We start from the raw sequence: 72,089 nt of genomic DNA on the forward strand, positions 1-72,089 counted from the left end.
TCACAGGAGAATTCTATCAAACATTTAGAGAAGAGCTAATGCCTATCCTTCTAAAACTCTTACAAAAAGTTTCAGAGGAAGGAACACTTCCAAACTCATTCTATGAAGCCACCATCACCCTGATACCAAAATCAGACAAAGACAACACAAGAAAAGAAAACTACACACCAATATCACTGATGAACATAGATGCAAAAATCCTCAGCAAAATTCTAAAGAACAGAATTCAGCAACACATCAAAAGCTCATACACCATGATCAAGTTGGGTTTATCCCAGGGGTGCAAGGATTCTTCAATATATGCAGAGTGATCAATGTGGTATACATTATTAACAAATTGAAAGATAAAACCATAGGATCATCTCAATAGATGCAGAAAAAGCCTTTGACAAAATTCAGCACCCATTTATGATTAAAACTCTTCAAAAATTGGCATAGAAGGAACCTACCTCAACAGAGTAAGGGCCATATATGAGAAGCCTACAGCAAACATTATTCTCAAAGGTGTAAAACTGAAAGCATTCCCTCTAAGATCAGGAACAAGACAAGGGTGTCCACATTTGCCACTGTTATTCAACATAGTTCTGCAAGTCCTAGCTACAGCAATCAGAAAAGAAAAGAAATAAAAGGAATCCAGATGGGAAAGAAGAAGTAAACATCTCACTGTTTGCAGATGACATGACACTGTACATAGAAAACCCTAAAGATAGTATCAGAAAATTACTAGGGCTAATCAGTGAATTTAGCAAAGTTTCAGGATACAAAATCAATACACAGAAATCACTTGCGTTTCTATATACTAACAATGAAAAATCAGAAAGAGAAATTAGGGGATCAATCCCATTCACCATTGTAACAAAAAAGAATAAAATATCTAGAAATAAACTTACCTAAGGAGACAAGAGAATTGTACACAGAAAATTATAAGGCACTGATGAAAGAAATCAAAGACAACATAAACAGATGGAGAGATAGTCCATGTTCCTGGGTAGGAAGAATCAATATTGTGAAAATGACTATACTACCAAACATAATCTACGGATTCAATGTAATCCCTATCAAATTACCAAAGGCATTTTTCACAGAACTAGAATAAAAAATTTCACAATTCATATGGAAACAATAAAAGACCCCAAATAGCCAAAGCAGTCTTAAGAAAGAAGAATGGAGCTGGAGGAATCAACCTTCCTGACTTCAGATTATACTACAAAGCTACAGTTATCAAGACAGTATGGTACTGGCCCAAAACCAGAAATACAGACCAACAGAACAAGACAGAAAGCCCATAATAAACCCATGCACCTAGGGTACCTTATTTTTTTACAAAGAAGGCAAAAATATACAATGGGGCAAAGACAGCCTCTTCAATAAATGGTGCTGGGAAAGCTGGATAGCTACATGTAAAAGAATGAAATTAGAACACTTCCTAATACCATACACAAAGATAAACTCAAAATGGACTAAAGACCTAACTGTAAGACCAGAAACTATAAAACCCTTAAGAGGAAAACACAGGCAGAACACTCAATAACATAAATCAAAGCAAGATCCTCTATGACCTACCTCCTAGAGTAATGGAAATAAAAACAAGTTAAAAAGTGGGACCTGATTAAACTTAAAAGCTTTTGCACAGCAAAAGAAACTATAAGCAAGGTGAAAAGACAAACCTCAGAATGGTAGAAAATAATAGCTAATGAAACAACTGACAAAGGATTAATTTCCAAAATATACAAGCAGCTCATACAACTCAATACCAGGAAAACAAATAACCCAATCAAAAAGTGGGAAAAAGACCTAAACAGACATTTCTTCAAAGACATACAGATTGCTAACAAATACAGGAAAAGATGTTCAACATCGCTTACTATTAGAGAAATGCAAATCAAAAATACAATGAGATATCACCTCACACCAGTCAGAATAGCCATCATCAAAAAGTCTACAAACAATAAGTGCTGGAAAGGGTGTAGAGAAAAGGGAACGCTCTTGCACTGTTGGTGGGAATGTAAATTGATGAAGCAACTATGGAAGATAATATTGAGATTCCTTAAAAAACTAGGAATAAAACCATCATATGACCCAGCAATCCCACTCCTTGGCATATAACTTGAGGAAACCAAAATTGAAAGAGACACATGTATCTCATTGTTCATTGCAGTACTATTTACAATAGCTAGAACATGGAAGCACCCTAGATGCCCATCACCAGATGAGTGGATAAAGAAGTTGTGGTATATATTCACAATGGAATATTACTCAGCCATAAAACGGAACACATTTGAGTCAGTTCTGATGAGGTGGGTGAATCTAGAACCTATTATACAGAGTGAAGTGAGTCAGAAAGAGAAAGATAAATGTTGTATTCTAACACATATATATGGAATCTAGAAAAATGGTTCTGAAGAATTTATTTACAGGGCAGCAATGGAGAAACAGACATGGAGAATAGACTTACAGACATGGGGAGAGGGGAGGAGAGGCTGAGATGTATGGAAAGAGTAACATGGAAACTTATATTACCATATGTAAAATAGATAGCCAATGGGAATTTGCTGTAAGGCTCAGGAAACTCAGAGGCTCTGTATCAACCTAGAGGGGTGGGATGGGGAGGGAGATGTGAGGGAGGTTCAAAAGGGAGGGGTATATGTATTAGTTCAGTTCAGTTTAGTTGCTCAGTCGTGTCCGACTCTTTGCAACCCATTAACTGCAGCATGCCAGGCCTCCCTGTCTATCACCAACTCCCGGAGTTTACCCAAACTCATGCCCATTGAGTTGGTGATGCCATCCAACCATCTTATCCCCTGTCGTCCCCTTCTCCTCCTGCCCTCAATCTTTCCCAGCATCAGGGTCTTTTCAAATGAGTCAGCTCTTCGCATCAGGTGGCCAAAGTATTGGAATTTCTGCTTCAACATCAGTCCTTCCAACGAACACCCAGGACTGATCTTCTTTAGAATGGACTGGTTGGATCTCCTTGCAGTCCAACAGACTCTCAAGAGTCTTCTCCAACACCACAGTTCAAAAGCATCAATTCTTCAGCACTCAGCTTTCTTTATAGTCCAAATCTCACATCCATACATGACCTCTGGAAAAACCATAGCCTTGACTAGACGGACCTTTGATGGCAAAGTAATGTCTCTGCTTTCTAATATGCTGTCTAGTTGGTCATAACTTTCCTTCCAAGGAGTAAATGTCTTTTAATTTCATGGCTGCAAGCACCAACTGCAGTGATTTCAGAGCCCAAAGAAAATAAAGTCAGCCACTGTTTCCACTGGTTCCCCATCTATTTGCCATGAAGTAATGGGACTGGACGCCATGATCTTTGTTTTCTGAATGTTGAGCTTTAAGCCAAATTTTTCACTGTCCTCTTTCACTTTAATCAAGAGGCTCTTTAGTTCTTCACTTTCTGCCATAAGGGTGGTGTCATCTGCGTATCTGAGGTTATTGATATATGTATACCTATGGCTGATTCATGTTGAGGTTTGACAGAAAACAACTAAATTCTGTAAAGCAATTATCCTTCAATAAAAAATAAATTAATTAAAAGATAAAAAAGACAGAAATATACCAAGTAACCAGAAGATACAAAACTCAAGAAACAAGGAATTCAATTTAGGGGAAAGAAAAATGAAAGAAAAGAAAGAAAATTCCCAGGAGTGATAGCCTAGAATGTCAGTTAAGATGTCTGGCCTAGAGAGCAATGAATCCAGATTTGTATAGGAGGGTAGTGGGCTCCAGGAAGAGGGGGCAAGGCATGAGCTTCACTAAAAGCTGTTTTATAGTTCTGTGAGAAAGTTTGGGTCTAACGTAGTCATAGTGATCTAGGTAACAGACCAAATGACATTAAAAAAAAAAACTTGTGAAAAGGCAAGAAGAAATGTAATCATAATATAACACAAATTTAAACTGTAAGTATGAATGTATCAGAAAACCATGAAATAACTATAGTGGGAGAATAGGAGGAAAATAGGTACATGCATCAAAATTAGGGTTGAAGAAGCAGTGTAAAAGATATAATGCTAAACTTTTATAGAAGGAAGCTAACAGATACTGTCAAAAATTTAAAACAAAAATACACAGAACTAGCAATAAAGTACAGAATAAGAAATTGAGAGGTAAATACCAGATCAAACAGCCAAAAGAAATTGAAAGTGTCTGCTTGAAGAAAATGAGAAGGGGTTTGCTTATATTTATTTGTTTGCTTTTAGACTTGTAGTACTATTTGGCTTTTAAATGTAAGGGTAAGTATTACTTTGAGAATAATAATTAAATTTCTAAAGAGTAAATAAAATAAACTATAAAGATTTGGGGTAATTTCATATATATGCAGTACTCTAATCAATAATAAATTGGAACACATGAAAATCAAGCTATATTTCCTTTAATGAAATTAAACATTACCCATTTAATATATTCCTTGCAATCTTTATGCACTACTAATGTACTTTATGATTTTCATAACATGCAAAGATATTAGCCCAAATCAAGTAAAAGTAAACATTCTGATTTGAGTGGATGTCAATTTATTTTAGTTACTAAGGTATTCTGTTAGGTCTTGTTCTGATTTTTATTACTACATAATTAATTTTCTTAACACACAGAGACTTAAAGCAATAATTTTAAGATTCTCTCTCTGAGTTCTGGGGTTCCTGCTCAGTGTCTCTCCTGCAGTCACATGCAGGTGACTAGGGTGGCTGAAGCTAGAATAATTCAAAGGCTTCCTCACAAAACACAGTGGCAGCTGATTCTGGCCATTGTCTGGGACCTCAAATGAGGCTGTCAGCTGAAACACCTATTCACAGCCGTTCCATGTGTTCTGGCCTCCCCACAACATAAAAGTAGGGTATTAAGAGTTAGCATCCTGAGTGGACAGGCAGAAGCATTATCACCTTTTATGACCCAGCCTCAGAAATCACATAGCATTATTCCCCCATAGTCACAATTCTCCTAAAATCCAGAAGAAGGGAAAATAGATCGCCACTTTTCAAAGGCAGGGGTGTCAATGTCACAACGTAAGAAGAACATGAGCGACAGGGGATCTTTTTGTAGCTATTCTGGAATACACAATCCAGCCAAGGTCTCTTTGATCCAGCATAGACAAATCTACATTCACATCATGTTAAATAACCAGCAACTGTCTTTAAAAGGAGACATGCTTAGACCAGCAGATTTCAAATTGGGATATGTGTGCTTTGGGGAAAATAATTTTAAGGAAATAATTTCTAGATCCTATGCTTCACATGTACTCTTTCCAAAATTCGATTGCCTGAGAATATTCATGCCAGTTGTTTCAAAAAAGAGAGGCTGAAGCTATCGTTCATTTTACCATCTTACAATGGTACCTCGATCCTGAGTGCAAAAATCTCCAGATTTCAAAACAATAGGACAATTCAAAATATTAGTGTTAGTGTTCAAAAAATAAATGACTAATAACTGAATCATAAAATCTGAAACTGGTTTTAAATCTTTGCCTTTAAAAAAACTGAAGGGAGACCTAATTAAAATGACATCTGGAAGATCATTAAAGATAATTTTTGATGATAGATAACTATATGATTTTGGCATATAACTTGGAGTTCAAACGTTTGAGTGACATTGCTAAAACAAAATTCCACTCTTACCTACTTATTCATGGGTATATGATTTCTCAGATCTTATACCCTTAAAAAAACAAAAATAAAGGAGATAGATACTGAGCTTTGTCTCATCCTAACATAATTTGAATTCACTCACATATATTTATTTAGAACAAAAAATAACCCTTCCATCTGAATAATGGACACACTTCTAATAAACTTCATTTTTATGTTTATTACCTAAAGGAACATTTATTTATGCTGTTTAGGTTAATTTTATATTAAAAAGTGTGATGAAAATCCAATTCAGAAGAAATTTTAACATGGTCACATGGTTACAAATTTTTAATTACTTTTCAAGAAAAAAATGATCACTAAAAGACATTCATATGGAAAGAATTTATGAAAATAGGATTGTGATACGGAAATAGAATTTCAAAGAAAAATAAATGAAGAATTTCTAACTGTTAAAATTAGTTTGTTCAAGTATCTTTATATGGATTGTAGTGGGAATCAAAATCAAAATGGATACATTTCAAAGAATGATGAAATTTTTACATCAATGTTCACACTTTTTGGTAAGCTATATATTTTACAACTATTTATACTTATGATGAGAAATTTTAGAGGTCAGGAGAAGTTTCTGAGAAGGGATATAAGTTTTCAAAATTTACTTAAGACTGCGAATTTAGAATCATCCAAAATAATATGAAATCTGGTCCTAATTTAAAAGCAAGTATTTTACATAAGAGTTATTTTTGTTTTTAGCTAAAAGAAGGAGCTTCTGAACATTTTCATATCCTGTTTAACTACAGTTGTTTTTAATTGTACATTGTGTACGTAACTGTGAGGTACTTCAGTAGGACAGTAAAAAAGGAAAATCTTGTTTCATAAAACCTGGCAAAAAGTGGATAAGATTTAATTTTATTTTTATGTCTAAGACTAATTATTTAGAGTTGAGATTTCTGGTTTTACTTAGATTTTTGTACCTACATGAAGGAACATATCTAGAATTAAAAATCTACAGTTACATGTTCAAGGAATATGAATCAGGTAGAAATACAGAAAAAAATGCTGTCCATTTCTTTTGAAGATTATTGGTGATACATACTGCACATAGGATTTAGAAATTCAGATATTCTCCTGGCTCCCTTTACAGTGCCTCAGTGCCCACAAACAGTAAGTTTCATGTAATCTTAATGATATTATATCTCCCAATGCTCATCATGATACCTGATACAGTACATTGCTCAGTGTCTGTTTGTTGAATTATTGAAAGAATTAAAAAAAAAAACTGGGATTCATACACTTAGTGAGTTGGTCAGAAAGCCTTTTCCACTTTCAGAAATTTCCTATTAAAATGAAAATATATGCTAACTGACATGTTAGACATTGAAATAGAAATATCCTATGATGTCACTTATATGTGGAATCTAAAAAAAAATACAAATGAGCATATTTTAAAAAAGAAACAGACTCACAGATTTAGAAAACAAACTTACGGTTACATGGGGGGAAGGGGGAGGAACAGTTAGGGAGCATGGGATTGACGTGTTAGTTCAGATAGTTCAGTTGCTCAGTCGTGTCCAACTCTTGGCGACACAATAAATTGCTGCACACAGGCCTGTCCATCACCAACTCCAGGAGTTCACTCAAACCCATGTCCACAGAGGCGGTGATGCCATCCAGCCATCTCATACTCTGTCATCTCCTTCTCCTCCTGCCCCAATCCCTCCCAGCATCAGGGTCCCTTCCAGTGAGTCAACTCATTGCATGGGGTGGCCAAAGTATTGGAGTGTCAGCTTCAGCATCAGTCCTTCCAATGAACACCCAGGACTGATTTCCTTCAGAATGGACTGGTTGGATCTCCTTACAGTCCAAGGGACTCTCAAGAGTCTTCTCCAACACCACAGTTCAAAAGCATCTATTCTTCGGTGCTCAGCTTTCTTCACAGTCCAACTCTCACATTCATACATGACCACTGGAAAAACAATAGCCTTGACTAGATGGACCTTTGTTGGCAAAGTAATATCTCTGCTTTTCAATATGTTATCTAGGTTGGTCATAACTTTCCTTCCAAGGAGTAAGTGTCTTAATTTCATGGCTGCAATCACCATCTGCAGTGATTCTGGAGCCCCCCAAAATAAAGTCTGACACTGTTTCCACTGTTTCCCCGTCTATTTGCCATGAAGTAATGGGACCAGATGCCATGATCTTAGTTTTCTGAATGTTGAGCTTTAACTTTTTCACTCTCCTCTTTCACTTTCATCAACACACTTTTTACTTTCTCTTCTGCCATAAGGGTGGTGTCATCTGCATATCTGAGGTTATTGATATTTCTCCCAGCAATCTTGATTCCAGCTTGTGCTTCTTCCAGCCCAATGTTTCTCATGATGTACTCTGCATATAAGTTAAATAAGCAGGGTGACAATATACAACCTTGACGTACTCCTTTTCCTATTTGGAACCAGTCTGTTGTTCCGTGTCCAGTTGTAACTGTTGCTTCCTGATCTGCATATAGGTTTCTCAAGGGGCAGGTCAGGTGGTCTGGTAGTCCCATCTCATGAAGAATTTTCCACAGTTTATTGTGGTCCACACAGTCAAAGGCTTTGGCATAGTCAATAAAGCAGAAATAGATGTTTTTCTGGAACTCTCTTGCTTTTTCGATGATCCAGTGGATGTTGGCAATTTGATCTCTGGTTCCTCTGCCTTTTCTAAAACCAGTTCAAACATCTGGAAGTTCACAGTTCATGTACTGCTAAAGCCTGGCTTGCAGAATTTTGAGCATTACTTTACTAGTGTGAGATGAGTGCATTGTGCGGTAGTTTAAGCATTCTTTGGCATTGTCTTTCATTGGGATTGGAATGGAAACTGACCTTTTCCAGTCCTGTGGCCACTGCTGGTTTTCCAAATTTGCTGGCATATTTGCTGGGATTGACGTGTACACACTGCTATATTTGAAATGGACAAGCAACAAAGAGAGCAACAGTGAGAGATTTTATTTTGGGGGGAGCTCCAAAATCACTGCAGATGGTGACTGCAGCCATGAAATTAAGACGCTTGCTCCTTGGAAGAAAAGCTATAACCAACCTAGATAGCATATTAAAAAGCAGACATTACTTTGCCGACAAAGGTCCATCTAGTCAAAGCTATGGTTTTTCCAGTGGTCATGTATGGATGTGAGAGTTGGACTATAAAGAAAGCTTAGCACTGAAGAATTGATGCTTTTGAACTATGTTGTTGGAGAAGACGCTTGAGAGTTCCTTGGACTGCAAAGAGATCAAACCAGTCCATTCTAAAGGAAATCAGTCCTGAATACTCATTGGAAGGACTAATGCTGAAGCTGAAACTCCAATACTTTGGCCACCTAATGCAAAGAGCTGACTCATTGGAAAAGACTCTGATGCTGGGAGGGATTGGGGGCAGGAGGAGAAGGGGATGACAGAGGATGAGATGGTTGGATGGCATCACTGACTCAATGGACATGGGTTTGGGTGGACTCTGGTAGTTGGTGATGGACAAAGAGACCTGGCGTGCTGCGGTTCATGGGGTCGCAAAGAGTTGGACACCACTGAACGACTGAACTGAACTGAACTGTCAACAGAGCATCAGAGTAGAGTGTCATTCAACCTGCACACTACAGAAAGGATCTCCGTATGAAGAGCAGTGAAATAACCTTGATATTTTTTTCCTCTCATTCTGAGTCTGTAACTTTGTATTACTAACTGAATTTCAAAATTCTCTAGTTATGTTTTTTGTTTGTTTGTTACTGGGGTATTGTTTCACAATATTGTGCTAGCTTCTGAGGTACAATGAAGTTCAGTTTTTGAAAATTAGACAAACATTGTTTAGAATCCTTTGGAAAATCTAGACAATTGACAACATTTGTAACGTTTTTGCTGTTACATATTTTAAATCGTGGCTAAAACAGAATACTTGGTAAAGTCCATTGTAAGGAGAAATAATCTATAATAATCTGTTCAGCTCTGTGTCCTTTTAGCTAGCTTGACCCTTTTCACTCATCATGTATCCACTGTTCCATAAAGAAAAGCCTCAGTCATCTTATCTCCTAGCAAGGCCAAATGAGGAAATTGTCAAGGAACCACCTGTTCACTCTGAGAGAGTTAACTTGGGCAGGTTGATAAGGAGTCCAAGCCTAAGGCCCCTTTAAGGAGGATGTGAACATTCTCTTTTTCACATTCTTTTGCTTTAGACACATAGGCCTCATAGGCAGCAGTATCTCCTGTTCAAGGACATGCTTCTTTTGAGCTCAGAATGTATGTTATGATAGAAGGTCTGGGTAAAACTTCCCACAGCCTTGAGCTCTGGGTTAACCTGTTCCTTCTGGATAATCTTGTGCTGATGTCATCCCAGGATGTATGTTATGGAAAGCATCTGGGAAAAATCTTCACAGCTTTGAATAATTTTTTCTATTCTCAACAGCTAGCAGAAAAGAATATAATGCCCTACTTAAAACTAGCAAGGTAGGTAGTCATTCTATCCCTTTCTGATGTCTATGTCAGAAGTTTTTTTCTGTCACTATCACTTTAATAAAATCTCTATTACACAAAGCTCTGAGTGACTGAGACTATCTTTGGTCCCGGAGTTAAATCTTCTCCTTCAGAGACCACAGATCTGGTGGAACACTATAAGTTTTCATCTATCAATCCTCAAATGGCTTTTGTTCTTATCCTATATGATTTTTTTAGCTAAAAATTTTTTGGCTCTGCAAATCAAAAGTCCTTTCTTTCCTCTGACTTCTACAGAATTAAAGTTCATATTTGCCAATCCCTTTGGCTCAGAGCATTCTCATAGTCCTGAGTAAGTATTGACCACTCTTTGTCATCCTGGAACCTGGTTAATAAATCCCTTTCTTGAACTTTGTTCATGTTTTCTGGGTCATTCTCTAATCCCCATATAGGCTGGGAAGTTTAGCTATGTTCATAAATCTGCTTGGATATGGAGATACTCACTGATTAGCATCCAAATAATTAAATAACTGTATACCCCCATCATTTTTCAGGAATTTAAATGTATATGTGTTGAGCTTTTCTAACTCATGTCATTATTCTTTCAGTGATAGAATGGACATGGTACACTGCTCTGTGAAGAATACCTCATTGCCTTTCACAGTTCTCTGAGTTTCATAGTGTTGACTAAAAATACCTTTTCACTAGAAGAGCCTAGAAGAACAGCACTCAAGAGAGTTGTGTTTTCCGTCACATTGATTTCAGTCAGTAGACTCCACTGCATGGTCGAGTTGCATGCTGCTAATAAATCAACAAACATTACATCTGTTTTCACCTGCATTCAGTCTTTTATCTGTGCCCAGTGATGTTTCACGTTAAATTTTAGAAGAGTTGCCTTTTCTTTCTTTGCTTTGTTTTGGATTATTTTATTTAATACATTTACCAATGACCAATCTCTTGAAAATCTACTGATTTTCTGATGATCTATGTAACATATACTGATGATCTATGTAACATATATAGGAAAATAATTTTATTTCTTGCAAGAAAAGTATTATATTTGCATTGACTCCATTCTTAGACTGTGAAAACCAACTTTTTAACAATATGATCAGGCTGAAGTTCATAGCTTTCACTAGTGCCACAAAGAAGTCAAATGTAAAACACTCCTATTATAAAAGTTCACTGGCTGGTCACTGAATTCTGTTCACCCAGGCTGGTGATAGTGCTTAAACCAAACAAACAAAATAAGTAAATAAAAGTAAATCTTATGCCATAACATTAACTCCTGAATATAGGTTGGCTCCAAGTATTAAATTAACCTGGTAATTATGAGAATTGCTGATGGTGTCTAATGCTAAAGCACATGTTACAGGCAGTTCTCACTTGGCAAGAATATAGTTCCAGATTAACAGTTGAGGAATAACAGGAAATTTTATAGCTAGATGCAAAAAGTGATAAGAGCAGAGGCAATGCATAAAGGATATTGTACTAGTCAGGGCTTTCCAACCAAAGCAATAGTCTACTGAAAAAAAAAAAATAGTCGACTGAAAAAAAGTACACAGTGTGAGAGTTGTGAGTTGAGTTTTATTTGGGGCAAAATGAGGAATAAAGTCTAGGAGAGAGTGTTTCAGATAGCTCGGAGGAACTAATCCAAAGAAGTAGGGGGGAAAGGTCAGTATGTACATGATTTTGGTGAAGGGGAATATATGCAATCAAGCACACATTTTTGCAGAAAGTTGTTGCTAGTCTTGGGAAGGTTTAGTGCTTTTCTAGATGTGAAGAGATACAAGAATTTGGGCTCATAAAATCTGCTGAAAATATCTAACTATCTGTCAGCACCCAGAGAACAGAGTGCCTCATTCCTTATTTCCACCCTAAACTCCATTCAGGATGTGTTGAAAGTCAGCAGCTGCTGCAGCTAATGATTTAATTCTTGTAGAGGAAGATGGCAGGTGCCAATTTTTAGTTGGCACAGTAAAACAGTGAGATAAGGAATAGGCTCATGTGATTAGAGAGGTTGAAAAGTCATACCATTTGCAGTTCACACACTGGGGACCCAAGAAGTCTATTGGTATAAATTCCAACCTGAGTCTAAAGGCCTATGAACCAGGAGTGATGATGATCTAAGTTTCAGAGGGCAGGAGAAGATTGATGGCTCAGCTTTAACAGTCAGGCAGAGAGACAGAATTTGCCATTGCTCCATTTTCTTCTACTCAGACCCTTGATGGGTTGCATAATGTCCACCCACATTAAGGGAGGGCACTCTGTTTTATTCAGTCCTTCAGTTTAAATGCTAATCTCTTCCAGAAACACTCTCACAGACACAGCCAAAAACAATGTTTAACCAGATATCTGGCCATCCTGTGGTTCAGTCAAGTTGACACATAAAATTAACCATCACAGGCGCCGAATCTAGCTTTAGAAGATCTGATTTGAAGTCCTGACTGTATCACTACTTATGTCCTTAAGCTTACATTGCTTCATCTGAAAAATGAAAGTAATAACTAGCCACTCACTGGGTGATAAAGTAAGTGGTTAGAAATACATGCAAACGTGCCTTGTAAATTTTCAAACACTCTAGAAATATAAGGTACTGTTACTTCTGTTTTTTATTAGTGCTATCCAGGAAGCTATCAAGGCCAGAAAAGTATAAATTTAAGACAAAGTTTAAATTTGTCTTAAATTTATAATTTGTCAGGAATTCCCTGGCAGTTCAGTGGTAAGAACTCCTTGCTTTCACTGCTGAGGGCCTGGGTTCAGTGCCTGGTCACAGAACTAAGATCCTAGAAACCAAATAGTGTGGCCAAAAAAAAAAAAAAAACAAAAGGCAAAACCTTTGTCAAAGTGATTTCACTGCAGGGAACAACATAAACAAGCTTAAAGAGCTATCTATGCTTTTGGATATATTTCTAGATAAAATATTACCAAAAAATATTAAAAGAAAGCCTGTACTAAAGAGGTTATGCAAAACAGGATCCATTCAATAAGGATTCATACAGATAGGCAAACCCAGCAATGCCTGAACTGTTATCCAAGCAAACTGTCTCAAAAATTAAAATAAGCAGTTGGAGTTACTACCTCAATACCAGGACAAGTAAATGTCGTAGGAGTACTAATCCTGGAGCACCTATATGTTCTTTTTTTTTTTTTAATTTTATTTTATTTTTAAACTTTACAATATTGTATTGGTTTTGCCAAATATCAAAATGAATCCGCCACAGATATACATGTGTTCCCCATCCTGAACCCTCCTCCCTCCTCTCTCCCCATACCATCCCTGTGGGTCGTCCCAGTGCACCAGCCCCAAGCATCCAGTATCGTGCATCGAATCTGGACTGGTGACTCGTTTCATATATGATATTATACGTATTTCAATGCCATTCTCCCAAATCAACCCACCCTCTCCCTCTCCCACAGAGTCCAAAAGACTGTTCTATACATCAGTGTCTCTTTTGCTATCTCGTATACAGGGTTATTGTTACCATCTTTCTAAATTCCATATATATGTGTTAGTATACTGTATTGGTGTTTTTCTTTCTGGCTTACTTCACTCTGTCTAATAGGCTCCAGTTTCATCCACCTCATTAGAACTGATTCAAATGTATTCTTTTTAATGGCTGAGTAATACTCCATTGTGTATATGTACCACAGCTTTCTTATCCATTCATCTGCTGATGGACATCTAGGTTGCTTCCATGTCCTGGCTATTATAAACAGTGCTGCGATGAACATTGGGATACACGTGTCTCTTTCAATTCTGGTTTCCTCAGTGTGTATGCCCAGCAGTGGGATTGCTGGATCATAAGGCAGTTCTATTTCCAGTTCTTTGCTATATACCTGTGAATACTCAGTTAAACAAATAATTTATTGAGAAAATGGAATAAGCCATTGCTTATGTCAGTGACAGAAAAGACATCCACAGAAAAAGAAAGAATAGTGATGGAAATGAGCACACAGAATAGTTCCTCCTTTAAAAGCTGTGTGGACTTAGGCTTCCCAAATCCCAGACCTGTCATTCTCCTAGCTACTATCATTCCTTACACCAAAGCTGTCAGGTTTCTGAAGAACAGAAAATCTTCCATTGTGCTCTCTGGATACTGAGTGCACTGAGAGAGACACAACTTAACTATTCTACCTGAGTCTTGATTCTTTCTTCCCTAACAGAGCTAGCTTCTACTGGGAATGCTCTTACACAGCAATGATGAGAAAGGAGAGTTGGAGAAAAAGATTATCACAAATTTGAACTAAGGGTAAAATAGTGAAAATAAATAACAAAATCTAGGTTAGAAACAATTTCCCTGGGTGAGAATTTTTTCTCCCAAATCTTAAGTTGGTTAAGACTCTACCAGTTTATCAGTCATTTAGGCTCAAGAATATGATCATCTTTGATCATCTTTGCTTCCTTTATCCCCAAAAGTTACTAACTGCCAAATCTTATTATTTATAAGCACCTCTTTTCTCTTTCTTTTTAGCCCCTCTTTTAACATTCTAGTTTGTTTCCAAATTATTTTTATGAAATCATTACAATAGCATCCCAGCTGAGCTAGGCCCCCATATCAAAGCTTTCTCATACTCTAATTTGTGCAGCACTAGATCCAACCAGTCCATCTTAAAGGAGATCAGTCCTGGGTGTTCATTGGAAGGACTAATGTTGAAGCTGAAACTCCAATACTTTGGCCACCTGATGCAAAGAGCTGACTCATTTGAAAAGCCCCTGCTGCTGGGAAAGATTGAGGGCAGGAGAAGGGGACGACAGAGGATGAGATGGTTGGATGGCATCACTGACTCAATGGACATGGATTTGGGTGGACTCCGGGAGTTGGTGATGGACAGGGAGCCCTGGTGTGCTGTGGTTCATGGGGTTGCAAAGAGTCGGACACAACTGAGCAACTGAAGTGAGTGAGTGAGTGACCCAATGTATCTCCCCTGTTCACATCACTTTCCAAAGCAAAATCCTTCAGTGGCTCAACAACACATACAAAATCAAGTCCAAACTTCCTAGGTTAAAAATTAAAAGTCTGAAAATTCCAAGTGTTTGAGAGTTGTGATGCAATAGGAATACACAGATACTGCTGGTGGAAGTAAATAGGTAGGCTCTTTTAGAAAGCTGATTCTCAGAATCTAGTAAAATAGTATATGCACATGCTGTAACCCCCAAATTCTACACAAACAACAGTCATTATGATAAATAAATTGTGGTGTGAATATCCATATACTGGAATACTTATTTAAAAAAACACAAACTACAAATACATTCAACTGTGTGTATAATCTCATCAATAATACTGAATAAAAGGACTTAGACACAAAATAATATATACTATCAAATGACATTTCTATAGAATTCAAAAGCATGTAGCATTAGCCTGTGGTGTTAGAAGTCAGTAATGTCTCCTTTAGGGAGAAAGAAAGGCACAGCATTTGAGAAGGGGCATAAATGGGTCTTTTCGTGTGTTGATAATGTTCTATTTTTGAGATCTGGTTTCTCTGGTGTGTTAACTTTGTAATAATCCACTAAGATGTATATTTATGTTTTATTCATTCCTCTGTACTTTTTAAAAAAAAATATACATTCCTAGCTTTGCTCTCAAGGTTGGCCACAATCTTCTCCCCATCTGTTTCTCTAATCTCACTGTGTCTCAAACTGCCTCGCTAAATGGTATGCTTCAAATATATCTTAGTCATTTCAGGCCACTATATAAATTATCATAGACTGGATGGCTTAAATAACATTTATTTCTCACAGTATGGAGGCTGGAAAGTACCTGCAGTTTTGATGTCTGGTAAGGGCTCGCTTCCCGGTTTGCAGATGGCCGTCTTTTTACTGTGTCTTCACATGATGGAAAGCAAAGAAAGGAGGAAACCACTTTTATATCTCTTTTTTAAAAGAACACTAATCCCTTAAAAAGACTTCACCCAAGGAGGGGACATATGTACACCTATGGCTGATTCATGTTGATGTTTGACAGAAAACAACAAAATTCTGTAGAACAATTATTCTTCAATTAAAAAATAAATAAATTTTCTAAAAAATACTTTACCCACATAATATAACTACGTCCCAAAGGTCCCATCTCTTGATGCGCTCTCATTAAGGATCAGGGTTTCAACATATAATTTTAAGATAAGGCCAGTAAAAAAAAAAATCTAATCCATAACAAACTACACAAATGTATTCACTCATCCCAGAAGAGGTTCTATTATTATTCTTTTTTTTTTTGAATTTAAATTTATTTATTTTAATTGGAGGCTAATTACTTTACAATACTGTATTGGTTTTGCCATACATCAACATGAATCCGCCACGGGTGTACACGTGCTCCCCATCCTGATCCCCCCTCCCACCTCCTTCCCTGTACCATCCCTCTGGGTCATCCCAGTGCACCAGCCCCAAGCATCCTGTATCCTGCTTCTAACCTGGACTGGAGATTCGTTTCTTATATGATATTACACATGTTTCAATGCCATTCTCCCAAATCATCCCACCTTCTCCCTCTCCCACAGAGTCCAAAAGACTGTTCTATACATCTGGGTCTCTTTTGATGTCTCGCATACAGGGTTATCGTTACTATCTTTCTAAATTCCTTGTTATTTTGCCAATGCTGTTTCTCACCAGGAATTATCTTTTATATCTCTTCATATCAAAATCTTATCTGCATTGGCATAAAAACAGATGTGCACGCATGCTCAGTCATGTCCAATTCTTTGCTACCCCTTGGACCGTAGCCCTCCAGTCTCTGCTGTCCATGGAATTTTCCAGGCAAGAATTCTGGAATGGGTTGCCATTTCCTACTTCAGGGTAAAAACAGACACACAGACCAGATGGAAAAGAATAGAAACCCAGAAATAAACCCACACTTATACAGTCAATTTATAACGAAGGAGCCAAGAATATACAATGGGAAAAGGACAGTCTCTTCAATAAATAGTGTTGGGGAAACTTCATAGCCATATTCAAAAGAATGAGACTATACCACTATTTTACACCATACATAAAAATCAATTCAAAATATATTATCAACTTGAGACCATAAAATTTTACTTACTTACTTTAAAACTTCAGCTTCTTTCAGTAGGACTTCAAACCATAAAACACCTAGAACATAGGGGACATGATTTTTGCACCGGTCTTGGCAAAGATTTTTTTTAAATTTAGTATCAAAAGAAAAGGCAACAAAAGCAAAAATAAGTGGGACTACATTAAGCTAAAAGGCTTCTGCACAGCAAAGGAAACCATAAACAAAATTTAAAGACTATATATGAAGTAGAAAAAAATAACTGCAAATCATTATGTTTGATAAGAGGTTAACATTCTAAATATACGAAGAATAAATATACCTCAACAGCAATAAAACCAAACCATCTGATTAGAAGAACTAAACAGACATTTTTCCAAAGATGATATACAACCGGCCAACGGGTATATGAAAAGGTGCTCAACGTTACTAATCATCAGGGAAACACAGATCAAAGCCACAGTGAGGCATCACCTTATACCTGTTAGAATGGCTACTTTCAAAACATCAAGGGATGACAAATCACAGACGTGGAGAAAAGGAAATCCTTGTATACTGTTGGTGAAAATGTAAAGTGGTGCAGCCCCTATAGAAAAAAGTATAGAGATACCTTGAAAATCAAAAATAGAACTATCTTATAAACCAGCAATTCCACTTATATGTCTGAAGGGAAAAAAAATCACTATCTTAGAAATCGCAAAACAGTGGAATATTATTCAGCCATGAAAAGAAGGAAATTCTTCCATTTGCAACATGAATGGACATTCAGGGCATTATGCTAAGTGAAATAAGTCAGAGAAAGACTGAATGATCTAACTTATATGTGGAATCTAATATATGGGGGTTTTGCTCAGACTCCAAGCAATTCTCAGACGCAGGCTAGGTGTTTTATAATTTAACTTAATTCTGACACTTTCTACCCAAATATAATTTTAGATTCCACGAGTTAAGGGATCAATCCCAGAAGACTGTCCTCCACTCCAGGAGCCAATCACAAATCCAGGTTTGTACCTATGCTTCTGATTAACTGGCTATAAATCAGAGGTTTCCATAGTCCCCTCTTTGGGTTCTATTAATTTGCTAAAACAGATCACAGAACTCAGGGAACTAGTTTACTTGCTAGATTGTAGTTTATTACAAAAGATATTAAAGGATATAAATCATAGCCTCACGAAGGGACACGTAGGGTGAAGCCCTTAAAATTTCTATTGGGGTTTGAAGCCTGAAATGATGGTATGTAGAAGCATTTTGGTTCACTAACTGGAAGTTCTCCAAATGTCCTCCTTTGGGGTTTAAAAGAGGCTTCATTATATAGGCATGGTTAATTGAATCATTGGCCACTGGTGATTGATTCAACCTCCAGCCCTTCCTCAGAAATCAGGGGATGGGATTGAAAGTTCCAATCCTTCATTTAGGTTGGTACCCCTAGTAACTATCCCCACCCACATTTTTAGGAGACTTCCAAAAGTCACCTCATTAACATAAACTCAGCTATGGTTGAAAAAGACTTGTTATGGATAATAAGACACTCATTTCCCCTTTATGGCTCTTAAGTGTTTTCAGGAACTGAGGATAAGACACCAGATATTATAACAAGAGATGTTCCCGTTGCTCTTACCACTGAAGAAATTCCAAGGGTTTTGAGAACTGTTAGCCAGGATCATAGACAAAAGCCAAATATGTATGAGAAATACATCTGAATGACCAGTTTTGTATTTCCTACAAATCACCTCCAACTCCAAAAGAGGACCTAAAATAATCTAGATAGTCTATCCATTTGACCACAGTGCTTGGTACAGAGAAAGACAAGAATTAATAGAGCTGATGGAATAATAACAATTATTAAAATAACAAATATTACCCCATTTAACCCCCAAACACCCCCACTGGGACATCTGCTCTCAAAACGAAGCAGCAGCTTTGAGAGAAAAGAGAAGCTTTGATTGGATTCAGTATGTAAAAATCCGATAACTGTAACTGCCCTATCCATTAGGCTCACAAAGTCAGCCTGAGGATCGAAGCAACCCAGAGGGGGCTCTTGATAATGTAACATGAACTCTGAATCAAGTTACACATGAAGCCAGGCTTACTTGTGAACTTTTCAGTTGCATGAAAACTCACCTGGGGACTTTTCCCTGTTTTGACTTAAGCCAGTTTGAGTTATTGTCACTTGGAACAACAAAATTTATAACTGATGTAGAAATTGATACCAAAAGTAGGGTGTTGTCAGAGACAAACACTAGAATGTGGAAGAGACTGAATCCACATTAAGTACTTGGTAGGAAACAGATCCTTAGTGGACTACGTAAATAGGATCAGAGAAGTGCATGCAATGCAAGTCTAGCTTTTGACATGTTAGGAAATATTAGCTGGGGCTTCTGGGAAAAAGGAGCATTGATGCTTCACATATATTTGATGGTATTGAAATATGTAAGCCACACTATTACCTATAATACAGTCAGAATTTTTCAGTATTTCAAATCTGTCTAGTCCTTCTAGAATTCTTTAGTGGCAACAAAACATGACCAACAAGGTATGATTTACGTTCAGTATGAAAAAAGGAAATCTAAGTAAGTAACCATATGGTCATAGATTATTTAAGTAAAACAACAACTGGTTTTGGTGCTTTCATTCAAAAAAAAAAAAAAAGTAAACAGACATTCCAGGGAGAAGAATTAAGGAAGCAAAAATTTTACTCAATACTTTTAGTGATTAAAATAATTATTTTAAGGAGTAGACTCCAGGGAATTTATAAAAGTCCTTAATTAAACAACACTTCCCCTTTGAAAAGTTGGATTTCAAAATTTAGGCATGGACTTCCCTGGTGGTATGGTGGATAAGAATCTGCCTGCCAATGTAGAATACACCAGTTTGATCCCTGGTCCAGGAAGATTCCACATGCCACGGAGCAACTAAACCTATGTGCCACAACTACTGAGCTGTCGCACCTTGAGCCTAAGCTCTGCGATAAGACAAACCACTCCAATGAAAAGCCTGCACACTGCAACCAAGAGTCCTCCCACTTGCTACAACTAGAGAAAGCCAGTGTACAGTAGTGAAGACACAGAACAGCTAAAAAAATAAAATTAATTAATTTTAAAAATAAAATAAAATTCAGGCACACACACATATATATATGTGTGTGTATATACATACACATGTATGTGTGTATGGGTGTTCACCCATACATATGTATGTGTGTGTGTGTGCGTATATATATGTATATGTATATATGTGTGTGTATATATGTACATATATATACACACACATACATATATATGTGTGTGTGTGTATATATATATAGCAAGCAACAGTGATTTTTCCTAAACTCCTCAGTAGTCCTGTATGTATAGTGATAAAGCTGGTCATTTTTATTTGGTGATAAGTGTTTCTTAGTCCTAGGGCATTATAATCACATGCATACATGCTGTCACTTCAGTTGTGTCCAACTCTTTGTGATGCTATGTACTGTAACCCTCCAGACTCCTCTGTCCATAGGATTCTCCAGGCAAGAATACTGGAGTGGGTTACCATGCCCTCCTCCAGGGGATCTTCCTGATCCAGGAATCAAACCTGTGTTTCCTGTGCCTCCTGCATTGCAGGCGGATTCTTTTACCCCTGAGCCACCAGGGAAGCCCACTTAAAATCACAAACTTTATTATTAAAAAGTTTCAGCTCACCTCAAATACTTTCTGTGCTATTTGGGGAAATTGTCTAGGGGAAAATTCACATAAGAGTAAACCCAATTTAACAGAAAACACGACGAATTGTTGATGAAGTGCTTTATAAGTGCATGCGTTTGGCCCAGAGGAAGCATCGGACTGACTCTGGGAGTGGGAGGCAGAGAGAAAGATGCAGTATCTCCTTCTCTGCCTGCTTGTGTTGGATAAATGGATCATTTTATTGTCAGGTTGGCTGAGACTGAATGTCAACATTACACAGGAAGGTCCCAAAGGTATGCAGTACAGGGGAGTCTATTCCAGCTTCCTTCACTTGATGCTATTAAATGAGCTCACAGTCTCTGAGATAAAAGTTAGATAAACTGAAGGCCAATAAGTGCCTAGTTTTATAGCAGTAGTTTAAGTTCAAACTCTTAATTTTTTTAAGAGTTTATATATACTTCTACGGAAAAACCTTATCTAAAACAACACTCTAACAGATGAAATTTACCAGAGAAAATAAACAATATTTACTTGTGAATTTCTGGATTGATTGGTAAAGTTCTTTTCCCTTTCAATAAGGATAGCAACAAGTCACTTAGAATGTATGAAAAGTCTAAGCCCTAATAACAAATGGCAATTTAATTTGAAATATCAGAAATACATTCTGTGTTCATTTAGAAAATTTTGACTAGGGTTACATATAAAGAACATTCATCTACTCACTCCACAAAAATTTATTATCTATATTATATGCTAGAAAACCATGGTTCCTGCCTCTGCAAAAATCTGTTTAGCATAGGAGAAATTTTTGTTGCTCTAAATACCTGTGATTATCATGTGTTCAATAGGTACCACACTTTAAGAAGAACATGATTAAATAATAAACATTCTTATTTAGTAATATTTAGTAATATAATATAATTTTGGGCTTCCCTGGTGGCTCAGAGGTTAAAGCGTCTGCCTCCAATGCGGGAGACCCAGGTTCGATCCCTGGGTCGGGAAGACCCCCTGGAGAAGGAAATGGTAACCCACTCCAGTATTCTTGCCTGGAGAATCCCATGGATGGAGAAGCCTGGTAGGCTACAGTCCACAGGGTCGCAAAGAGTCAGACACAACTGAGTGACTTCACCTTCACCTTCAATATAATTTCAAAAAAGTTCATATATGTAATCAATGATCGTATCCAGTATGTTTACCGACTGGTACAGCGAGGTCCCAACAAACCAAAATGTAGGTAGAACAGGATTGATTTTGGAAGAAATCTGTGGTATACACAATCCTAGCCATTATGTTCACTTGTATGTGTGGTTTGCAAGTTTCCACAGAACCAGGGGCAAGATCTTAAAATGCAATGATTCCTCCTACCATAACAAAGATGAGGATGAGGGCTAAAAAGAAATCATAATATTGGCAAATATAAGTTTATCATTAATTCATATTTACTACACATGTACCATGTGTCAGAAAGTGTGATTGGCACTTGATCAAGAAGTTGCAGGCTGCTAAGGAGTAAATATGAAATAAAGAAGATTAAGTGGCAACACTGATTGTGGTAAAAGAAAAACTGAAGAAAATGTTTACATGATAGAGAATTTTTTTCATACTTTAGACTGAGCAGAAAGTTGTGGAAAGAGACTGAAAAAAGCAATTAAGAAAGGGCTTAATTATTAGAGCAAAAACTTACAAGAGATAGAAGGCATGAGATCACGAGCTTAGGTGAAAGAAAGGAGGAAGAATAACTGAAAGGATGGATGAGAAGTACAAATTAATTTGAAGATGTAGAAGAAGCTAAATATGTCCTAGGATGATGGCAGGAATTGGAAGGAAAGGAACAGGATGATCCAGAAGAAAAAGAATAAATGAACTTCAAGGAGATGTGAAGAAATTTTTCACAGCTATCATAGCTATTTCCTCTGTGAAGTATTCAAAGAAATCTACTAACAGAAAATAGTGCAGCATTAAGCATAAATGTTATTAACAGTAATAAAAATTACCAGCATAGGGACTGGGTAAGGATATGTCACAATTTGCTAGATAATATTGAAAATCAGTATTTGGAAGTCATAAATGTATAAGGCTGTTGATTTTTTTCCTTATGGTTATATATTTTGATTCAGTATTATTCAATGTCTGTTTCCAGGATCAGAACAAATAGATGGTTAGATTATTCTAGAATTGAGGATTAGAATAATGGAATAACAAGGTCATAAGAGTGTTGATAATTGAGAGTACTGGTGACAGAGTGATTCAGCTGAAGCACTATGGGTGTATCAGTTGGATTGAATAAGGAAATGAAGCCAAAGGAGCTTATTGATCAACAATATATGAAGCCAACATAGTTGAAGAACCAGTGAGAAGGAAAAGCAGCTGCTTCCCTGCATAAAACCTGCAGATGGGCATTCTTCAGCCTGGAACATAGAGTTTAATTTACTGCCTATAACAAGGCTTTCTATAATCATGCCTGCCTAGTCAGTTCGTTTCTCATTCCTTCCCCAAATACTCCAAGGAATCCATGTGTCCTGGCCTACCCAATGATTATGGTGCTTTCTGTTTTCAAGTCACTGCCATCCTTCTTGAAGAGCTCCTCTTCTTCTCTTAAATCCTCACTCACCTGATGAACTGCCCAGACTTCGAGACTCATCTCGACAATCTTTTCCTTTTTAAAGTTTCCTGTGTTAATCTGTCCCAGAGAAGGCAATGGCACCCCACTCCAGTACTCTTGCCTGGAAAATCCCATGGATGGAGGCGCCTGGTAGGCTGTAGTCCATGGAGTCGATAAGAGTCGGACACGACTGAGCGACTTCACTTTCACTTTTCACTTTCCTGCATTGGATAAGGAAATGGCAACCCACCCAGTGTTCTTGCCTGGAGAATCCCAGGGACGGGGGAGCCTGGTGGGCTGCTGTCTATGGGATCGCACAGAGTCGGACACGACTGAAGTGACTTAGCAGTATTAATCTGTGTGCAAAAGATAGGTACCAATTATCATCCCATCCCAGTATACTCATGCTATTGCTCCAACAAAAAGCCCTTGATTATGAGCAGGCCAATAGAATGCTAAGGAATTGGCACTGTGTCAGTTCTAGCTTGGGCTTCCCAGGTGACACTAGAAGTAAAGAACCCACCTGCCAGTTCGGGAGACACAAGGGATGGGGATTCAATCCCTGGATCAGGAAGATCCGCTGGAGGAGGGCATGGCAGCCCACTCCAGTATTCTTGCCTGGAGAATCCCATGGACAGAGGAGCCTTGTGGGCTACAGTCCACAGGGTCACAAAGAGTCGGACACAACTGAAGGACTCAGCATGCACACACAGTTCCAGCTTAACCCAACTACCATACTATAAATGTCAGGCTCTCCTACATGAAGTATAAGATACCATGCAGAGAAAAAGGCCAATGGAGGAGAGTTGGCATATAGCAACTATACCCCCAGACATGTAAATAATACATTCCTGACCCTTCCTGCCCATTCTAGCAACCAGTTGAATGTAGGTGGAGCCCAGTCAACCCACAGAATTGTGAAAAATAAATCAGTGCTATTTTAAGCCACTAAATTTGAGGGTTTGATTATGAAATTATAGACTAATTATACATCTTCCATTTTCAAGTTAAGTGCAACTGCTCAAACTTGCCACTGTATCATACTATGGTACCTAAAATATACCCCTATTATTTTACTTATCACACTAGGATTGCAAGAAATGTTTTCATATCCACTCCCTTCCTATTCTGTGAAATGTGCCAGTGCAAGTGTGTATATAACACACAACATATAACAGATACTCAATAAATGATGTGAACTATATTGAACCTAAATTGAGTTAGTGGGAGGGAGCGAGGGAGAAATGAAAACGCTATGCTTAATGCTGACAAGTTGGTGCTTTTGAACTGTGGTGTTGGAGAAGACTCTCGAGAATCTCTTGGACTGCAAGGAAATCCAGCCAGTCCATCCTAAAGGAAATCAGTCCTGAGTATTCATTGGAAGGACTGATGTTGAAGCTGAAACTCCAATACTTTGGCCACCTGATGAGAAGAGCTGACTAACTGGAAAAGACCTTGGTGCTGAGAGAAATAGAGGGCAGAAGGAAAGGGGGACGACAGAGGATGAGATGGTTGGATGGCATCACTGACTCAATGTAGATGAGTTTGAGCAAACTCCAGGAGTTGGTGATGGACAGAGAGGCCTGGCAAGCTGTGATCCATGGGATCACGAAGAGCTGGACATGACTGAGCGACTGAACTGAACTAGTCATTGGAATTTTATGGTTAAACATTTCACAAGTGGACCTGTTTCTGGAAAAATATGGAAACATGTTGGAAGTGAAGTTGGCTCAAATACAATCTAGGAATTGAGGAGAGAGTGGGTGCATCATTGAGGATGTGGACTTGTGACCTAGGATGATGATGGAATTTGTGTGGTGCAAAAGATGGTGATCCTGAATGGGGAGAGATTGTCAATCTCAGAAAAAACAAAATCTGTGAGTGACAGTTTTTCACTACTATAACAATATTCTTAAAGCTGATGGACAATTAATATGATGAGGGGCCAATCTTCTGCCCAACGTACACTCAAAGGAGAAAAAGTAAATCTCTACTTCGTAGACTTATATATATTATTCTGGTTTTCCAATAATCTATTTGAGTGTGCCTTCTCAGTCTCCTCCCTCTGAATCCTTTTGCTCCATAGCCACTGAAAGTTTTCTGCTCAATTCTCTCCCCCACACCTATTCTCTTGGCCATCTGAGTCATTCTTATGACTTCAACCATCACTAAATCTGAACTTTTTCACCCCAAATCTTTCATGAGCTTCAGCATGGGTATTTCAAATTCTCTCTTGAATATCTCCACTTTCTGGCCTTTTTGATGTATCAAAGTCAAGACGTTAAATGGCAAAACTGATTACCTTCTATATTCAAGCCATGATTTTCCTCCTGTATTTCCCAGTCCTGTAAAGGGTTTCACTGCCCATTTGGCCAGTATAGAAAGAAATAGCACAATGTTTAAGAGCTTGGGTTCTGGGATTAACTTGAATCTGTCCTTCATAAATTTACTACCCACACAACTTTGGCAAATTACTTATCTTTTCAAAGCTTCAGTTTCTGTCATCTGTTATAATCCTCAAAAGCTTGTGAAAAGGATTAAATAAATACCTATCCAAACCCTCAAAACTAATTATGCAAACTAGACTCCTGAAGTCATCCTTAACTTTTTCCTTTCCCCTAGCACCTGACTCTCCCAAGCAACTGACCACAAAGCCCTATTAATTCCACTTCTAAAATGTATCTTAATATATGCCTCTGTCCACTGTCACTGCCACTGCCCAAGCATACTAAAGCATACTCCAAATGCTCATGACCGATCTAAACTGTCTTTCAGACCAGTGTTAGAGACAGCATTTCAAGAATACAAAGCAGATCACATTATTGCCTTCACTTCAAAATTTATTTGTCCACTTCCTACAAAAGTAGGAAGAAAAAAAAAAACTAATTACAAACACTTTAGAATCTGATGTTTGCCTTCTTTCCCTGAATTACTTTTACGGTCTAACTGTACATCATTTTTCACCATTCCTAGATTCTACACTATCATTCTCCAAACATATTCTTCTGCCTTCCCAACATACTCTATTTCCTTCCCAACATCCTCAGTCCCCACCTCTCCTCTGAGGATTCTTGCTCCAACTCAAATGTGATTTCCTCTGTGTTGTCCTCTCAGAACCCCCAAGGACAGAGGTCACTCCCTCATCTGTTTTTCCATAAGACTGCAGACAAACCTGTCACAGCCTTGACTGCACTGCTGCTGCTGCTGCTGCTAAGTCACTTCAGTCGTGTCCAACTCTATGCGACCCCATAGACGGCAGCCCACCAGGCTCCCCCGACCCTGGGATTCTCCAGGCAAGAACACTGGACTGGGTTGCCATTTCCTTCTCCAGTGCATGAAAGTGAAAAGTGAAAGTGAAGTCGCTCAGTCGTGTCCGACTCTTAGCGACCCCATGGACTGCAGCCTACCAGGCTCCTTCGCCCATGGGATTTTCCAGGCAAGAGTACCGGAGTGGGGTGCCATTGCCTTCTCCGTTGACTGCACCACAATATAGCTATTAATTTATTTGTCTGCCTAGCTATACTCTGAGTTCCTCCTCAGAGACAGGAATAGTGAAATATTTATTCTTACATTACCAATGTCTAACATAATTCCTGGAATATACCAGTACATGTGAAATGCTTGATAAATTGTTGAGAATGAATGAGTGAACAAAGAAACTATGTAGCCTGAATGGTGCTGGATATACATTATTTAAATATGAATTAAATCCAAATAGTTCTGATATACAAAAAGAGAAAATCCTCAAATGTAGGCACTAATTTGAAATACATGCTATGTATTTTTCCCAAATCCAAAATTCTATGATATTAACTGTGAACTGAACTAAGCTTTTCTCAGGCATTTAGGATTAGAATTTTTCTGGGACACACAAGTTTGTAGAATGAGATCTAATGAGTTGTTTAGAATGTGTTTCTAATTAATTCTATCATATTACCTTTAACAATTTATATTTTGTGAAGTTTATACTTTGCAATTAAGCAAAATTGAATTATGTGCAATAGCTGATCTTTAAAAATGAGAACACAGTGAAGAAAGTGTTTTTTTTCCTAAAATCTTGTCAGTTTGAGTGACATGTGAGTACCCAGCACCAAGCAGCTGTTAGGGAAATCTTATTACTCTGTGTCTGTCACTAGAAAATTGGAATAAACGTTGCAAGACCTACACACTTAAAATGTTATGATGTGTTTTTAAAACTGCTTTCCACAGAAGGTCCTTTATTTTATTAGAAAATTATAAGCAAACAAGTCTTGTTTAATGGCTTTCAAAGTATAAGCACATTTCATGTCAAAATTGTATCACTCTCGACTGCTTACTTGTGTGAGAAATCTGTCAAGCACTGGTGCCCAAGAAAATAGGGTACCATGGCAGAAGACTCTTTGCTGAAGGAAATAAGGTATGCTCAATTAAACCAATACAGCATGTGTAATGGTCTGATTCCATCTTAGGAAGAACTGTCAGCTTTCTGTTCTGGGATCAGAATTTTCCTAATGCCTGAACTTGTTGGTGAATTCTGTGTAACTGGAGGAGGGCATGGCAACCTACTCCAGTATTCTCGCCTGGAGAATCTCCATAGACAGAGAAGCATGGCAGGCTACAGGCCATGGGGTCCCAAAGAGTCAGACACGACTGAGCGACTAAGCACGACACAGCGCCTTAACGAGATACAATCTTGAGCTTGTATCTCAGGGAAAGGTGAGCTCTTATTTTTTTTTCTCCTTTTAATACTCAAGTAGTCTTGGGAATTTTGTCTTTTCTTCCTGATATCCTCTCTGTCTCTACTCCCTTTCCACACTGCTCTTAACTTGTTAAATATTTTAACAATTCAACATGCATGAAGTCATGCTAAGTCATTGCTAAAATTATAGCCACTTTTTCAGGGGAATCAAAGGTTGGTTGTGGTATTATTTGAGAGTCATTCTGGTGTGCTTCAGTTTCAAATATCAAAAAATGTGTGCATCAAAATGAACTGGATGCAAATAAAATATGGTGAAACATCCCTGGTGTACTCCAATGTCCCCTTTACAGTCTACTCTATTTGACAAGTTTATACTAATCTGTTTCTATAAGCAGAGATCACAAACAGAACTTTCCCCCAAAAAAAGATGACAATAAACACTAATATATAACCCTTAAGGATATTTTTCTAGATAGTCTTTAACAAAGATGACTCCTAAACATAAAATAATATTGTATGTTACTAAACTGCCATCTACTGTGCTTGTTCACCCAGTACACAATATCATCTTTTACAGGCTTGCCTTTTTCAATGATTATGTGAATTTATCCCCCAGCTGTTTCTTGACATTCTTTTTTTCCCCTTGTTCTAGCCATGTGTACTTCTTAAAGACCAGGGAAAAAAAATTCAACTAATTATAGTCCTACCAAAGCCTTTCACATCATTTAAAACTTAGATTGATTACTCACACTACCAGGAAGACATGTCAGTTTGAGACAAGAAGAGGTTTAGAGAGGTTTACACTTTGCAGAGTGCCACCTGTCTCCAAAGGGCACAGTCATTAAAAAGCTCCAGGTGCAAGTTGTGGGAGCAAAACAGCATAATGAAGTCCTTTGCCTCCTTGTGCACCTTTTGATTAATAACATTCTCCCCCAGTTCCAGCAGATTGTGCACCAATGCTCGCTGCAAGAAACCTGAGATACCAGTCCACTGTTCTCTCCTTCTCTGAATAGAATAAATTGCCATTTATCTGTGACATAAATCAAAAGAATATACAAAATTAAGTATTTCTGATACAATCTACCTTTATAAGAAAAGACCAATAAGCAAACAGAATGATATTGATTCAATAAACAGCATTAAATAAGTGTCACTAATCAAATTCTACCTAATCCTTTCTGTCCTATAACCACACACACAGAAATCTAAATGATATTTATACTGATAACCTGAACGCATTGTAAAATTCCAAGTTGTTTCATGAAAGTGGGAAAGAAAACTGGCATTTATCAAATACCTACTATTTACCAGGCATTTTCACTAGCACTATCACATATTATCCATATAACAGCCTGGTCAGGTAAACATTGTTATCGTCATTTTCACACTGAGTAGGACTGAGGCTCAGAGAGACAATAAGAACCAACATTTACTTGCAGCTTACGATCTTCCTGGCATTGTGTTTATTAATTTAGAGGTATTGCCTCAATTAATCCTCAGAACCACATTGTGGAGTAGGTGGTATCATTATTCTCCTTTTATTAAGGATGACTCAGTGAAGTTAAAATAACTTGCCCAAGATCACACAAATAATATGTAGTAACACCAACATCTGAACCTCGGCAAACTGTTTCCCATGCTTGTACTGTCAATCCCAACATTAACCTACTTACGAGTGTGGGACTATATTAATACTTTAATGTTAAGTGAGTTATATTATTGTTTTGTTTTTGAAAATTAGGAATTATGTTTGGTACACATGGTAACTTTCAAGTAATCAAACTCACCTACTAATAGCTATCAATACGTATTCCTTATTATGCATTTACCATCGAGTACTTTACATGCATCACCTTATTTGAAATTCATGTACATACGTAATATCATTCCCATTTGGCTCTGATAAAACAGATTTGGAGAATAACAATAATGAGAATAATCACAGCAAACATGTGGCATTACTATATGCTAGACACTCTTCTCTCAAAGAGTTTAGAATATAGTACTTATTTAACACTCACAACAACAAAATGATGTATTATTATTCCTATTATACAAATGAGGAAAATAAGCAGCAGCATTTTGACCTTTTCTGGGAAAGTGAAGAATTGGTCCCCCTGTGTTTGTTTTTAAACTACCTTTCCCTTGTCCATCCTGGGGCCCTATCAGGTGAAGGAGGAGCAGTCACTGCACCCATCAGTGCAGGGCCTAGTTGTGTCAGCAGAGCAGGAATTCCAATTCCAAAAGCCCATGATTTTAACTACTAACTACTCTAAATGGTGGAACAATTTAAAGTAGTCATTCCTTGTTTATTGCAGCAAATGTTAGAAACATGCCTTAACTATAATAGCATTCATCATAATCAAACATTTTGTTGCATACCATGTAATATAATTCTGCACATTTGGTAGGGAGTGGGAGGGAATCAAGCCTGTACAATTTCACACTGATCAGCCTTGCACATAATTTCAAAGACGGCAGAAGTAAAATTGTGTTCTACAAATACTGAGCACTAACTATGTCCCAGGTGCTGACATTAAGGAAATAAATAAGATTTAGTCACTATCTGTAGGGAATTTGGGAGAAATAAGATTACAACATAAAGGGAAAATTGCTAAAATAAAGTTTTGCCTTCTAAGCAAAAGCCAAAGCTACAAACCACTGTATGTGACCTTGTCACACAGGCCAAAAGAAATTATACACAGGGTACATCTGGCGAAAGAGCATCCTCCATACTGCATAGGGTAAGATGGTTAAAATATTATTATAACATTGCAATCTTATTTAAAATTTCAATAATATGTATGTATAAACTAGAGGTAGAAATTTGAAATAACTTTATGATATGTATTTTCCTTGTTTCTCATCTGATTTTCACCTCTGAGAACTATTTTCCTAGCAGACTTGTTTGTTCTGGAGCTCCCAGTCCTCCTCCCAATCTAGCCCATACCAAATTCTAGCTATAATACTAGTCAGAATTCCTGTGTTGCAAGTGACAGAGACCCAGTGTAATTTAGCTTAAGCAAAAAGAGAATGTGTTGACTTGGCTTGTGTAACTGGGAAGTCAAGGAAATAGACATGGCTTTAGACAGAACAAAATTCATGGACTCAAATACTTAATCCACAGGTCACCTTCTCTCTCCATCCTTTACCCCTCCTACCCCCATCCTGACTCCTCATCCTCTACCCCTGCTTTAATTCTCTACATCTATCACTTCTCATCGTTTCTCCTTGACTTGTTTTTATGAGTGTGTTCTCTCTATATATTGGCTGTCACACTCCCATTACCAGCTTGGGAACTCAAATGGAGAGAGAATTTCTATCTATCTCCCAATATTCCTAATCAAATCCTAGGTAATAGTTCTGACTGGTCTATACTGATTCATATATTCATTCTTGAACCAATCATCATGATCAGGCCAGCTAACTCAGGACTGGATTATCAAATCAGCCTCACACAGATCAGAGATTTTACCTAGCATCAAGCTTTACTAAAAATTCCAAGAGTACAGGCAATCAAGAGACAAAGACAAAGCAGAGAAAGGTCTGGGACATCCTTGCCAGGTCCTTTCTATCCACCAGCCCAGAATAACAGACAGGACCTGTGTGAATATTTGCAGATTTTTATTTCACAGAATGAAGCATGTAATTTCTAAGATATCTCCATTTTATACCTCAAAGGTACATATAACCAAAGCTATGGTTTTTTTCCAGTAGTCATCTATGGATGTGAGTGCTGAAGAATTTTTGAATTGTGGTGCTGGAGGACTCTTGAGAGTCCCTTGGACAGCAAGGAGATCAAACCAATCAATCCTAAAAGAAATCAGTCCTGCAAACTCATTGGAAGGACTGATGCTGAAGCTCCACCTGATGCCCACCTGATGCGAAGAGCCAACTCATTGGAAAAGACCCTGATGCTGGGAGAGATTAAAGGCGGGAGGAGAAGGGGATGACAGAGGATAAGATGGTTGGATGGCATCACTGACTCAATGGACATGAGTCTGAGCAAGCTCCGGGAGTTGGTGATGGACAGGGAGGCCTGGTGTGCTGCAGTCCAAGGGGGTGCAAAGAGTCAGACACAACTGAGTAACTGAACTGAATTCCCCTTCAGGGGACTGGGCGTCCATCCTGATTGGATGGCCTGGGATGAGAATCCCAAACTATGCTTGGGGTTAAGGGGAGCACCATGATAGACCTTCCCCAAAGAAGCACCTAGAGTATAAGATCACAAAAGGAAAGCACATTAAGCAGATATAAACTGTGACTGCTTTGGTCCACTCTACTATTTGTCCAGATAAGAGACTTTTAAGATTTCTAGCGATGCTACTAACTTTCCTGTTCCTAAACTTTACTTTTCTCTAGTTTCTAGCTGTGAAAAATTCCCCAGTTTTATATTATGGCTCACTGAATAAAGACAAAAGAACAAGCAGTGACAGTGAAGAATGGGAACAAGAAAAGCCAATCTCATGGTCTGCGGGAAAGTCAAAGAAATGTCTAATAAGGCCTCATAGGAATCTCACAAAGATTATCTCAGGTAGGTATTTTCCATCCAATTCTCTTAATATCTTCACATCTATTTGCCTACAGAAATTCTAACATAACAATTGAATTTCTTTAACCTTAGGCAAGAGAAACAAATGCCTGTCCTACTGACCTAATACTCCAGCAAGCATTTTTGTTTGGCTAAAACAGTATTGAATGTCTTTGACTAGTTTGTCACAATCTCTTTCCATTACCTAATGTCTTACCCTGGCCTGCTCTATTCATTTATGCTACTGCCTGGTCTCTGTAAACATTTGAGTTTTTTGAGTCATAGTTTAAGGTCTTGACTTCTACTAAACTGAAAATTCCTTTTAAAAGAATGTCAACATAATTGTTTTCAGTTATTTATGTCAGTGTAAATGAGTTTCTCGACTGTTTTTATCAAGGAAAAAGAAAAAAACTAGGAGAATAGGGTTGTGACCAAAGTTAAGACTGAAGGAATAAGGACTGGGCCAGGACTAGGGTTACCCAGACAACTAGTGCACAAAATTTAAGGAGGCACTCTCAGGTGACACATCTAGGCTCAGCACCTAAGAAAGAGGGTCTCCTTAAATTTCATGTACCATGTGACATGCTTGCCTCATTCTTGACCCAGTCCTGAAGGGAGGCCCTTTAACCATTTTTGGTTTCTGTTACTTATATTGAAATAACCTTGATGCATTTCCCTTTTTCACCTATGAACTCAAAGAGTTGTTCCACCTAGGAACACTCTTGTATTAGTCACTTAGTAGTGTCTGACTCTTTGCAACCCCATGGACTGTCGCCCACCAGGCTCCTCTGTCCATGAAATTATCCAGGCAAGAATACTGGAGTGGGTTGCCATTCCCTTCTCCAGGGGATCTTCCCCTCCCAGGGATAGAAACTTGGTCTCTTGCACTGCAGGCAGATTCTTTACCATCTGAGCTACCAGGGAAGCCCCTAGGAACACTCTTGCTGCTGCTACTGCTGCTAAGTCGCCTCAGTCATGTCCGACTCTGTGAAACCCCATAGACGGCAGCCTACCAGGCTTCCTCGTCCCTGGGATTCTCCAAGCAAGAACACTGGAGTGGGTTGCCATTTCCTTCTCGAAGAATACTCTTAATACCCTCTAATTATCCCTATATTACACTTACAATACTATTTTCTATCTCTTATACATCTGTATTCACCAGCATTCTCCTTAAAGAAAGAAGCTGTCATATTGTCTTCTTTGCAGCAAAAATAGCTTGCCTTGCTAAATGAGTGTATAAGTGAATGAATGAATATGTTGTTAACATCAAGCATCCCATTCCTCCGGTGACATAGAACACCCATAAAGTCCTGTGTCAGCTAAAATATCTTATTTTTGTCATAGACCTATGACAGATTTTAACAAATTTTTTATTCTAATTATGATATGATTGTCCCATAAATTTGCCTGTAATCTCAGTATTATCCACTATTTTTTTTTCAAAACATGTGGTCTACAAAGTACTGCATTAAATTTGCAACTGACACCTTATACTTGCTTTGCCTTTCAGCCTCAAGCAGGGTTAGCCTCCTTGACCTAATTAGACTTCTCCACTCCCACATGGCTAGTAAATACTATAATTAATTTATAAAGGACTCTGAAACACCAGCTGGCAATAACTTCCTATTAATGGTTTGTAAAGAACAAAAAGAGCATTTAAGTTGCAGGATATTTGTGAAGTGTTTAGAGATGGATACTCACATCTTTTAATCCACTAAATTTTCTAGGAATGTCAATTTGTAAAGTGTACTCAGTAAACAATGTTTAATAACTTCTTGTCATTTCAGCACATTATATTATAGAAAGAAATCTGTGTGACAAAAAATTCTTAGAGATGCACACTTGGGGTATGTGAAACTTGAATGTCTATGAATAGTCTTACATCTCAAGCACTATAGTAAACTATATTGTTCTTCAAAGACTATGAAAGAGAAAAAGGTGGACAGTCAGTTTAAGGATTTCTCAATGCCTTGAGGTAGTGAGTAGTGTAAGTATCATCTGTGGGAATATTTACCTACTCAAGAGCCCAGAATGAGACCAAGGCAGAATTTTTAAGATGGCCCCCAAGATTCTTGCCCTCTGGTACACATACATGACCTATGTTATACCCTCCCCTTGAGTCTGGGCAGGACCTGTTAACATGATGAGATGTCACTCCTTCAATTAGTTTATACTATAGAACATAACCTTCCCAGGTGGCACTAGTGGAAAAGAACCCACCTGCCAATGCAGGAGACATAAAAGGCATGGGTTTGATCCCTCGGTTGGGAAGATCCCATGGAGGAGGGCATGACAACCCACCACAATATTCTTGTCTGAAGAATCCCATGAACAGAGGATGTGAGCTACAGTCCATGCGGTCACAGAGTCAGACAGGACTGAAGCGACTTGCTGCTGCCAAGTCGCTTCAGTCATGTCTGATTCTGTGCGACCAAGCAGACGGCAGCCCACCAGGCTCCTCTGTCCATGGGATTCTCCAGGCAAGAATACTGGAGTGGGTTGCCATTTCCTCCTCCAATGCATGAAAGTGAAAAGTGAAAGTGAAGTCACTCAGTCATGTCCAACTCTTAGCGACCCCATGGACTGCAGCCTACCAGGCTCCTTGGTCCATGGGATTTTCCAGGCAAGAGTACTGGAGTGGGGTGCCATTGCCTTCTCCAAGCGACTTAGTACATATAAAGCAAAGGTGATTGGATCATTTCTGCTATGATTACTTTGTTAGGTAACACTGCAGTTATAGTGGTGGTGTTGGTAATAGTAATACTAGCAGCAGCAGGAAGGAATTGTAGAGAAATTCTCTGCAGGTTTTGGAGAAGTAATGTTCCACATTGCTGGAGGGCTGTGTGATTAGGACCTGAGGGCAGTCTCTGAGGGAAAACCTGCAGCTGATATCTGGCAAGAAGATAGGGGCCCCAGCCCTCTAGCTTCAAGGAACTGAATTTTATCAACAACTTTTTTTCTTGTATTTATTTTTTTTTAATTTTATTTTATTTTTAAACTTTACAATATTGTATTGGTTTTGCCAAATCAACAACTTGAATGACTACGGAAGATGACCCTGAGCCTCAGATGAAACTACACTCCTAGTCAATACTTTGATTGTGATCGGTGAGATCCTAAGCAAAGAATAATCCATTCCCAGACTTCCTATCTACAGAAACTGACATAATAAAATGTTGCTATAAGCTGCTAAATTTGTAGTAATTTGTTACACAGCATTAGAAAACTAATAGAAGAGCCAAGAGCCACCAACCAAGTGCAAGACCTAGAGCTCCTCAGGGACCTAGCAAACCCCATGCACAGTGAGGGGGGTATTGCAGGGACCTAGAAGACCCCATGCACGGTGAGGGGGGTATTGTTGAGAGACTACTAAAAAGAACCAGGGACTGAGGCTAATAAAGTGCTGGTACAGATTTAGGGTGTCCTGCCCAGAAAGGCCTGCTAACCTGGCCAGTCTCCAGCAGACAACAGAACATTTCAGGGCTTTCATTTCCAGGACCCACGCAGGACTGGGTTCTGTCTCTCAGACTCTGCCCAATGGTCCCAGACACCACAGAGGACTTGGAACATTTGGAGGCTCTCCAAAGTGTCTCACACACCTGTCCCCCATTGGAGCAGGGCTGGATTAAAAGTCCTTATTGCTCAGGTCTAATGATAGTAACTGCTTCTGTCTGTCCTGTGAACTAAATAGCAGGGGAAAGAGGTTTGCAAGAGGTAAGCAGAGTCAGCAGCAAGAGAGGAGAAAGCATGCTGCTTAGATGTGAGGTGACTTTCTTTAGTTTCTTTCTGAATCTGTGCTGTATTCTTGCCTTCCTATCCCATCAAATACCTTCTCTTTATCACATTAACTCCCTCCCTTTTTTTATTTAAGCCATTTTATTTTTATTTTTGTTACTTGCAAGCATACAGAGCTCTAATTCAAAGCCAGATTTTTAGTTTTGTAGGTTTGGAGGCTCAAGTTTATCATTTCTTCCAGAACAAATTAGGGCTTCCCTTGTGGCTCAGCTGGTAAAGAATCCACCTGCAATGTGGAAGACCTGGGTTCGATCCTTGGGTTGAGAAGATCCCCTGGAGAAGGGAGAGACTACCCACTCCAGTATTCTGGCCTGGAGAATTCTATGGACTATATACTCCTTGGGGTCACAAAGAGCTGGACACGACTGAGTGACTTTCACTTACTTAGACCAAATCAATCTTTCAGGGATCAACATGTTAAGACGACTCATAAGAAATTAATATGCCCCTCAGAATGTCAATTTATCAATATATAAAAAGCTAAATCTAGAAAGAAGAACTTGTATGGACAACTCACTCTGGGTATTTCACCACGGTAGGTTAAATGCACTCATGAGAGGAAATTACCAATTAGAGGGTTGTTTGATGAGCATATACAGATGTTCCTTGGTTTCCTTGGGGTATTGGTTTCTGAACTCTATGCAGATACTAAAATTAGTGGATGCTAAGGTTCAACAGTTGGCCTTCCCAATCTGCAGTTACACATTCGCAGGTTCAGTCAACCTGGGTTACGTATTATTGTGTATATTTATTGAAAAAAAGTACGTATATAAGTAGATCCCTGCAGTCCAAACCCTTGTTCAAGGGTCTATGACAATTAGAGGAAAGAGAATAGGTCCTATCGATGGACTTTTCTTTCAAAATAGGATAATGGAAATTGCTTCTCTATTCTAGGAATGTTTCTCTTTGAAAAATTAGTTACAGTCCTTGAACTAATGAACCTGGTCATTGCCAGATTTATCCTTATATTTTGTGTACTGTTATCCTAGACTTATCTCAAGCCATCTTTCTGTTGACATGTGATTCTCCCAGAAAAATTTTACTAACTACAGTTGGTTAATTTTTTGGTACCTTAACTACATGTTATTCACCACCCCTAGCATCCATTACCTGAAACGGGAAGGTGTTAGTCTCTTAGTCATGTCCTACTCTTTGCAGCCCTATGGACCATTGCCCACCAGGATCTTCTGTCCATGGAATTCTCCAGGCAAAAATACTGGCGAGGAAATGGGTAGTCATTCCCTTCTCCAGAGGATCTTCCTAACCCAGGGATCTATCTGCATTGCAAGTAGATTCTTTAGCATCTATTACCTATGAGCCTTTAATTGAACAATAATAACCATTGGCGCCTAAAGTGAGCTTTCTCACTTAATCCTTTTAGCAATTCTAAAATACTATTAGCTTCATCTCTAGATAAAGAAACAAAATACAGCTAGTTTAAGTGATTTGCCTAATGAGTAGTAGAGCTGAGATCTGAACCCAAGAAATCTGACTCCAGAGTCACCATATATTACATTTCAAAACCTTTCACAAGGTCCTTATACTTTCTAAATCTTGATTTCTCATCTGTAAACAAAGCTAATAATATCTTTCCTAAAGACTGTTGGGAGTCTAAATGTGATAATTAATGTAAAGCTCTTAGCTCTACATATACCAAATATATAGTAAATAGCTATTATTAAAATAATTCCCTCAGGAATGTAGATTAGATTTGTGTTCACCTTAAATCATAAACACAAACCAGGTTTTAGAGTGAGTTAATTCTATTTCCAGGTGGCTGATATAACAATCACATGCTAATATTTCTAACCTCAAATCCAAATGATGATATTTTATTACTCAATTTCCAATTATGAGTGCCTTTTTGGAGGTTACAACTACCCACCACTCCATCTTGAAGACTACACAAAACTCAGCCACAACTTTGCCTAGGGTCACTGCTGCTTCCTGTGACCAAAGAAGTGGCTTCCACTTTTCACACATCCCCAGATTAAAATTATGGAATTATTTAGATATGAGTATTAAGTTCATAGATTTACTCATTTGTTTAATAAAATCCTTATTCTTCTAAGGAAGACCTACTTGTTTCAAGAGCAAACATTCTATGGCAGCTTGTTAAGTTATAATTCCAGGTATTTTATAACACAGGGATTTATATATTATAAATTTTTAAAATTTTGGTCAGTTGAAAAAAAAACATTGTTTTAATATATTTCAACTGTGACTCATGCAGGGAATTTTAAGATTTGAAACTTCAAAAAGTTATTTTTCATTGTCTCTGAATAGCAATTTTTTTTCCCTGCATGTATCTGAACATGTATGAACAAAATCTGCTTGATTTATCTATATTTTAAGAAAATTCTGAGTTTAAAAATGTAAATATCAGAAGTTAACTACTACCACTTCAAACTCTCAGTTAACTGTAGAACTGAGAATATATCTTAACAGCTCTGTAATACTACTTGATATGACTTACTGCAGATTCAACATCTCAACTGTAAGAAACTTTAATTACCATTAAGGCCAAAAGGCATCCACGTACCAGTCATATTCAGAAACTCACAAGGGGGTCTGTGATCATCCCCTTTGTCTCTAAAGCTAGTATAATATTTTGCAAGGATCTACTGAATGTGAGATAGGTGTGATGAAATGGGTAAATTTAAGTATTTATTTTTTTATACTTCATTGAAGTTTAAAAACAAAATGCCTAAATCATAAGGGCACACAGCTTTATAAAAACTTTTGAGTTTTTATAAAATGAAGATACTTGTATAACCAGAACCCAACCATGACAAAGAATATGATCAGGACTAACAAAAAGCTCATGTCCCCTTCCAGACACTATCTTCTCCCCAATCCCTAGGGTAACCATAATCCTAGATTAGTTTGGCCTGATTTGAAGTCCATGTAAATGGAATTATATAGCATGTGCTAGTTTGTATCTGGCTTTTCCAATTCAATACTGTATTTGTGAGTGACAGTTATACTCTTCAAAGTAATGGCAATTTGTTTATTGTCACTGTGGTGTATAGAATTCCACAGTGTAAACCTGTAACAATTTATTACCCAGGCTACCATTCACAAGCAAATGGGAACTTCTGGTCTGGGGCTATTACAGTACAGCGATGAACACTATTATATACCTCTTTAGTGAACATACGGGCATTTCTATTGGAAATATACTTGGGAGTGGAATCTTAAGGTCATAGGGTATGAATATGCTAAGATTTAATAGACTCTAACAAACACTTTTCAAAGTAAATGTATCCATAAACACTTTCCAAAGTAAATGTATCCATTGACACTTCCACTAGCAGTGTATAAGAATTCCAGTTGTTTTTCAACACCTTCTCCAACACTTGATATTGTCTAAATTTTTCATTGTAATAATTCTAATGGAAGTGTAGTGGTAATTTCTATTTCCTTGACTTGCAGTGCCAGCCAAAATGGAGTAAGATCATGACAGCCTATCTTTCCTACTAATCACAACTAAAAGTTCAAGGCAAAATACAAAAAGCAACTACCTGAGGACTCTAAAAAAAAGTAAGCAAAAACAGGCAGATTGGGGAGGAAAGTCAAAACTTGGGAAAAATGCCTTCTGTGTTTGTTTTTCCTACTTTCTCTTACAGATTTGACTGGAGGTCTGACACCCAGTGATACCTTGGTGGTAGCACAGGAAACAAAAACAGAGAGAAATCCCATATTTCTAGCTAGATGAATGGGGAAAGAGGGCTTCCATGAGTTAAAGTTTGTGGGGGATTATTTGGCTTTTTTTTTTTTTTCCTTTTTTCCCTCTGGTCTTGACTGAGAGTTAGGGCCAGGCTTGGACAGTTAGGACACCAAGAAAAAACCCGTCTTTCTAGACAAGGAAATTGGGAAAGGGCACCTCTGGGAGGGAATTCATCTTTTGTTTTGCTTTTTTCTCTCACCTCTTTGCTCCAGTGTGTGCCCTAGTCAGATGCTGTAGCTGTGGCACCAAGCTAAAACTCCAAGAGAAACCTTATATTTCTAGCAAGAAAATGAAACTCTGCAAAACAGAGGAGAGGAACATCAAAACCAGGAAGAGCTGGAGAAGCAAACTCCCTAATTCTTTGTATGAATCTGACTAAGTTCTCTGCTCACACCTTGAACTAAGCACCTGCAGAATAGAAAAAAGCTGCATAGCAAAAGATATGTGAACTACAACTTAAATTACTTGCCAAGTTCCAAAATAATTCCTGAGTGTTTTATGTATAGAACAGATTCAATGTAACACAATAAAGCCTCTGAAAACCAAACTGACATGGAACCAGCACCCACAGGTGAGACTCAACTTAAGATATGAACCAAACTGGATTGATGGCCTCCTAAAAGAAAACAAACAAACAAAAAATCAACATTCCCCAAAGGCTTTAATCAGAACCCAGAGTCTATGCAACAAAATATTCAAAATGTCTTGGATAAAAATCACAATTACTCAATAAACAAAGAACTGGAAAAATAGGACCAGTTATTAAGGAAAAATAAACAGCTGCCAATAAAGCAATAATTAGAATGTAGCTGAAAATGTTCTCTGAGATACAAGCTGTACTCTAGAAAAATTCTTGCATTTTTGTATCCAAATTTATGACAAAAGTTGAGAAACAGAGGGATAAACTGTCACACGAAGCAACATTACCAATAAAGAACAGCAAAATTAAACAAATACAAATACACGCAACAATCTAGGACTTTTTAAAAGCATATTGTTGACGAAAAGAAAGCTGCAGACGATTATATAACAATAAACTATCCTTGTAAAGTTCAACCGTTTATTAGCCATAAACTACATTTTTAAAAGCAAAGGAATAAACCCCAAATACAAGTGAGTATTGGAGAAGGCAATGGCACCCCACTCCAGTACTCTTGCCTGGAAAATCCCATGGACTGAGGAGCCTGGCTGCAGTCCATGGGGTCGCTAAGAGTCGGACACGACTGAGCGACTTCACTTTCACTTTTCACTTTCATGCATTGGAGAAGGAAATGGCAACCCAGTCCAGTGTTCCTGCCTGGAGAATCCCAGGACGGGGGAGCCTGGTGGGCTGCCGTCTATAGGGTCGCACAGAGTCGGACACGACTGAAGCGACTTAGCAGCAGCAGCAGCAGTAGCGGCAGCAACAAGTGAGTATAACCTCTGGAGGAAACCAAGGGAATGGAATGGGGAAAAGACAGGTCTTTTAACCATTGTGGCAACCTCCTAGTTCCAAAATAACTGCTCACTTCCCAAGTGTATATTACTTATCTGTTACATCTATTTACGTACCCCAAAACAATATGTTTTAAACGATATCCTATGTGCATGGTGAAAGAACAGAGTTCTCGAGACTTTATTAAAAATCACTTTTCCAAAAACAGGAGAAGTCCACTTCACCCCTACCGATTAGCGAAATTCGCCTTTGCCAGCCCCGGAGGGTCATAGTCACTTCCGCCCCACCTCCCTAGTCCCGCCCATCTGAGCGGAAGTACTTTCCTTTCAGGTCCTCCTGCCTGTAGGGGGCTCTCCGAGCCATCTAGTGCCACGAATGCCTCCCGCCTGGGCTGTCCTGGCGGCGCCTGTTAGTTTAGTCCTAGAGAATATATTTTCATTGTAACTCTTTCGGCCAGAAAAAAAAATCTCACAGGCATATTTTTCTGGACAATAACGTTCAAACCCAATATAGGCCGAGTGTTCGCACTATCAAACCCTGTCGCAGTGTTGGAAAGGAGTCAGGCGGTGTGAGGACAGCCCCGGAGCGCCAAAAGTCCCCGGCCCGCTCCCTCCTGTGAAGACGTAGCTGCGGGTGGTTGTGGTGGCGGCGTCAAGATGTCGACCAAGAATTTCAGAGTCAGTGACGGTGACTGGATTTGCCCAGACAAAAAGTGAGTTCGTGAAGGATCCCGAGTTTGAAGCGGGGTTTGTCGTTGGAGGCTTTCTCGAGTCGATTGAGCATTTTCCGTTTTTACGGTCGCTGATGCCGTCAGCCGAGTGGTGGAGGAGAACTGCCGGATCCCGGGCGGGAAGGAGGCTCTTAGTCTCCTCACGATGGGGTCTTTCAAGAACCTTTCTTTTGATTAAGTCTTCAGCGTCTCCTCGATTATCTCTCTCCGAGGCAGCCAGCTGTTTGGGGAGGGAGATGGCCGCCCGTTTTCCTCACTCCCCACCCCACCCCCGGCCAGGTTTCTGCGATAAGGAAACCTCCCCGGTGGAGGCCAGCTCGGTGTCGGATCTCCCCCACGTGACTTTTCCCTGCAGAACCTGACTCTTGTTCCGAAAACGTTGCTGTCTTGAACTCATTTGTTTGCTTCACCTAGTTCATTTTGCTGTTTGTTTTTTGTTTAATTTAATTCAAACTTTCTTTCCGTATTGTTTTTACTTTTTCCTGCCGAACGCTAACCTCCTTTGGTTGCAGGAATTCTGGCTTTTTTTTTTTTTTTTTTTCTTTATTGGTCTTTAATTTCCCCACAAGAATTGAGCCTTTCGCCTCCTTAGAACCGAAACATACGAGGTCTGTGTTTTTGCCTGCTCAGCCCTGGAGAATGCCTGCTTCAAAGAAGCACGTGTTTTAGTGGCTCTGCTGAAACCAGTGTCCTTTATTAAATTGTTTAGGAAGATTTTTTATTGGCGGGTGTTTAAGTAGGTGTATTTATTTGGAGATATACAAAAATTATTATGGAAAGTAATTGTCAAAGAATCCGCATCTCGTGTTCCAATAAAAACTTTTGAATACTTGTCTCTAAGCAAGCCACAGATGGCATATGGAGTGTCTGGTAGTAAAGAGTGAAAACTTTGAAAATTAATTCCAATCCTATTGCTTATGTAACTTTACCTAGGCTATTTTACTTTGCTTAAAAAAACAGAAGATCTCCCTTAAAATGGTACAGCATAGATTGTGTAGAGCAATAAGATGTAGCAAATACTCATCAATCAATAACTATAAATATTAGTTTTAGAATCAAATGTCAAAGAAGATTAAGGGCTTATTTCCGCAGCATATGTCTTCCATTCATATTTTGAGCAATTTAAATGAAGCCTGGCGGGCTGCAGTCCGTGGGGTCACAAAGAGACAGGATTGAGCAACTGAACTGAAATGAAGCATCGTGCTTCTTTACATAAAAAGTTGATGTTTCTCGATTACATAAAGATTAAGATTACTTGAAGGGTATCAAGTCAATTTTGAGTAGAACAAACAACTGACTTTTTGTGTTGTTGGTCACTTGTTAGAATAATTTGCTTTTGACAGTGTCATTAATGACAGTGTACTCAGATATTTGAAGGTTTTTCTAAGAGTGCATTTCAATTCAGTTACAAATATATGAACAGACTAACTTCTACAATGTATATAAATCCAGAAGACATTTTCAGAATGTATTTCCAATGCTTATTGGAGTCCTAAAGGATATTCTTTATTTTGGGGGGGGGGTGTGAGGGGAATGACCTAGTTAGTGGTGTGCTTCAGTTGGGTGTCTCTTCCATACGTCGCATCTTTATTCCATTCTAGTATAATACCTAAAAAAAAAAAAGAAAAGAAAGAAATCAACTTTGTGAAGTTTAAGCTTTACATGATATTTAGAGCATTTAGCATGCTTTTATGATTTGCAGATGCAGTATAAAAACCATGTTCATGAACCCATATTTTTGGTTGTTTAGTATCAGCATAAAGTTACAATATGTTACTTGATGTGTTGACATTATTGGTTGTAGTTTTCCAACTAGGTTTCAGAGGTTTAATAGATACCCCCAAAACTGAGTTTTCTTTTAGTTATTGAACCTATTTCTATTCTGTCATAATTTTCCTTTGTCTTTTTACCATCCCACCTTCTGTTTCTAACAAGAGGATAGTATTAAGATCCATGAAGCCATTTCTGACTTACCCATTTTCTCCCCCTTGGTTCACCTTTAGGATTTTGTATTATAATTCTTAACAAAATTTTGTATAATCTTATTTTCTATATGAGAGTTACTTTAAATCTTTTTGAACTCCCTGGTGCTTCATCAGTAATTGTTCAAGTGGACTCACATCTCACTTAAACTTTGTAAGGGTATCTTGTTGTACTTAATGATGTGTGCCAATATGAGGACACTGAGGCATAGAGATCCTTAAGTGACTTACCAGAATCACATAATTGGTAACTGAGAGATTGAAGTTTCTTATCCATGACTCGTAACTTCAAATCTTGTATTTTTTCCACCTAAATTGTGAGGGTTTTTTTTGTTTGTTCTTTTGTAGTTAACATTGACGTTAACATGAAAAGAGAAGTAGAAGTTCTGGACCCAGGTATATAGGGAGGACACATTAAAAAAAACTGTGTAATAGAATCTTTAAAATTACGTAAGTTTAATACGTGTCTCTCTAAGTATTTTTTACTTTATTTTCAGATGTGGAAATGTAAACTTTGCTAGAAGAACTAGCTGTAATAGATGTGGTCGAGGTAAGCACTTAAGGAACCTTCTGTTAAGACTGTTTATACAGACCATTTATTTATTTCCCCAGATTCATACTGCATTTTTCTATTTTCAGAGAAAACAACTGAGGCTAAGATGATGAAAGCAGGGGGCACTGAAATAGGAAAGACACTCGCAGAAAAGAGCCGAGGCTTATTTAGTGCTAATGACTGGCAGTGTAAAACGTATGTGTTTTAAATGATCATCCTGACTTTTTTCCCATAATGTATGTAGCCACTACTTGTTAATACTACCTACTCTTTTTAGTCACATTGGCAAGCCACAGTAGACTTTAAATCAAAGATCTGTTGATTGTTATTCATTCTGTATCTGATATTTAAGTATAAAGAACTTTAAAATTTTATTTTTAATGGTAATGTTAGTTGTTAGTAAGATGAATTATGTATACCAGTAAATCGATGCTCAAGATGAGCTAACATTCAAAAAGAGAAGGGTATTTAAAAGAACTAAAAACCTATTTTGTCCTATTTTTGAAAAATCTCAAAAACTTTTAGCCTGTATCATTAGTGTGAAATATATCATGAAATCTCTTTTGTCTGTTTGCACAGTAATTTTAGAATCATAAGTTGCATCCTGTAGATAATTATTCCTAATTAGGTTTCTTAATATTTCTGATTTTCACGTGCTATATTGATTTTTCCAATATCCATCTTTTCTCTTAAGCAGATGAATCAAATATGCATGAAAGGACTGAATCAGAAGAGGGTCTTACACAAATTTCTGATCTTAAAAATACTAAATTAGTATTGAATAATTTTCCAGCAACAGATTAAGTCACTGAATTTGGGATCCAGTGCATGAACTGATTCTGCAGGAGAAAAAAAATTTTTTTTGACTTTTATTTGCAGAGTATAACCTTACTCTTTGAGGTGAATTTGGAGACTGGGAAATTAATAGAACATTTCATTTAAAGTGGTATTGCCCCCCTTCCCCCTGCAAGACAGCAAAATCTCTGTAAATATAATTTCTCATTGATTTATCATAAAAAGACAGAAGCATTCTTCATACTATATATAGCTTTTGCTTCTCTGCTTAAGTAGTTCAGTCTGTTCTAACCATACTCTCTCCTCAGAAAAGTTACATTGGTACATTTCCTTTGTAGCATCCTTTTAGTAAACATTTCTTTATGGTAGTGAGTTCACTCTACTTTTTAGTTTAAAATTCTTAAATATTTTGAAATTTACTATTTGTCTTATGTTATAATCTACTAATTTGACATTTTTCACTTTTAAAGTTGCAGTAATGTGAATTGGGCCAGAAGATCAGAGTGTAACATGTGTAATACTCCAAAGTATGCTAAACTGGAAGAAAGAACAGGTAAGAGTCAAACTGATTCCAATTAAATGGTTTTAAAACCACTAAACATTGAAGCTGATAATTATATCACTTCATAAGAACACAGTAAATTAGGATTGTTTATTCTGCTCTTATATTTTTTATCTTGATTTTTTTTTTTCTTTCATCCACAGAGTCATCTTTTGTATGGTAATTTCACAGTTTACAAAGTACAGCATGAGGAGACTGTATCCTAACAATTACTCGACATTAGGATAGTTTTAGAAATGCTTTATTCCTCTCTGTCCTTTGATAGTCTAAATGTTTGTTATTAATAATGGTAGGATAATCCCATTTTTTTCATTCATTTGATTTCCTAGTATGACAAAAACAAACATGGGGCACCTTTTAAAGTATTTGTCTAAAGTTTAGGCAATAATTCTAAAAGTTAGCCATGCATTAGAATCATTTGAGAAACTGAAAATCCAGATTCCTAAACAGCTGATAAAGCTCCTTGGTGGTGGGTCCCAAAAATTTGCAGGTGTTTTAGATGGTATTTGGTCACCATTGGTCTAAATAATAACTCATCATTGACTCTGTGGGTTGTCAGTTATTGCATTGTCAGCATTATTAGTCTCAGTCATGTCCAACTCTTTGCGACCCCATGGACTATAGCTGGCCAGGCTCCTCTGTCCATGGAATCCTCCAGGCAAGAATTCTGCAGTGGATTGCCGTTCCTTTCTCCAATGGGTCTTTCTCATCTAGGGACTAAACCCAGGTCTCTTGGATTGCAGGCAGATTCTTTACTGTCTGAGCCACCAGGGAAGCCTCTGTGTGTTGTCAGTAGTTGGGTGAAAATACTTACCTGATAGAATGTAGTTTCCCATTATCATCAGTTAGAGCAAACACATTATCAGTATACTTCACATCTGATTTTGTCATTCAACAACTTGTACAGTCAAAGGCTTCCTTCTGTTGATACGTTAGTCACCTTATCAGACCTAGACTTAATAAACTACTTCCCTGTTTCCTTCTCCTCCCTGACTTTAGACAGTTGCACTGTCTGTAGATTAAGGCCTTTTAATAAGACCTTTTTTTCCTTCTCTTACCTCTTTAACGTTTATATTCCCCCCCCCTTTTTTTCCCCCCCTTTTTTTTCCCCCCCTTTTTTTTCCCCCCTTTTTTTAAATTAACACACATACACTCCTCTAGTTGGTTATTCTGTTTCCTTTTTCATTGTATTTTCATGGTCACAGAATGTTGGGTTTCTTCTAGGTCCAATTCCTAAGCTCTCTCTTATGCTCTGTTTTCTGGGCATTTTCTTGAAGACCTAAGTTTAAGTAAGCATTGGCACACCATGATAACCAAATTTATGTCTCTAGCTCAGACTTCTTTGACCTGTATATTCAGCTGCCTATTCATCATCACTATGTAAATGTCAAACTCATTATATCTAAACTGAATTCGCGATTTTCCCCGAGGACCTGGCCCTCTTCTAGCGATCTCTTTCTCATGATTGGTACCACCCGCCGTATGCTTGTTACATAAACCAGAAACTTAGACATCCTTCTTAATAACTCCTTCATCTCTCTTGTTTCCCCACAAGTCTTCTCCATCATTTCCCTAGGCAGAGATGCAACTTTATCTTGTTTCTTGGGAAAAAAACAGCCACCTTGTTGTTGTACATATATCCCACACAGCCAGGAGTTCTTTGTTCTAAACTAAAACTCCATTTGTTTAAAACATTTTGTTTTGATTGCTTTTAGGAAAAAGTCCAGAATCTTAACAGTTATAAGAATTGTAATCCCTGGAAGCCTTTTATTTATTCACATTCTCTTTGACCTGTTTTGTGATTCCTCCTTTAAAAGTTTCACTAATGCAAGAGCTAAAATCTTAACAACTGAAGTTGTTGAAGTTTAATAACCTCACTTTCCTTTACCCATTATCTTTTTTGTGTCCTGACCCTTTACCATTTCCCTTGATACAAGTAGTTGTCTTACAAGCCTGTCATTGTTGAAGATGTGAACTAATAATACTGTTACTGTCTAGTTTGTCTTTATTATTTGTTCTCTGCTGATTAATCAAAATATAGATTCTCAGAATTTTCAAAGTAGTGTCTCAGTTCTTCCTTTGAAGCACATGTTACATTCATCCCCTTTTCTCTCTTCACTTCCATTGTCACAACCCTAATTCAGGCCTATTTTAAATGTTTGATCCTTTACTGATCTTTGCTCACATTTTACATTTTTTGAGACAAATCTTAAGATATTATTTTTATTTTAACACTTGATAAAAATCTATAGAGGTTGCTTGTTTCATATAAACTGTATCATAAATGATGCCAGGACTGTGCTGTTTCTTATACTCAAATATTGAGTATAGAATTGAGGAAATATTTATTGGCCATTGGCCACGATGCAGGGGAATACTTGGTTAAGCAAACTAGAAGTGTAAAGGCAAAAATTAATGAAGTCTTCAAGAGAGCAATGTTTAGGCTAAGAAGTGAAAGTTAGTAGCAAGTTGAGAGATCATTCCAAGCAAAAGCAAACAGCTTATATGAATCAGGCCCTGACACTTGAAAGAATTTAGCATATGGGTGAATTCCTAGCAGCTCCAGAAGACACTTCAGAAATAGGCAAAGGCCATGTAAATCATAGTAAGAAGTTTTATTTCATTCTAAATATAATGGGAAATAACAATTTTTAACAAGGGATTGACATTTCTAATTTTTAAACATTACTGGTTTATAGAAAAATAATTAGGGGGTGGGAGTGGCAAGCATCGAAGCAAGAAGACCAATTTTACAACATTCCCTGAAAGTGTCAAACCAGTAGAGTGAGGGAAACACACATAAATAAGCCAGTTATTCCTCTCCCTTGTTATTCAGTGGAGATGATGCTGAAGGCTTTCTTTTTTTTTTTTTTTTTATGCTGTAGCTACTGATTTCCCACATAAAAGACTTCATGAGGTGTATTTGTTGTATGAACTCATACAACATACCTTAATAATATATTGCTAGCAGATTATTTAGGTTCTTCTATGACTGTGTGAGAGAACATGAGAATAGCTTTGTGTTTGCTATCACGCTTCCTATGCAAAACTGCCTACCTGTTTGCTTCTTAAATCTTGGTATAATTAATTCTTTGGCTCCCCATGTTTGCCTTACCATTATTTTACTTTCAGATTACTGATTGGACAAAGAACTCTACTGAAAGCCTATTGATTTTAAATAGCAGTGCTTTAATATGTTTACATTTCCACATATAAGTAGTCAAGTTTTTCTGTACTGTTGGCTTACAGTCATCCTATTATATAATTTTTTTTCCTCTTTTCTTATGTGAATCATTTTGCATTAATTTTTTATCTACTTCAAAGTATTGTGAGGTTTAAGTCTTTACATCTCTTACGTCTCGGGACATACTGCCATGATATTAAATATATATCTAGAGTCAAGAAACTATATAGTTGAATTACAATTTTCTACAGCGTATATCTCTCAAATTATCATTGAATATGAGCCTTTTTCTTTTTTTAAATTACTAGTCTTAGTCGCAGCATACAGGATCTTTGATCTTCATTTCAGCATGTGGGATGCTTTTTAGCTTTTAGTTGCATGGAGGCTTTTAGTTGCAGCATGTAGGATCTAGTTCCCCGACCAGGGACTGAATCTGGGCCCCTGCTTTGGGAACATGGAATCTTAGTCACTAGACCACCAAGAAAATCCCTGAGGTATTTTCTTGAGGTGAGCATATACCTAATTTTACTTGATTTTTTTTTCTTTTAATATTTGATACTCTGAAAAACCAGAGCCAGGATTTTACTAAGGAAAAGTTATTGATAATTTAAAACACTTCACTGTTTTGTCATATGCATAGAAATGAGGAAATTCTTGTATATTACAGTTGGAGTCTATTTTGTCTCTGGAACAAGGTAGGAAGAGGAAAAAAGGGATGATATCAAATATTCTGAGGATAGACACTGATATATTGTGGTTTTCACCGGTACAGAGTATAGTGAGGAAAAGAAAGGACACTGCATTAATGTGGGATTTTTTTTTAAGTGAGTTAATTTTATTGCCTTATTTTACTGGAACACTTACATCCTTTCTATTGTTAGTTTGTGGCTCTTATAAAATGATGAGAGAGTAAGTGATGAGTTTTTTAATGCCTGTGACTGACAGATTTAAAGTTGCAAATCTTAAATTTTTAAAAAATGCTTTTTTTGTCTGTAAATTTAACATTTTGCTGATTCATTAAATCCTTAAAACTGGGAAGTACTCTTTGTGTGCTCGTACTGTTCTGAAATATGTGAGATCGTTAGGTTATGTTACTCTTAACCACTTCTTTATTTTTTTCAGTGGGAGATATTTTTCAGAAGTTCTCATCTCATTTTCTCTAAAACTAACTCACTTTCTTCTTCCTATCTTTGTTAAGCCTGTCAGAGATCTGTAAGTCTAAATTGTAGATAGTAACTGTGGCAGTAAATAATAATGGTGTATTGATCATGATTGGTCTTTATTAGAATATTTTCAGTTGAAAAGTTTACTGGCTTTCTCAGAAAAACTGAGTGACTTTTAACTGTGTATTTAAAACCGATTTTTATGTTTTTTGTTGTGTCATTATATTTGCCTATATATTTTCCAAGCTCTAACTGTATTTTAGCCCAGCAAAATTTCAGTATATCAAAAGATTTCAAGCTATTTTTAACTAGTAAACAGTGAAATTTGATTTTTAGTTCTTACTGAGCCCACTTCTCCCAAAAGAATTACGATTAAAACCAGAGGAAAGTCGTTTTAAAACTTGGTTATAGCAGACATTTAAGGAGATGTTTTCCATCCATATATTCCATGTATTAACTGAAATCATACAGGCAGGACATTTTAAAATTGAGAAGAGCTAAAATTGTAGCCATGAGACTTTTCCAGCTATATCCAACTTTGAGGCTGTTCTCTGTAATGATACTTTTTTTTTTTTTTTTGAGACCAGTAATTTATTAAAGGGATAAACAGATGTCTTTGATAAGATTTCATTTTTTTTCCTGTTACTTGTAGGTGATTTTGGTGAATTATCATAACAATTTCTGCTCCCCCTTCCTTAGGATATGGTGGTGGTTTTAATGAAAGAGAAAATGTTGAATACATAGAAAGAGAAGAATCTGATGGTGAATATGATGAGGTAAGATATACATTAGTGTGTAGGTTGAATGCAACTTAGAGAAACATGCTAGAAAATATAAGTGAAAAAAAATACTAAATGTATCTCATTTTTGTAAGTACACATTAAGTCTTTTACAGGAGCTTATCATTTTGTTGGAAATCATAATTGACTTAAAAATACATATTGACGCCTAAATATATAAAAGTAATTTCTTGGGAAAAAATATTTTAATACTTTAGCTAACAGAAATATTTTGAAACTTTTTCTCTAGTTTGGACGTAAGAAAAAAAAATACAGAGGGAAGGCAGTTGGTCCTGCATCTATTTTAAAGGAAGTTGAAGATAAAGAATCTGAGGGAGAAGAAGAGGATGAGGATGAAGATCTTTCTAAATATAAATTAGATGAGGTAACTTATTTCCTTACCATATTTCCCCTTTGTCTTGTTTAAGCTATGGCATATGAATGTCTTTGATAACCTTTGGCTTATGGTGAAGATGTGTTCTACAGTGTCATCATTTGTTTCCACAAAAATTTTGATCTGTTTTACCAAGCATTATTCTGACTTGAGATATACAGTAGTGACCGAGACAGAACATGCTTCTCTTAACTTAAATTGCACAGAGGAAAAGACATAAACAATATAATTTAAATAGCAATAATATTATGAAGATGCATGATGTGATAGCAGATCATTAGAAGAACTACTTTGGTTTCAGTGAATGGGGGATTTCTGAGACCATGAAATTTGTGTTGAGACTTGAGTGATAAGAGTGATATGAAGGAGCCCGCGGTAAGGGCTGGGATCAGAGCATTTTTAGGACAGTGAGAACAGCAAATAAAGTTTCCCATAGTAGGAAACAAGCCAGCAACATCCAAAAAATCATATATGGGGTAGTGTGGTCAGAGCAGAGGGGAGAAGGTAATATGGGGGTCAACAAACGCATCACGTCTGGTGATGTTTATTCTGTGGGGCCTGTGTGTAAAATTTTATGGATGAGTAGATACAGATTAAGGGTGCTTTGAGGTCTGAGCACAGGAGGCCCTCAAATGCACATAAAACAATATGGAACAAGTTTGAAAAATAAATGAGATAAAACAATATGAAAGAAGTTTGAAAAAGAAACTAATGAGATATATTTATCTGATCTGTGTTTTAGAGATTACTGTCAACATACTGAGATATTGGGGAGGCAGAATGAATTCCCACAGTTAGACTTCCTAAAAGGGTGTCCTAGAGAAAGGAATGAAGTTCTGAACTAAGTCTTAAAGGAGATGCATTTAAGAACTTTTAAGGGAATAAAACTGAAAATTCTTGACAGTTTATATGGTAATACATTGTGTGAAAAAGAAAATGAGTATGACTTCTACATTTACATCTTTGAAATGTCTGAGACAGTCATTCAGTCTCTTTAGCTGAGATCAGGAATGTAGTAGTCAGATTTCAGGATTGAGAGTGAATTTGTTGAGATGATAGTGATAAAATGTGTTCATATGAAGATGTCCATTACATAGAACTATTCATCATTCCTAGTAGACAGCATTGATATCTCAAGGTCTAAATATAATTAATTGTGGATTTTTGTTAGGATGAGGATGAAGATGATGCTGATCTCTCAAAATATAATCTTGATGCCAGTGAAGAAGAAGATAGTAGTAAAAAGAAATCTAACAGACGAAGTCGCTCAAAGTCTCGGTCTTCACATTCACGATCTTCATCACGCTCATCCTCCCCCTCCAGTTCAAGGTCTAGGTCCAGGTAAACGGGTACAGGTCAAGGGTAACACCAGTCAAAATGTCAGTATCTAACTTCTTTACTTATAAATTTTGTTTTTCTTAACTAAACTTTCCTTTTATTTTAGAGTTTTCATTCAAGTTATCATTTAAAAGATCATTTTTTTCTATCTTAGTGCCGTGAAGTTATTGTCGAATATTTCAGAAATACAAAATTTTAATATGAAACTTCCTTAGTCCAGTTTAGCACCATGCCTTTTATTAAAATAGACTCTAAAAATTCAATTAAATCATTATTTATAGATACTTAGTTATCAAAAGAGATAGTTTTACATTCAGAAAACTCAAAGTAAATAAAGTGAAGATTTATATTTCCACTGATGATTTTAAACACTAGTACAGAAATTTTCTAGGCATTAATTGAACTGCTGCTCTTTACAGTGTTTTATTTGGCATAGGTATTCTGAATACAGGAGAAATTTGGCTGTATTCTGTTATCCTAATGCTCATACTTTAGAGCTGTCCAGGAATAAATTAGAGGATTTAATTTGTGTTATACTTGCATATTATTTTGTTAGTAATGTAAAGTTTTAATAAAAAGTCACTGATTGTGTAGTCAACAATAAAAATGAAGTTTTAGTTGAGAAAAAGCAACACTTTATGTAAGCAGATTTCCCTTGAAGAACTCCTATTTAGTTAAGTGAAACTGTGTGCAATGAATTTCAGCTGTATTTAGGAATAAAATATTAGCTAAGTACTTATGTAATTTTTGAGTTACTGTAAAGCCTGAAAACTTAAAACAGTGATTATAAAGATACTTTTAAGATAAAAATTAACGTTTTTCTGCAAATTGTTATTTTCAGGAACAAATTAAGTATAAATTAAATTACTAAATGAAATTTGTTTAATTTGTTGACTTTTTAAATGCAAGTGGACCGTATTTCCTGTCATTTTCAATAATTTCCTAAAACAGTGACAGGATTATAAGTGTAGTTTCCCTTTAATTCTCACATCTTTGAGTAGACAGAAAACATACAGGTTAAAAATATACCCATGTCAGTATTAAAGCTTTATGCTAACTAATGACGAAGAAAATAGAAACATTTCAAGTTAAATATAAACTGCTATATTCCTGAATATGTCAGTCCCTCTCAGGTTACTTTTAAGTATTTGTGAACAAAAAGTATTCAATATTAATAAAGTGATAATGCTGGGCATTTTTATCTGTACAATCTTAAAAGCGTTTTTAAAGAAATCTTGTCAGACTTGGAAAGTTGTTCAGTCTCGCTAAGTCGTGTCCAACTCTTTGCAGCCCCATGAACTTGAAAAGTAGTTGATTGTTTTCAAAAATTATTAATTTAAGTTTTGGCATAATTGTTAATACAGAATAAAAGTTTTAAATGAACCTTAAAATACTGTGTTTTGAAAATATCCCAAATAATTATTAAATGAAAATGAATCCTAATGCATAGTTTTCTTTCAGTGTTCATATCACAAAGCTTAATTAAATGGTCCTGGAAAAAAATATCCTTCCATGTTGTTCCAGGTCGCGTTCAAGAAGTTCTTCCAGTTCGCAGTCAAGATCTCGTTCCAGTTCCAGAGAACGTTCGAGATCTCGTGGGTCGAAATCAAGGTGAATGAGGTAGCATCTCTCTGTAAAGCAGAGAGAGAAAATATTTAAAGGCTGCAGAAGGCGTTGCTTTTTTTCCCTTATTTTGCTTCTATTTGTCAATTTTATTTTAGCATTAGAAAACTAATGCACTTGCCTCAGCTTAATTTTCTCACCATGAGATGTCTCCATTGCCAGCAGTGTGCCAAGACATTCCCATGATTGAATTAAGGTGGTTATTTTGCATTGTGCAAGGTTTGCTATTTTTATGCTAAAATGTGATGAAATGGGAAGATGCAGCCAAGCTTTATCACCAAATGCCTACTCATTAAAGTTATTTTGCAGTAGTAGTTATAGTAAGTATGCAGATGAAAAAGCTTAATTCATGTTTAAAAGGAAGAAAAATAACTGCCTCAACACAGTTTTGCAAGGCAATTATTTCAGTATTTACAGAAATAATTCTGTAATTTACATCAGATAAGTGGGTTTTATTTTCACTTCTCTGTAATATAACACAGAATATTATACACAGTGTGTGTAGTATGTAAGAAGTATAGATACTTCTTAAATTCCACAAACTAAGAAGTTGGTTGGTGGTTTAGGTAGGATGTGATCTTGAAGCATTTTTGTTAACTTCAGGTTAACTTCAGGTTGCATTTAGTTAGCACTGCAGAGGGAAAAATAATTTGTAAAGAACCAAGTGAGAAACTAGCTTTTAGTCTCTTAAAGTTTTTTCTAGACTTCGTCAAAATATGCTGCCATTCTTTTTAATCTAATTTGTTGATCTATTAAAGACATCTAACAAGAATAAGAAAACAACTAAAATTCCACTTAAGTGGAATTACACTGAAGTGTAGTGTTAGCTAGTTGATAAAAATAATTGCTTAATAGCTTATTTTAGAGCCAAATCTGTAGCATTAGAGGGCAACTACAATTTGATAACATTAAGAAGAAAAGAATGATATACACACTTGTATTAAGTTAATATGATAGAGAGCAAGTTAGATTATTGTTATTATGTATTATCAATGTTTCAGTTGTTTTATTTGAGTGCTTCTTAGGTGAAGATCCTTAGGTCCTAGTTCCTTTGGGAAGCACTTTAAGGTTTACAGAACAGCCTTCATATTCTTTTCAAACATTTTTTCATTGCTTATAACTTTCCAAAGAATTCTCCTTTTGGGCTTTCTGATTTTATTTTAAGCCCAAAGGTGAATTTTTTGGGAAGTTTGAGCTAAATTACTTCAACCAAAATATGTAAATGAAGAAATACTGTATTTAAACATTTGCACATTTACCTCTACCTGAAACATGTGAATGTCAACACTTCATACTTCATGGATAGTAGTCCTTCATAAAAACAAATATTGTTAATCAAGTTTTAAAGTTACTTTATTTTTCTTTGAATGTTTAATGATTTAATAGCTACTGTTTTATGTCATTTTGTCCTCGTATCCTGCTTTTACTAAAGCAACTTAACTAATAAGTTGCTTAATTCCACAACAAACTGTTATTATTTTCTTCAGGAAGTTGTATGATACATATTTTTTCCCCAAATGGAAGGATGTAGTTTCTAGACATTAAGTTAGTTATACAAATGCTTACCTGTTAGTTTTGCTACTTATACTTTAAAATGAAAGCCTTTAAATTTTAGAAAACGAATTTAAGATTCTACTTTAATGCATTAGACTAGTTTTTAATTAAAGTAGTGAGCACTTATCTAGTGGTGAAGTTAAATTAAATAGAATTGATTTCATGGTTGAACCAGAAGTCTTCTGTTGAGTAAGCAGTAAGTATTCTTTCTTATAAAATTTTTATAGCTATAAATTGTTTATTTTTGGAGCTAGAAACTAAACCATCTGCCTCATTTCTTCTTTTAATGAAATGTTTGATTTGTTTCTCAATCAATGAAGATCCAGCTCCAGGTCCCACAGGGGTTCTTCTTCCCCACGAAAAAGATCTTACTCAAGTTCATCATCATCTCCTGAGAGGAACAGAAAGAGAAGTCGTTCTAGATCTTCTTCATCTGGTGATCGAAAAAAAAGACGAACAAGATCACGGTCACCTGAAAGGTTTGGGTTTCTGTAGAAATAAGAATGGGTGTTCTTAAGTGTGTTTAGTAGATTAACTGAACTTCTTAGTCAAGGATTAGATTTTCATTATCTCCTTTGTTACCCACTTTAAAATCTTCAACTGTGAACTTCAAAAAACAGATTAATTACTTTGTTTACTCTGTGTTTTAATCAGGTTGTTTAGAAAAGTGGATCAAACTACTCTCTTTCACTCTCTGATTATTGTTTAAATTTTTATTTTCATATATAATTATTATAGCCAACTCTCGGTTATTTCTGTCTCTTAAGTTTCTAATTCAGAAGCTGTGTGTTGATGTAATTTAGAGATTGATTTGTATAAGTATTAATTTATGTTATCTATTTTACATTAAATATTAGAAACTGTAGGATTCTAGGGCATCTAATAAGAAAATTAACTATTATAGATAATTGGAAGTCTGTCCTTATTTAAATATGTATAAATACATTTCCACAACAAATTGTTGTTTTTGTTCCCTTTATAAAGAAATTGTTCTTATAGCTAATATATTTTTTTATCTTTCAGTCCGAATTTCTTTTTTGTAGAAAGAGATCTTGACTAGATTACTTTACCTGTGTTGATATTTTTAAAATTTGGAGAGTGTGTCATCTGTCAGCCTTTCCTGCAGCAGACTAGTTAATTATTCAGTTTCATTATTTTTCTCTTTTTTTCCTCAGTGTCTAATTATATAGTCATTTTAATGGCTTCCTTAATAATCTTTGCAAATTTTTATATCCCTTCAGCTTGTGAAAAGTAAGGATTAGATAAAATCTGATTTTTGCTATGTTCAGTGCCAGAGTTACCTCTTCTTGTACATAATGATCGGTTTTGCGTCTTCCCATTTTGAAGTGTAGATATTAAGGTTACACACAGCTAGTTTCATTTCTGCGCATTTATTCCTTTGTTAAAAAAAAAAAATTACTCCGTACTTTATGAAATTCATTCTGTTGCTTTTTTACCACTTCTTCAAATTTTTATCTTAGCCACATATAATCCCCCTAGTTTGTTGTCATCTAAACTTAATGAACATGTTCTCTATTCCATAAGCCAGGTGATTGGTGAAAATACTAAACAACCCTGAGCCCAGGGCCAACCCCTCGGAACACCACTACTTTACCCAGGTTGATATATTGACTTATTCATACTAGCTGCATGAATATAATCCTGTAACTTAATTGTACAGTCATCTTGTGCGACCTAGATTTCCAAAACATAATTATTTATGGATATATATTTGCATACACAGTCAGAAGCCTTGCTATATCTGTTTTACGTATAGCCTTACCACACAATGTACAGTATATCAGAAAGAACGATTTAGTCACACTGCCATTACCCAGTTTATATGCCTTTGTTGTATTAATCTGTAGTTGTATACAACTTTGCAAGGCTTTCCTTCATTGCCTTAAATAATTGAGAGGTGGCTATATCTTAAAGAGATTTTTAAATTATGGTTGCACTGCTACTGGGCTCATATCCAAAGTTAAATACTAGTTAATTTTATGTGTATAAGTTTATATCTTAGATTTTAATTATTCCTTTTACCAGTTTAATGAGGTTTAATTTTTCGTATTCTCAAAGTCATACAAAGGAAGTTGATATTCAGCTCCAGCTTACCAGATTACCTGTTTTCCCCATTATGTCTTACAGGCACCACAGGTCACCTTCTGGATCATCCCATTCTGGTTCCCGTTCAAGTTCAAAAAAGAAATAATGTATTAAAATTTACATCTTAGAAAAAAAGTCCAATATAATGCATGAAGCATATTTTTTAAGAAGTTGGTGTCTTATTTGGTCAGAAGTGCTAAATCTGCTAGTAGAGGTGCATGCCTTTCATTGCTTTTCAGAAAAATGCAGCTGTGTTTATTTGTGATATTAAAAGTAAATAGTATTTTAAGCCATGATGTCCCAAAATAGATGCTTTGTTTGTCATTCATTATTTACATCCATTTGCTTTTTTAAGCTATAACATCTCAGCTATAACAAAGTACTTTGTTTTCTAATTTAAACTCTTGTTTTTCTCATCTCCAAATATGAGCATTATCTAGGCTTATCTGGACTTTGGGCATGGAGGCAAGACTGTGGTAAAGTAGTTGGAAACAATCTGTTTATATTAATCTGGGGAAAGGACTCAGCCTGTTTGTTAACCTGTGTCAAAGTGATTCTTACTAGAAAAAGTTTAACAGATTGTTAAACTTCTTTATTTTGAAATTCCCTATGTTAAGGGTGCCTTAGAATCATTGTCTCTATCTAGTTTTACTTTTTGCACCACCAAGTTTAATACAGAAAAGTTTTGTGAATTGCAGAGAAGAAAGGTGTTAGTTTCTGCCTTTTTGACACAGTGATTTTGAACAAGAATGCCTAGCAGTTCATCTCTACTAATGTGGTTGATGAGAAAAACATACGAAAGTGTTTAATATTTTTAGAAGCTTTGTGTGATACCTTTTACAAATTCAGTTATCACACAATAGGGTAGACAGAATTAAATCCTAGTTAACGAATAAATTGAAGAAAGCTTTTGAAATATATTTCTCTTTGGGTATAAGACCAACAGAGACAAGACATTGTGAATTTAATTGAGCATTTGCTTTGAGGTGTTTAAACACTGCATAAAATTTTCTTCTGAGTAACAAATGCTTATTTCCTCATGACATAAGCAGAAATAATTGCTTCTATTCACTTGAAATTATTTATGGCTTAAAATACTTTCAAGATTTGTTTTATTTCTCAAAACCTGGTCATTTGAGCTCTATTTTGTCTTCTGGTTTTTAAAAAAAGGTTTCTCTTAACAGTATCTTCAGTGACAATGCAAGGTAAGTATTTTAAGGGAAATTGACAGATGTGCTTGGGAACTTTTTGTGCATGGGAATCAATACCCACATTTTTTGGTTTTGTTTTTTGTTTGTTTTTCCTTAACATTAATGTCTACTGCAACTGAAAATTAAATGTTTTAAGGTACTTAGTAGACAGATAAAATTTTCATTTGTTCTTTGTTTTAAAATGAGTGATTTTTCTCTTCAGTTTATCTAAAGATGAAAGCAAAATAGCTTATGTAGAAATATTTTGGTAATATTTTTACAGTGAACTTCCCCTGCTTTTTTTATGTCTTAATTTTTTTTTGCTACATTTACTGTAGGTTGCACAAGAACTTTTACTCTCTTGTAATTGTGCCTCAGACTTCTTGAAAGTCCACCTTCTAAATTGCCCAGATGATCTTCTAGATTCTACATGCTATTGTTGGTTTATTCTTGTGCTTTCTGTATTTAAAACTTTGACTGTACTAATAAGCAAATGCAAGGTTATAAATTTAGCTAATAGTAGTTTACAGACAATTCGAATGATTATGATTTTATTTGGTTTAAGCTGTACTAGTATATTTCGTAAGGAAATGATGCTGTAGACAAATGTAAATAAAGCTTGTGAGTCAAGCATCAAGTGATGTTTGTTAGAAATAAATTAGAATTTTTAAGCTCTGATTTAATGTTCATTTTTAAACTATTTGCAGTCTGGTTTATTACTTTTGATTGTGCATTTTAGACTTCCTCTGTTCACTTACCTTTTATGTAAAGTCACCTTATTTTTATATATGAATGTTTGGTTTAAAACATACCAAAGCCATGATCACTATAACCTTTGTCACTCAGCAATTTTTGAATTTTTTTAAACAGAGAGTACCCAAACTAGTTGAACATTGCACCAGAACATAGCTTATTCCATGTGGCAAATAACATGTCATTGTGCTTCTTAGCACTTAACAAGGATCTTTTTTAACTGCTAAGTGTTCTTAAATTTGTATTTAGAATCCTTTTATCTAAACAATATTGAATAGTTGGTATTGGCAACAGATTCCAAGTCCAGAGCAAGCTATAAGCATAAGACTGTCTAGGCACATGTACCAAGGTAAAACTGATTTTTTTTCCTCACATCTCCTCGATATTTGGCTTCCACAGCCAGTGCTGTTTCAATAGATGCTGGTAAGATGGTATGAAATTTCTCTTTTCTTCCCTAACAATTTTGACATAATTGTTAGATGTTTTGTTTTTTAATAGAAATAACTTGATAGCTTTCCTAAACTGGAAATAATTTTATTTCTGGAAAACAATGGAGTTTTGTTTAAAGGCAGTTGAAGGTATGTAATACTGATTTCCTGGCTAATTCTTCCTGTCATCTTTACATACTATTGTATATAATCCCATGTTTTACAAACCGAAAGATTACAGTTTAAGAAAATTAAAATTTGCCCAAGGGAATCACAGAGGAGTGGCTTAATGGGTATTCATCCCCAAGTCTCATGGCAGATAATCAGTATTACCTCTAGTAACAACCAAATAACCTGTTTGAGGAGATAAATGTTAAGTCAAAATAGATTTTTTTTAACATCTGATTTAGTAAGAAGGTGTTAATTTTAGTCTTTTATAAGTAGGTGGATAAGTAGACATACTATTTTGAAATAACTTAAAATTTACAGAAAAGTTGCAAAGGCTGAACAGAACGTTCCCACGTACTCCCACCCAGTCTCTACCATCATTAGCATATCACCCTGTGATTTTGTCAAAACTAAGAAACCAACATTGATATGTTACTGTTACTTACAGTCCAGGTTTTGCTTGAATTTCAGTATTTTTCCATTAATCCAGGGTGCTACGTTACACTTCCACTTGTTTCTCATAAATCTCCAGTCTCCTCTGGTCTGACAGGTTGTCATTCTTGCCTTGCCTTTGATGACTTAAGAGGAGTACTGACTGGGTATCCTTTAAAATGTCCCTCTAAAGTTTGTCTGGTTTTTCTTGTGATTAGACTGAGTATGAGTTTCAGAGCAAATACCACAGAAGAAAAGTGCCCTTTTCACAGAAATTGCCTGAAATCACCATTGTAGTTCAGTTTTTTTCCCCTTAATCTACTCCATTCTTTGTCAGCAAGTCACTAAGTGTAGCTCACCTTCAGAGTTGGGACGGGGAGAGTTAAATTCCAGCACCCTGTGGGAAAAGGCTGTCTACACAGATTTGAATTCACTTGTAGATTTATCTCCTATTTATTTACACTTGTATGGACTTCTGCATATTTATTCTTTAAGTCATAGTTGAATGCTATGTTATTTTCTGCTCAAACTTCCAACTTTGGCCATTGAGCGTCCTTTTCAGATTGACTCTTAACCTTTGACTTGCCTCCATTCTCTGGTAGATGATGGAGAAAGGAAAGGAAGGAAGAATTGTTGGAGGTTTATCATCAGGTAGGTGAGGGAATAAAATCTAGACCTTGGTGATGGTGATAGCTTTGACTTTAAATAGGAGCCTAGACAGTTAAATATAATATCAGTAAGAATTAATTCAGGTGGCATTAGAGCCAACACAGTTTTGTTTTTTCCCAGCCACATTGAAGCACACGGATGCTTACGAGAGGGTGTTGTAGCATTGCACATGGTTAAAAGATGAACATGTGATACTAATAGTTTGCAAATGCCTGTATTTAGCAAAGTAAACATACTAGCATAAGAAAATAACGATAATTGGTAACTTATACATAAATGAATAATTAAAATATACATAAGAAGAAGAAAGCTATATACATTATTCAGTTGAATAAGACCTGGATTTGAAGGCAAAATGTATGTAGGACAGCCCCTTTCACATAATCTCAATCTAGTGGGGAAATGGTCTTATTTATAGAAGCAATAAAGTCTCTGCTAAAGTGGGAAGAAAATCAGTCTTGTATGAGTGAAGAGGCAAACTCTAAGGAATTGACTTGAGCAGTCTTGAAGGACAGGTTTACTGATGAATAAGGTGAGCTAGTTTGTGAAGCCTCGAGATTTGGTTGTGTTTTAGGAGATCCAAAACACTCTCGTGGTTTAAAACCTTAGAAAAAGAAGGAACCAAGTAATAATGCTGTCAGAAATAAACTGCACCACATTGAAAAGTGCTTGAAAACAGTGATAATTAAAGACCTTAATCGGGCAGTCAGAACAAAGAGTTTTGTACCTACCCACAAACTGAAACATCTGTGACCTGCCTGTTCTCTGTGGCATTATCAGAGACTGAGTACCTCCAGCCTGAATGTAATATGAAGTGAATGGGTATGATCCCAGTGGTGGATTTGGCAATGATACTTCATTTCTATCTGTACTCTTCTCCTGGAGTCAGAGCCAGATTTGAATTTTTACTTCATGGAACCTGTATGACATTGGACATTTTTATGACTAGCGTATGAGTATACAGCAAATAACTGAATATTACTCCCTATTCGTGGCCTCAGATATTTCGTATGGTAATACTAAAGTATTCCTACTCACCCCTTTCTATAGCACCAGATCCATTAAACTGCCTACTGTGTGTCTTCTTTTTAAATGTCAAACTGTTTGAACATATCTAAATTCTACCCATGCAATCTGTCCATCAAAACTAGTATGTTTCACATTGATAAACAACATTATCAGTGATGTAGGATGGAGGGTCCTCTTAGATTTCTCTTTTGCCTTCCCACCTCAAATAAATCTGACTTAACTTTGAATCAGAGAAGGCAATGGCAGCCCACTCCAGAACTCTTTACTGGAAAATCCCATGGACGGAGAAGCCTGGTAAGCTGCAGTCCATGGGGTCACTAAGCGTCAGACACGAGTCAGCGACTTCACTTTGATTTTTCACTTTCATGCATTGGAGAAGGAAATGGCAACCCACTCCAGTGTTCTTGTCTGGAGAGTCCCAGGGACGGCGGAGCCTGGTGGGCTGCTGTCTATGGGGTCACACAGAGTTGGACAACTACAGCGACTTAGCAGCAGCAGCAGCAACCTTAAATCAAGGGTTCTCAAGCCCACAGTGCTCCACTACTGCTACCAGTGTCTTGGTTTATGGACTAAGATATTAAAGTTGGCTCTTAATGATTATTGGGCCTCCAGGCTGGCATATGGCATATGCAGATGGTAAAGAATCCACCTGCAGTGCAGGAGACCTGGGTTCGATCCCTGGGTCAGTTGCTTGGAGAATCCCATGGACAGAGGAGCCTAGCAGGCTACAGCCCTTGGGGTTGCAAAGAGTTGGATACAACTGAGTGACCAACACTCACTCACTCCCCCTCTGACATTTAGTAGAGGTCTTCCACAGTGTTTGCTAAATGATACTTAACCAAGTAGTTATTCTTTCAGTACTCAGTTATTCTTTCAGTACTCATATAAGCTGTTTATGTTCATGTAATTTCCTTGTTTAAAAATTTTCCTATGGTTTTCAGGATTAAACTAAAATCTTTTCTGACTACCACACCTTCCCTTCCCCCTGCCAGTTCCAGCAGACTTGAGCACAAAGCCTATATAGCTATCCCCGTGAGCCATGCTGACTGCTTGTGATAAATTTCCATCTGTGCAAGTTTCCTGTGCCCTGTACACATCTCATTACCATCCCTTTTTCACTTGATCTTCATGACTTGATTCAAAACACTCAGATGCACACCCTGATTCCTGAGTTTCCATAGTTCAGGTGAATTTCTTGAAAGTCTTTTACCCAGTATTTCTAGCTCTTTCAGCATTCTATAGCTAGCACCATGTTTGACAAAGGAATAAATATAAATATGTTTCTTAGAGTTTAGTCAGTTTTTTCCTCCAATACTAATAAATGCTTATTCTTTACTGGAAAACATTTGGTTGCAGGAGTTTTCTTTCTGAAGTTATGATAGCCAGTTAGCAAACTGGACACTTTTGATTTTTTTTTCCAGTTGAATAGTTCCATTTCATCACAAGCTAATAAGGTTTGCATTTACTCATCCAGCTATGCTTCAGTGTAGTATAGAATCTGTAGAAATTGCATGTAAACACTGTTTATTGCCCTTGATGTATGCCAACATAAAAGGGTTAAGTCACTCAGACACCTCCAACTCTTTGCGACCCCATGGATTGTAGCCTGCCAGGCTCCTTTGTCCTTGAAATTCTCCAGGCAAGAATACTGGAGTGGGTTGCTGTTTCTTTCTCCAGAGGAACTTCCGAACCCAGGGTTTGAACCCAGGTCTGCATTACAGGCAGATTCTTTACATCTGAGCCAGCAGGGAAGCCCGGTAAAACACCAACTTAGGTTTATGCAAACAGCTAAGAGAAGATTTCCATGGGGTCACAAAGAGTTGGACACGACTGAGCAACTGAACTGAACTGAAGATTGGAAATCAAGCCTTACTGGTATATGTTTTGAAATTTGTTTAGTTTCTTTTTATATTCCCGAAGATGGAAGCACAGAATTATTCTGATCCCAGGGATGGGGGAGCCTGGTGGGCTGCTGTCTATGGTGTCGCAGAGTCGGACATGACTGAAGCGACTTAGCAGCAGCAGCAAGAGAATTTTAGTAAGCTATTGGTTTATACCTAACGTCTGCAAAAATACCAACCTAAGCAAGTTTGCTTATGAATTGGTAAATTGAATTCCTTTAGAATGTATAACTCTTGGAACTAAGTTAAAAATTAGCCTTTGCATTCTTGTGTAGGAACACAGGTCAAAATGGTTTTGTGTTTATTAAAATATTGTCATATGTTTACTTAAAATTTAGAACAGTAAACATAGACTAGTTACAATCGTATTTAATAGGTTTTGAGGCCCTAAAAGCTTTTAATAGAAAATAGCATAAAATACTATCAATTGATAACTACACCAGTGAAGTTCATTTTATTGGCAAAGATGATTTGGACATTTATTATAAGAAATGTAAATTAGGAGTTATTTGCTCTTTAGTGAACTAAAGACCTGAAAAAACATGAAAGTGATGTGGATGACACAAATCTGATGAATTAGTAATTACATTAATCCTCTTAATGACATTATTACCTCTAATTATTCAAATCTGCTGAAAATGTTGCCTTTTCAGTGTTTAAATACTTCAAATCAGAATTCTGAGCAGAAAAGATAAATCATCTTATTGTAATTTGGATTATGTGGCTATTAGAGCTTAAGAATTTTAATGTGATACTAGTGACCATGATCAGAGAAGGTTAAATATTTGCACCTTTGTAAATGGTGTGGTTGGAATTAGAGAATTGCATTGCTGTGTATCACACTGTTCTTAATACATAAGAAGCATCGAAAAGGAAAGGTCGCAAAGTGTTCTCGTTAATTCTCTACCAGAAATGAAGACCATGTAAGTACTTCTCAGGCTGCATAACCCGGTGCTGCGGCACCTGCATTACTAAAACCCTGCAATAGAAAAAATGCCAAGAGGATATTGGGACAATTCACTTGTAATATTTTCCCCAAATTATGGAAATGAATCTAAAACAGTTGATGTAAAATCCTTGAGCTTAAATGCTGCTCACAAAGCATTCCATATCAAGGTCTAAGCCTAGACATGGAAATTTAAGCAGATCTATTCATAATCAAGTTGTTGAAAGCCTGTGACGAAGATGAAAAGCAGCCAGAGAAAAAGTCGTTTATATAGAAATAATAAGGATGACAGCCAGTACTGTCGAAACAGTGAAAAACAAGATCATGCAGTATCTTTAAAGGTATTTTAAAAAATCAGCCTATTCTATATATACCCGTTCAAATGTATAAACTTTGTAACTTCTCCAAAGCTGAATCTCTAATACAAAAATTAGATTTTTTTTTTTTTGGCAAAAGAAAATTGATATCAGATGGAAATTAGATCTATACAGTAATAGCACAGGAAGTGTTATGTGGTTAAATACAGGTTTGTTTTTTAAGTCACTAAAAGATAATTGTTTAAAGCAAATAGACTGTGAGACTTAGGTGCAAGTAAACAGCAGAAGTTGCTCAGGTCAAAATGGGGGAAATGGAAGTGAGCTATTTGTAGGGTTATAAACAAAGTTGTACATATCTTGAAGGTACTTTGAGAATATGTATGCTATAAAAGCAGCCACCGAACATAACCAGGAGTTACACATAATACACTTGAAAAAAATGGAATCACAAATAATGCAAAAGGAGGCAGAAAAAAGAAACGTGATGGAAAATAGTAGGTTTGAGCCCAACCACTGTTCAAACACTCCCCATAATAAAAGAGACTGTCAAACTAGATAAATGGAGCAAGACCCATATGCTCTTAAAAGAAATCTATTGTGAACATAAAGATACAAATAGGTTAGAAGTGAAAGGGTGGAAATAATGTAGTAAAAACTGATGAAAGAATAGGAATAAATCATGTATGTCAAAAGCATAATCAATCATAAGCATTTATGTGTGTAATAGTTGAAAACATGAAACAAAACTTGATAGAACTGTATGGCAAAAATGGGGAGATAAGTCAACTTGACCTAATTGACACAGAACTCACTAGCAACAAAAAACACTCTTTCAAATACACTTGGGAAGTTGATGTGTGCTCTATTTGATTCTGTTTACATGAAGCTTAGTTCAGTTTGGTCACTCAGTCGTGTCCGACTCCTTGCAACCCCATGGACTGCAGCACTCCAGGCTTCGATGTCCATCACAAACTCCCTGAGCTTGCTCAAAATTCTCTGTCAAGTCCGTGATGCCATTCAACCATATCTTTCGTTGTCCCTTCTGCTTTCAGTCTTGCCCAGCATCAGGGTCTTTTCCCAATGAGTCAGTTCTTTGCATCAGGTGGCCAAAGTACTGGAGTTTCAGCCTCAGTCTTTCCAATGAATATTCAGGACTGATTTCCACTAGGATTGACTGGTTTGATCTTGCAGTCCAAGGGACTCGCAAGAGTCTTCAACACCACAGTTCAAGAGCATCAGTTCTTCAGCACTCAGCTTTATAGTCCAACTCACATCCATACATTACTACTGGAAAAACCATAGCTTTGGCAGGCCTTTGTTTGCCAAATAATGTCTCTGCTTTTTAATATGCTGTTTAGATTTGTCATATTTTTCTTCCAAGGAGCAAGCATCTTTAAATGGCTGCAGTCACCATCTGTAGTGATTTTGGAGCCCAAGAAAAGAAAGTCTGTCACAGTTTCCATTGTTTCCCCTCCTATTTGCCATGAACTGATGGAACCAGATGCCATGATCTTTTTTGACTGTTGAGTTTTAAGCCAGCTTTTTCACTCTCACTTTCATCAAAAGGCTCTTTAGTCCCTCTTTTTCTGCCATAAGGGTGGTGTCTGCATATCTGAGGTTATTGATAGTTCTGGCAATCTTAATTCCAGCTTGTGCTTCATCTAGCCTGGCATTCACATGATGTACTTTGCATATAAGTTAAATAAGCAAGGTGACTATACAGCCTTGATGTACTCTTTTCCCAATTTGAAACCAGTCTGTTTTTCCATGTCTGGTTCTTACTTGCTTTTTGACCTGCATACAAATTTCTCGGAAGGCAGGTAAGGTGGTCTGGTATTCCCATCTCATCAGAATTTTCCACAGTTTGTTGTGATCCACACAGTCAAAGGCTTTGGAGTAGTCAGTAAAGCATAAGTAGAAATTTTTTTGGAACTCTTGCTTTTTCTATGATCCAACAGATCTTGGCAATTTGATCTCTAGTTCCTCTGCCTTTTCTAAATCCAGCTTGAAAATCCAACAGTTTTCGGTTCACGTATTGCTGAAGGCTAGCTTAGAGAATTTTGAGCATTAGTTTGCTAGCATGTGGGATGAGTGCAATTGTGGGGCAGTTTGAACATTCTTTGGGATTGGAATGAAAACTGACCTTTTCCAGTCCGGTGGCCACTGCTGAGTTTTCCAAATTTGCTGCCATATTGAATGCAGCATTTTCACACCATCATCTTAGGATTTGAAATAGCTCAACTGGAATTCCATCACCTCCACTGGTTTTGTTCATGGTGATGCTTCCTACGGCCCACTTGACTTCACATTCCAGGATGTCTGGCTCTAGGTGAGTGATCATCTTGGTTGTGAAGCTCTTTTTTGTACAGTTCTATGTATTCTTGCCACCTCTTTTTAATATCTTCTGCTTCTGTTAGATCCACACCATTTCTGTCATCTACTGTGCCCATCTTTGCGTGAAATGTTTCCTTGGTATGTCTAATTTTCTTGAAGAGATCTCTAGTCTTTCCCAATCTATTGGTTTCCTCTATTTCTTTGCACTGATTGCTGAGGAAGGCTTTCTTATCTCTCCTTGCTATTTGGAACTCTGCATTTAGATGGGTAGATCTTTCCTTTTCTCCTTTGCCTTTACTTCTCTTTTCTCAGCTATTTGTAAGGCCTCTTCACGCAACCATTTTGCCTTTTTGCATTTCTTTTTCTTGGGGATTGTTTTGATCACGGCCTCCTATACAGTGTTACAAACCCCATCCATAGTTCTTCAGGCACTCTGTCAGATCTAATCCCTTCACTTCCACTGTATAATCATAATGGATTTGATTCAGGTCGTTTAATGGTTTAATGGTTTTCCCTACTTTCTTCAATTTAAGTCTGAATTTTGCAATAAGGAGTTAGTGATCTGAGCCAGTCAAAACTATTCACCTAGAAATATAAGTAACTTAGTGGAATAAAGTAAGAGATTACAGAAAAGAATACACCCTTAATATCTTTGGGGGGAATAATTTTATATATATAGAAAACTTGCCAAGATAATAAGAGTTCCTATACCCTTAATATTTGGCATAATTTGCAAGAATACAAGAAACCAATATTCACACATTACTGTTAACTCCAGATTTCCTTTAATTTCTACCAGTTTACCAGGTATTCTACAGAATACCTGACCACCAGAGTACTTTTCCAGTATTCTGTAGCTGCTAAGTCGCTTCAGTTGTGTCCGACTCTGTGCGACCCCATAGACGGCAGCTCACCAGGCTCCCCTGTCCCTCGGATTCTCCAGGCAAGAACACTGGAGTGGGTTGCCATTTCCTTCTCCAATGCAGGAAAGTGAAAAGTGAAAGTGAAGTCACTCAGTCGTGTCTGACTCTTAGCGACCCCATGGACTGCAGCCTAGCAGGCTCCTCCATCCATGGGATTTTCCAGGCAAGAGTACTGGAGTGGGGTGCCATTGCCTTCTCCGGGTATCCTGTAGAATGACCTTCATTTGGGGTTTATCTGTTACTTTCTTTTCATGATTAGACTGGGGTTATGGGTTTTAGAAAGGTTACTGTAGGAATGAAGTGCCTTCCTCATCACATATCAAGAGATATATCCACATGACATTACTGGAAATGTTAACCATCACTTTGTTAAGACAGGGTTTGCCAGATTTCTCCATTATAAAGGTACTACTATTTTCTTTTTAATACTATATTCTTTGGAAGCACAGGCATACGTTGGAGATACTGCTGGTTCAGTTCCAGACCACCACAGTAAACCAGGTATCACAGTAAAGCGACTCACATAAACCTACTGGCTTGCTAGTGCATATAAATTATGTTTACCCTATACCAAAGTCTGTTAAGTGTGTGATATTATGTCTAAAAGGACAATATACATACCTTAAGTCTAAAATACTCTTATTTTTAAAAATACCATTTTCTGATGGTGCAGGATTGCCACCAATCATCTATCTAAAAATGCAGTATCTGAAACTCAAAGCACAATAAATGCCTGAAAGTCATGAAGTCAAGCATACTCTCAATAAGGGGGACTATGTTTCAGTTCCTGGAGAGGGGAGTATCTACATATATTAAGCAGGCTTGCCTCTTTTTTACTCATTTATTTACTCATTTATATCAGTATGGGCCTGTGTATATTTACATTTGAATTATATTCAGGATTCCATTATTTTATTGGTCCGATTGTTCCAGTTAGCCATTGGGAACTGTTTTACGTTGACTCCTGTGTTTTTGACATATCACCATCCTTTTGTCTTTTGAGCAGTCTAATTTTTGATAATACAGATGTTGTAGGCTCATATCTTCCCTGTCTCAGCCATCAATCAGTCATTTCTCCAAGGAGTTCTGGTGGTTCTTATTGAAGAATGATATTTAGAAAGTAAGATCTAGATTCTAGGCTATATAGAAATTTAGTATATGATAAATGGTATTTAAGAGAAGAATTATGATTTACTTAATAAATAGTGCTAGTTAGCTTAATAAGGTGGAAGTTTAACTTTTTTAATAAAAATTAAATCTATTTGATTAAACATTATTAAAGCAGTATTTTCCAAAATGTAATGAGTATAGAAATTAAGGAGAAACACTAACTTTCTTAAGCAATAATCCTAAAATCATAAAGGGAAAGATGAACATTTTACTGAACAAATTTTCTACATATGGTAGTAAACATGACACACAAAAAAGAAAAATGATAGGGTAGGAAAATAAGAAACAGGTGATGGGTATCTAAATATCCAAAGAGCTCCTGCGAATTAATAGTATAATGATAATCCAATGGGCAGTGCACAAAAATCAACGAGGAAGTTAATAGACATGTGAAAATGGATTTAACTTTACTAGTTAGGGAGATCCAAACTAACAGTAAAATATATTTTACTCAGATTGTAATTCAGAGCCTGCAAACAAAGCAGCAGGAATCCATGTATTGTAAGTGAATGTATCTTTGTATGAGCATAAAGAAAAATCTGAAGTCATACACCACAACCTGTTCATATTGGTTAGTTTGGAAGTAAAATTAAGGACAGGTGTAGAAAATATCACTAACTTTTAAAAATATATGGGCTTCCCTGGTGGCCCAATGGTAACGAATCCGCCAATGCAGGAGACAGGTTCAATCTGTGATCCAGGAAGATCCCACATGCCTCGGGGCAGCTAAGCCCGTGTACCACAACTACTGTGCCTGTGCTCTAGAGCCTGGGGCCCATGCACTGCAACTCCCGAAGCTCGCATGCTCTAGAGCCTGAACACCGCAACAAGAGAAGCCACCACAGGGAGAAGCCTGCACACGGCAAGACTCAGCACAGCCATAGCAATTTTTTAAAATAAAATCTACATGCTATTTAAGCTTTGCTTAGCTTATTTTGTCACAATAAAATTTAAAATGATAAAACCAAGACAATTAAAAACAGTAGCAGTAGATTAGGTAAATGATGGCAGTGACCTGAACCAAGATAGTAGCTGTGGAGATGGAGACAGTGAATGTGTATTTTGGAAATAGAATTAATATTACTGGATAATGGATTGGAAAAGAGAAACAATGGAAAATGAAGAGTCAAGGATGGCCATTTGATTTCTGGCTTGAGTTTGTGGATGGCATTATTATACATTGCAATGGGGAAGACTCAGGTATAACCAGGAGTGGGGAAGAAAATTTGAAGTTCCATTTGAACATACTGTGGTGTTACTGGGTTATCCAAGTGGGATGACAGTCACTTGGATAAATGAGGCTAGAATTCCAGGGGAAGTATAGGCTGTGGATACAAATTTGGGATCTATCAATCCTCTCCTAAGGATTTATCATGATAAAAATAAGCCCCACAAATGTACATACCAATAAATATAAAAATGTTATTGTAATTGCTGCTAATAACAAAAAATTATAACCTAAACATTCAGAAAAATTATGCCCCAAACATTCAAGAAAAAAAAGATTGTTCCTGGTATTTAAGACTATAAAGAATTTCTATATATAATGACCAAAAGTAATAATCACATTTG

General features: G+C 36.8%; 1 protein-coding gene and 2 non-coding genes across 5 annotated transcripts; all 3 read left to right on the top strand.

Moving 5' to 3' along the window:
• The first annotated feature begins 21,653 nt into the window (after positions 1-21,653).
• Positions 21,654-21,725, top strand: TRNAW-CCA (transfer RNA tryptophan (anticodon CCA)). Its single transcript has one exon. It is a non-coding gene; the product is annotated as a tRNA-Trp (tRNA).
• Positions 21,726-42,111: 20,386 nt separating this feature from the next.
• ZRANB2 (zinc finger RANBP2-type containing 2) lies at positions 42,112-60,125 on the top strand. Of its 3 annotated transcripts, none has more exons than XR_009493360.1 (11): positions 42,112-42,206; positions 44,704-44,756; positions 44,846-44,954; positions 46,025-46,107; positions 51,163-51,239; positions 51,493-51,627; positions 52,808-52,977; positions 54,499-54,585; positions 56,472-56,630; positions 57,701-57,770; positions 58,300-58,416. XR_009493360.1 is itself a non-coding variant. In NM_001105346.1 (11 exon segments), coding segments are annotated over 10 exon segments (963 nt in total). In that variant the 5' UTR covers positions 42,145-42,150; the 3' UTR covers positions 57,731-57,770; positions 58,300-60,084.
• Positions 55,709-55,794, top strand: MIR186 (microRNA mir-186). Its single transcript, NR_031376.1, has one exon. It is a non-coding gene; the product is annotated as a microRNA mir-186 (primary transcript).
• Positions 60,126-72,089: the final 11,964 nt, after the last annotated feature.

The sequence above is a fragment of the Bos taurus genome, chromosome 3, assembly GCF_002263795.3.
Source record: "Bos taurus isolate L1 Dominette 01449 registration number 42190680 breed Hereford chromosome 3, ARS-UCD2.0, whole genome shotgun sequence".
NCBI lineage: Eukaryota > Metazoa > Chordata > Mammalia > Artiodactyla > Bovidae > Bos > Bos taurus.

What these genes read in the sequence shown, in the direction of transcription:
- ZRANB2 (XM_005204454.5), top strand. Translation starts at nt 42,151, where the DNA reads ATGTCGACCAAGAATTTCAGAGTCAGTGACGGTGACTGGATTTGCCCA. An exon ending in CTGTAATAGATGTGGTCGAG is followed by an intron (nt 44,757 to 44,845) that starts GTAAGCACTTAA and finishes TTCTATTTTCAG; the next exon opens with AGAAAACAACTGAGGCTAAG. An exon ending in AATGACTGGCAGTGTAAAAC is followed by an intron (nt 44,955 to 46,024) that starts GTATGTGTTTTA and finishes TCACTTTTAAAG; the next exon opens with TTGCAGTAATGTGAATTGGG.